This window comes from Cryptomeria japonica, chromosome 11 (assembly GCF_030272615.1).
Source record: "Cryptomeria japonica chromosome 11, Sugi_1.0, whole genome shotgun sequence".
Classification (NCBI taxonomy): Eukaryota; Viridiplantae; Streptophyta; class Pinopsida; order Cupressales; family Cupressaceae; genus Cryptomeria; species Cryptomeria japonica.
In genome coordinates, this window is record NC_081415.1 from 263,748,001 (window position 1) to 263,820,089 (window position 72,089).

A 72,089-nucleotide genomic window follows, 5' to 3' on the forward strand; every position below is an offset into this window, starting at 1 on the left:
CTATAATGCATAGTAAAATGAGACACACATAAGTGATTGCCAAAAAAGTGTGGAATTGGACACCCTAATTAGAGGTGTACAATTTACGATGATATATTAGTCCCCACTTTAGCGATCATATGAAATTACATGCATATGCAAGTATAGAAAAGTAAACATTCATGAAAAAGAAACGTATTTGTAAAGGTGTTGAATGAAACTCGAAGTATAGCAATACCTACAATACAATGTTAGGAACCGCATTCTGCAAGACCACTTTGTCAATCAAAATCATAAATCACCTAAAATGCTTACTAAGAATAATGAAATCAAGGGTAGCTATATGCTTTCTACTTGCTACTTAGGAGGTAGAAATAAGGTTTCATGTATACTGCTTTCAATTGTGAAGGATAGGTGATTACAAATGCTCTCAATGAGGTTCAAAATGACTCAATGAGCATTTGGAAATATAGAGGACTAAAACTTGATTCCAACATATTAGACAACACATGAATCAGAGTCCTCTAGGTGAAGATATCAAAGGATTAGTGACACATGGCAAAATAAGGGTTTATAAAGAATCTTACCTTTAAAAAGTACAAATCCCACTATTCATTTGCCTTATTCATCTTTTGTGTTTATTGTAGAGTGGTCTACCAAGGTCAAGATGTCGAGTTAAGTGGTACCTTCTAGGTAAGTAAATAATTGGTTGGTTGAGTCTGTCATAGGTGCCAAGATGGAAAAAAATTCACTTGTGCATGGTTGCAAGTTAGGTCTTATAAACTTCACCACCAAGAAGAGTTATACATATCATACCCTTGGAATCTTAAAAGCTCATACTTAGTATTGATTTGATTGATGTCCATTAGGTCAAAGATCAATTTCTATTGCAAGGTAATAGAGTGTTATTATGGGTTTAGTGACCATATAATGATAATAAGAGTTTATAGATACATTTTTATTAATGTGATATCTATGATGTAGTTGAATTAGAGAATGATAATGGATGTCAAATGTTCATAATCTTTGTGAGTGATTAGTTAAAGAGCAAGGTACATGAGTGGTACAGGAGCACCTAGGACTTAGGCTTATATATATTTCTCATTTTGGCTTGTACTGACCCTAGCCAAGTCAGGTATTGAATAAGGACTCCAGGAGGGTCCAAGAGTGAGTGTGATGGGTGAAATGTAAGCCTATTTTGAGTTAGATCTTCCTAGGTTTGCATTTTGTACCTAGGTAGTGGTTTGAGTAGGTAGTTGACCTTCTTGATGGTCAAAAGTGTCAAAAATTGGTATAGGAAATAGGGAGGGTTAAATTAGTCTTAGACATGTTTAAAAAGTCATGTGTGATGACTTAGAATAGGCCTCATAGGTTGAGAAGGCCAAAAAGTGAAAAAGTGCAAAGTTGCAAAAAGTTGTCATGACAACTTTTGTCCTAATTTGATTAGCGATGGAGTTAGGGATTGTCCAATGACCTAGAAAGACTCCACACGTGGGAAGTGATATAATAACCCTCACTTTCATGGTTACCAATTTTGGAGACTTGATTTTGTAAGTTCAACAATCTGAAACTACTCATTTTCAGACTAGTTGGCAGCATTTTGGCTTGTTTTGTTCATTTTTGTAAATGCAAAATGGATTGAATCCATTAATCCAGAAATGGATTGAGTTTCTTTGGTGTGATATAGAATTTTTAGTTCCATTTCAAGCTTTGTAGATAGTTTCCATTAGTGTTTTCTTGTTTTGGTTTGCACACAACCAGTTTTGGCTTGTACAACAGTTTTATGTAAAATGGTTGCCCCATGAATTCCACACGTGCTACCATCACGAAATATTGGGAAATGAAGGGAAACCACTTGTAAAGTGTACATATGTAGGGACAAGTGCTGGAGATGATTTTCAATATGGTTGTCACCTTGTTCTAGGTGAGTTTTGGAGCAACCCAGCTAGAGGAAACAAGGTGAAATTGAAGTGCAAAGTGCAAGGGTGAATGCCAAACCACCATCTAATATTTTGGAGGGGTACATGAATTTAGAAAAAAGTTTCCAATGCAAGGAGAAGCCTTGAAAAAATCATTTTATTCCCAAACACCAACTTGACCAGTCACTGTCGGTTAGAAGGCCTAGAAACCCTTCAAAACCCTCATTTTGGGGTTAGGAAATTGTACGGTAGAGTAAGGAGCCCAAACCACAAACTAACTTGAGGTTAGATGAGTCACTGAAGAAAATCCAAACTTTCTATGGGGTCTTTTGGACCATTTTCACTCAAGCCCTAGAAAACCGGATTTTGGAGGCCTAATAGGGCTAATTCCTTGTAGCCCTTTTCTAGGAAAAATATTGAAATCGGTAAGAAAGCTAATGATTGCAAACCTCAAATGGACCCAAAAGGCATTAAAAACATGTTAGTAGCCACCTCCACACCTCTGCATCAACTCACAATAGTAGGAGGTCAATTTGACAAGTTGAAGCCAATAATGAGCACATGGGAAGCATTGTGAATTGGTAGGGTTACTAGCTAAAACACTTGAAGCAAACACCTTGGAATGGTTAAGAAGAAAGCCCTAGAAGTGATTGAGAAGGAATTGGAGGTCTAGAGTGCAATTAGGCCTAGAGAGTTGGTGGAATTGAGAAACACCAACTAGGTGAAGTGTTAGAAAACTAGGTGAACACCATCAAATTGGTATCAGAGGCTATAAGATTTGGGGTAGGTGAGTAGATGTCCTCAGTGAAATCTATAGGAGATAACAACATGGTGACCAATGCAGAGTTGGCAAAGAAAGTGGATGATCAGGGGGAAGAGAAAATACTCCTGAAGGAGAAGTTGCTAGAATTGGAGAGTAAACTTGGTGAGGTAGAAACCAAGGCAGATGAAGTGTTGGTAAAGGTAGAAGGAGCAGAATGGAAGGGTAAAGAAGTGTCAGAGATTGACAAAGTACCTAAACCTGACCCTATCCTAGAACAAGAACCTTTCCTGAAGGCATTGAAGGCCTTAAGTGGGAAATCACTAGAAGGATTGCCATTGTTCACTGGTAAGATGGAGGCAGAAGTGGTCCTAGAAAGGATAAAAGGCATGGAGAACCAATTTGAATGTGAAGGCATAACTGAAGCCCAAAGAGTCAAGGTGGCCAAGTCAAGGATGAGAGGAGATGATCTCACATGGTGGAAATTTGTGCAAAATGAGAGGAAGAAAATGGGCAAAGCACCCATCTCTTCTTGGAAAGGGATGTTAGTCAAAATCAAAGAAGTTTATCTCCTTGATGAATATGAAGTACAAATTCATAGGAAGAGGCAAAACTTAAGACAAAAAGACCTTGAGATCAGTACCTATACAGAGGAGTTTCACAAACTTAGCCTTAGATCTCATGTGGTGGAAGAAGAGAGTCTCAAGGTCGCTAGGTACCTAAATGGTCTACGGTGGAACATCCAAGAAGAAATCAATCTAATGAGCTCAAAAATAGTCCATCAAACCTATCAACTTGCCCTTAAGGTGGAAAAAAAACTGAAAAGAAGGCATGACTCAAGTAGCAATAGGGGCAAAGGTAGAGGAAATGACAATAGAGGCCATAGGGGAGGCTTTGGAGGAAGAAGTTCTGAACAAAGAACACAAGGAGAGTCTAAAATCACTGAGCATCAAGAGAGTGGCACTAGTAAAGGATGATTCAATAAAGGAAGGGGGTCCAACAGTGGTTTCAGAGGAAGATCTAGTGGCCAAGGTAGAGGTTCCTCATACTTTGCAACAATGAAGTGTTACCATTGCAACCAACTTGGTCATCCAACATATAGGTATCCAGAGAAGGGATCATCATCACAAGGTGGTGAAAGAAGAGTGAACTATCTTCAAGAAGAGACTTCAAGCAGAAAGACTTCAGAGGTTGCCCTAGAGTCAGAGGTAGGTGACAACTTGATGGTAAGGAGAAATTTGATCAAAGAAGTGGTTAGAGAAGAGCCAAGCCAAAGAAGGTCCTTATTTAGGATCAAATGCAAGATTATGGACAAATTTTGTAAAGTGATCATTGATTCAGGGTCAACAGACAACATTGTGTTAAAAGAGGTAGTGAGTAAGCTCAAATTGCAAAGGATACCTCATAACAACCCTTATAGAGTCGCTTGGTTGAACAAAGGCCAACATTTCCTAGTCAATGAGCAAGAATGGGTGGATTTTACCATTGGGAGGTATAAGGACAAGGTGTTATGTGATGTCCTACCCATGGATGCATGCCATCTTCTATTGGGAAGACCATGGCAATTTGATAGACAAGCTATTCATGATGGAGCCAAGAATGCATACTCATTCAAGAAAGATGGAGTCACATTCAAGATTCAATCTATCCTTGAGGAAGGTGAAAAGAGGGCAGCAGGTCCTAATGCTCTTTTGGTGAGTGAAAAATAGTTCTTGAAGACACTTGAGGAAGGTGAAGGTATAGGGTTTGCACTAGTAATGAAGCCCAAAGAGGAAGACAAGAAAGAGCAGCCAGATTTGCCAATACAGGTGCAAGATTTGTTGAATAAATTCAAAGGCATAGTAAGTGATGGACAGCCAGCCACCTTATCTCCTAAAAGAACCATAAGCCATCAAATATACTTCATTCTTGGAACATCCTTGCCTTATAAGACAGCTTATAAAATGACTCCCCAATAAAATGTTGAGATTGCCAAGAAAATCCAAGAGCTCTTAGACCAAGGCCTAATTAGGAAAAGCATTAGCCCTTGTGTTGTCCCTACCATATCAACCCCAAAGAAAGGTGGTACTTGGAGATTGTGTACTGATTCTAGAGCTATAAATAGGATCACCATCAGATATAGGTTCCAAATTCCTAGAATAGAAAACCTAATGGATTGTTTAGGAGAAGCCAAGTATTTTACCAAGATTGACCTTAAAAGTGGATATCACCAAATTAGGATTAAGGAGGGTGATGAATGGAAAACTGCATTCAAGACTACAAAGGGTCTCTATGAGTGGCTTGTAATGCCATTTGGCTTATCTAATGCTCCAAGCACCTTCATGAGACTCATGAATGAGGTGATGAAGGACTTCATAGGTAAATTTGTGGTGGTATATCTAGATGATATTCTCATTTTGAGTAAGGATAGGGCAGATCATATTAATCATTTGCAAGATGTATTACAAAGATTGTATGATGAAAAGCTAACCATGAACTTGGATAAGTGTGAGTTTTTTAAGTAGGAGTTGGTTTACCTTGGGTTTGTGTTGTCTCAAGGAAACCTCAAGATGGATCCCAGCAAGGTTGAAGCCATTGTAAATTGGCCTACTCCTAAGTCAACAAAAGAGGTGAGAAGCTTCCATGGACTAGCTCAGTACTACAGGAAGTTCATTAGGAAATTCAGTGATATATGTGCACCAATGTTAGACACCATTAGAAGTGGAATGAAGGCAAAGTTTCAGTGGAGTGAACAAGCAAACAAAGGTTTTGAAACCTTGAAGGAGAAGATAGCTACTCAACCAGTGCTAGTGTTGCCTAGTTTTGAGAAACTTTTCATAGTGGAATATGATGCAAGCAATGTTGCAGTAGGTGCTTTCCTAAGCCAAGAAGAAAGACCAGTAGCCTTCCATAGTGATAAGTTAAGTGATGCCAAGAGAAAATACTCCTCTTATGATCTTGAGTTATATGCTTTAGTGCAGGCTTTGAGGAAGTGGAGACGTTATCTCCTTCCTAAGGAATTTGTAGTCTATACGGACAACCAAGCATTGAGTTTTCTAAATTCACAAGACAAAATCAGTCATAAACACATGAAATGGGTGGAGTACATGCAGGCCTACACATTCACCATTAAGCACAAGAAAGGGCAGTTAAACCAGACAGCTGATGCATTAAGCAAGAGACTTTTGACAGTCCAAGAAATCCAATTGAGGAGCATAGGTGTTGACGGTTTTAGAGACTTATACCCGGAGGATGAAGAATTCTCAAATGCCTACAAGGTGTGTAAGGAGTATCAAAATCACTTCCATAGTGAGTATTCTGATTTTACTTTGCAAAATGGACTATTGTTTAGAGGTGGGCAACTTTGTGTGCCTAGAGGCTCAATGAGATAAAGCCTCATACAAGAGAAACATACTGGAAACCTTAGTGGACATTTTGGAGTCAATAAGACTCAAGAGATGGTTCAAAGGTATTACTATTGGCCAAGGATGAATCAAGATGTGAAAATGTATGTGGAGACTTGCATAGTTTGCCAAAAGGCCAAAGGTACTTCTTCAAATGTCGGTTTATACCAACCTCTTCCCATACCAAATAGACCTTGGGAATGCATTAGTATGGAATTTGTAGTAGGTTTACCAAGGACAAAGCAGGGATTTGACAACATTTATGTCATTGTGGACAGATTTAGTAAAATGGCTCACTTTGTGCCTTGCAAGACTACTCATGATGCATGCTAAATAGCTCATTTGTTTTTCAAAGAGGTAGTAAGGATACATGGTTTACCCATGAGAATTGTTTCAAATAGGGAATCAAAGTTCATGACTCATTTTTGGAAGACACTTTGGCAAAACATTGGCACCAACCTCTCTTTTGGATCAGCCTACCATCCTCAAACAGATGGGCAGACCAAAGTGGTGAATAGAAGCCTGAGAAACTTATTGAGGTGACTTACCAAAGAATATGGTCAGACATGGGATCAAGTACTCTCACAAGATGAATATGCATATAATGACACCATGAATAGGACTACCGACAAGAGCTCTTTTGAGGTGGTCTATGGTTTGCACCCAAGAGGTATTTTGGAGTTGAGAAACTTAGGTAGTGTAGCAACAAGAAGTGGATATGCAGAAGACTTTTCTCAATCAATAAAGGAGGTACATGGATCAGTCAAGCAAGCCTTGATGGAGAACACAAACAAAATCAAACAAAAAGTTGATGAAAGAAGGAAGAACCTCCAATTTCAAGTGGGATATCTTGTCATGGTGCACCTAAACAAAGCAAGGCTACAACAAGGAGTGCCTAACAAGTTGAAAATGAGAAGGATAGGTCCATGTGCCATTCTAGCCAAGTATGGAGAAAATGCATACAAGGTGGATCTACCTAGTGACATAGGGTTATCACCAGTTTTCAACATAGCAGACTTAGTTGCCTACAAGGGACCAATTCAAAGTTTAGATTGTAGTCACTCAAAGGTATCAGATGATGTGAACAACCTTCAGTTACCAACCAAACCATTTGCAAAGGCCGAGAAGGTGTTAAGTTCAAGGATCGCCAAGAAGACAAGGCATCAAACCTATTGGGAGCACCTAATCAAATGGCAGGGTATGGATGATGCTGAAGCTACATGGGTGCTTGAGATGATGTTTAACAAGCTAGGCATTGATCAAAATATGATTCCCAAGGACGTGACATGATTTTCTTTTGTTTGGGAGAATGGTGCAGGAGCACCTAGGACTTAGGCTTAGAGATTTTTCTCACTTTGGCTTGTAGTGACCCTAGCCAAGTCAGGTATTGAATAAGGACTCTAGGAGGGTCCAAGAGTGAGTGTGATGAGTGAAATGTAAGCCTATTTTGAGTTAGATCTTCCTAGGTTTGCATTTTGTACCTAGGCAGTGGTTTGAGTTAGTAGTTGACCTTCTTGATTGTCAAAAGTGTCAAAACTTGGTATAGGAAATAGGGAGGGTTAAATTATTCTTAGACATGTTTTAAAAGTCATGTGTGATGACTTAGAATAGGCCTCATAGGTTGAGAAGGCCAAAAAGTGAAAAAGTGCAAAGTTGCAAAAAGTTGTCATGACAACTTTTGTCCTAATTTGATTAGCAATGGAGTTAGGGATTGTCCAACGCCATAGAAAGACTTCACACGCGAGAAGTCATATAAGAACCCCCTCTTGCATGATTACCAAGTTTGGAGACTTGGTTTTGTAAGTTCAACAATCTGAAACTACTCATTTTCAGACTAGTTGGCAGCATTTTGGCTTGTTTTGTTCATTTTTGTAAATGTAAAATGGATTGAATCCATTAATCCAGAAATGGATTGAGTTTCTTTGGTGTGTTACAGAGTTTTTAGTTCCATTTCAAGCTTTGTAGATAGTTTCCATTAGTGTTTTCTTGTTTTGGTTTGCACACAACCAATTTTGGCTTGTATAGCAGTTTTATGTAAAATGGTTGCCCCATGAATTCCACACGTGCTACCATCACGGAATATTGGGAAATGAAGGGAAACCACTTGTAAAGTGTACATATGTAGGGACAAGTGCTGGAGATGATTTTCAATATGGTTGTCACCTTGTTCTAGGTGAGTTTTGGAGCAACCTAGCTAGAGGAAACAAGGTGAAATTGAAGTGCAAAGTGCAAGGGTGAATGCCAAACCACCATCTAATATTTTGGAGGGGTACATGAATTTAGAACAAAGTTTCCAATGCAAGGAGAAGCCTTGACAAAATCATTTGATTCCCAAACACCAACTTGACCAGTCATTGTCAGTTAGAAGGCCTAGAAACCCTTCAAAACCGTCATTTTGGGGTTAGGACATTGTACGGTGGAGTAAGGAGCCCAAACCACAAAAATCACTTGAGGTTAGATGAGTCATTGAAGAAAATACAAACTTTCTATGGGGTCTTTTGGACCATTTTCACTCAAGCCCTAGAAAACCGGATTTTGGAGGCCTAATAGGGCTAATTCCTTGTAGCCCTTTTCTAGGCAAAATATTGAAATCGGTAAGAAAGCTAATGATTGCAAACCTCAAATGGACTCAAAAGGCATTCAAAACATGTTAGTAGCCATCTCCACACGTCTGCATCTACTCACAACAATTGGAGGTCAATTTGACAAGTAGAAGCCAAGACAACCATAATGAGCACATGGGAAGCATTGTGAATTGGTAGGGTTCCTAGCTAAAACACTTGAAGCAAACACCTTGGAATGGTTAAGAAGCAAGCCCTAGAAGTGATTGAGAAGGACTTGGAGGTCTAGAGTGCAACTAGGCCTGGAGAGTTGGTGGAATTGAGCAAAACCAACTAAGGTGAAGTGTTAGCAAACTAGGTGAACCCCATCAATGAGGTGCCCCTTGATAATCACACCCTTTCCAAGAGTGTGTAGATGTTCTTTGAGTGTGATACCTAGTATGTTGCCTAGACAAGACCTAGATTTTCATGTTGATCTAGTTCTAGGAGCAATGCCTATTTCACCGATGTCTTATAAGATGACCACTTATGAGCATTGTAAGCTGAAGTTGTAGCAAGAACTATTGGAAAATAGGCACATTCATCTTAGAATATTCTCTTGGGATGCACCTATCATCTTCATGAAGAAAAAATGATGGATCTTTTTGCTTTACATTAATTACTCACAATTAAATAAAGAATAATAGCATGCTTAAAACAAAAGTAAATACTCAACACCAATATTTGTTAGCGCTACAAATAATGGCTTCTAGAATAGCATTATTGCATAAGCATCCTGTATGATCATATTGCATAAGCATAATGTATGATCATAAAGGAAGAATATATGATGAACACATGCTAGAGATTGACCAACAATACCTAAATAATTAAAATATATTTCTCCCATCTCATTTAATGTTATGTGGTATTGAAGATTCCTCATTGAAAGCCATTCCTTAATGTTTCATGACATAACAACAACATTATTTAGGAAATTTTGTTCCCTTAGAATATCGACAATATTCTTTTATATTATTTCAATAAAATCCATTATTTATACAATATTATTCCATGAAATATTGACAATATTTAACTTTTTTTTAAATACAAAACCTATTAATTAAAAAAACTTTTTAAAATACCTAAGTTAAACTACTACATTTGACGAGTCTTCAGCCTATTTTGAAATCATATCAAAATTAGGTAGACTGCTATGGTCTTCCGACCATCCCTATTAGTATAGTATATTGATGTTGAGCATAAACTTTTAAAATAGCACCTACTGCAATAATCAAATTAAAATTCCCTTCAAACATTATTAAGCCTACAAAAAGTTGTCCTATTCGGATTAATTTATCGCACAGTCCGGTTGGCAATCTCCGTCGGATTAATCATCTTTCCCATGCTGCTATGTATCCGACGTTGAGAAGAGCCCACTCCGAGCTCGAAGAGTTTTCAGAAGAAGAAAACGATGGATTCTGCAGCTCACAAACACGTTCTTATGATTTGTGGAGACTACATGGAAGATTATGAGGTAGGATTCGATCAAGCCATTTTATCATATAACTGTCTTTTTGTTTCATAAAAAATAATTTAAAAAAAACTGAACTATGTTCGCAGGTAATGGTACCATTTCAGACCCTTCAAGCCTATGGAATCAAGGTGGATGCTGTTTGCCACGGGAAAAAAGCTGGCGATAAATGCCCCACTGCTATACTTCAATTCTTTGGTCACCAGGCATGTTTTCTTAACTTATCTCTTTTTGACATTTCTTAAATATGGTCACAGGCTAGAACAATGTTACAATTTACTTTCCCCCTCATATTTGACAATTTATAATACATAAATGATTAACGATCCTCAGGTTCCTTCAAATTCGTTGGAAACTAGGACAGGTGTGATTAGAATTCCATATCTTATATTGTTCTATTTCCCTGTGTTTTAAGGATTTTTAAATTTTGTGATGTGACTTTCGTCGGATGCTAAAATCATAATAGGAAAGGAAAGGTCCTTTTAAGATCAATAATGCTTGCCGCTTTGCACACCTAATTGTGCATAGACTAGATGGTAGCTTATGGAGTCTACTTACCCACCTGACTGTGTTTAGACTATGGAGTGCACATACCCTACCTCATCAGCTTTCAAACTTTTGGCTCCCCTCATTCACTCAAGAAAGAAAGATAAGACGGAAAATGCATTTATAGTGCAATAGTATATCTTATTAGAGAAAGAGAAGAAGAGGAGGCTTTTTTTTTTTGGGTAAGATTAAGTTAGCTGACTAGGGACCCCTTGGAAACCAATTTAGCAACCTGTGAAGCTAGGGTAAAGTCCATTTGGAAACAGAGTTTGTACCTCGTGAATGATAGTCTTGGTAAATAAGGGGAGAAAAGGAAGGATCCTTTTAAGTTCCACAATAACTGATGTCCTATGCCCCTAACTGTCCTAAAGTTGCAGGTAGCTTATACCTTGTGGGATGACCCTGCATTTCTGATATTGCTTAGATTATGGGGGCACATACCATAACACTCGTAGGCTGCAAATTTGTGCCTCCCCTACTCGAGAAAAAGCTCTTCACTGCCAGGCCCACTCATGTGTACCTCGGGTTGAGTAATGCAATGAAATGATTTGAATTACATCCATGAGACTTACCTCTTGAAAAGACCATGAAGGTTATGTCCGCCTCAGACAGCATCAATAAAATAAGAAGCAAATCTTCTTCTAGTGTTTTCTATTAGAAACTCCCTTACATTCTTTATTAGATTGCCTCTTCAAATAAGTATTTATAACTTGGTAGAAGATAGAATCAAGGTTGCAGTTGCACAGACACTATCCCAAAAGAGTTAGAGGGAAAAATAGGAATTCTGATTATGGATCACAGAGTGTGATCCAAAATGTTGATGCAAAAAATTACACACAATCAAAACCAGAAACATCTACAATAGCTATTATGGATTGTGAAAAATTAATACATTAAAATAGGGATCCTGTTAAAGTATGCAAGCTATATGGGACAGCTTTGCAAGCCATAGCCAAGGACTGATCTCAAAGGAAGGAATGCCCATCAGGGTTGCTGTAAGAATGCAGATCAGATCCAAGGGCTTCTGCCAAAGATACAAGCCGGACAGGACTGCTGTCAAGGACATACATGAGGGCCAAGGGCTGTTGTCAGGAATTTCAAAGGAAGAGTAAAAATAAGATACGAAATCTGAAGGAATTGTGGTAGTTTGGGTGAATGTGGATCTTCTCAAGGTCTAGCTCCTCAGTATCATCAAGTTTGGGGTAGATGAATGATTGAATTTTGAAGGTATTTGAAGAGAGGGAAGTAGTCGCCTTTCAATTTGCTATTGGTTTGGAGATGGCATGCATATGTCTTAAGAGAGCATAATAAACTGAGTAGAACAATATAGGTGGATTGAGGATGACGCGCAAGGAAAATCACCAAAATGGAGGGAATAATCCAATAATTGGAAGATTTGTCACATGTAAGATAAACAAGTTTAATCATGGGAATAAGAGTACACATTCCTTAGCAAAGATAAGGTGTAAGATAGGGTATTCTCCATTAGTATTTATTTTGGTTACTATGGAAATCAGTTAGTCCATACACATTTTCTTGTTTAATTTTGGCAAAGAAGCATTCTTTAACTCATACAAGAATTCAAGAAAATGCAGTACACCTTACCTTTGTCCTTGAGGGTGCCATCTTTTTCTTATTGATGCCTCTTCGAATTATCAGCAGAAACAGACCTCAGCTGCCTCTTCGAATAATCAGCAGAAACAAAGTCCAGCAGAGAGGTCTGTTTTTCCATTTGACAAGCCTTCCGACCAGAAGTAGGTGGCGGTGGGATTCGAACCCCTGATGTTCCGCCTCTGATGCTGGTCATAAAGACCAAATCATTCCGCTTTATAGTAAGCGTGTGAATCTAGCCTTAAGCTCATCTTCGTCTTGATGGCTGTTATACAGCTGCCTCTTCCAATAACCAGCAGAAACAGAGCCCTTTTGCATTTGATAACTATTTCGCTTAGAAGTTTAGTATCTTTTGTATATGATATATGTCTACACAAATACAATAGAGAAAACTGCAATCTTCAACTGCATACTGGGCGTACCCAGCACACTCAATGACTCATTGAGCTGGTAGCAGCAAAAATCTTTGTTGGAAAAAATTGACAACTAAAAAATATAAGATTTTTCAAAAAATGAGGATTTTATCGAGAAAAATTTAGATTTTAAAAAAGATAAAAATATGACAACAAAAAAAGGAGTAGAAAATGTAGCCTTTTCATCAGTTCTCTCGGTGATGGACCTCTCATCCGGCTCTAAAATCTGGAACAACATCTTAAAATGCAAAAACGCCATTATGGATGACCTCCAATGGCAAATTGGTGATGGGAATAACATAAGATTTTGGGAGGATGTTTGGATTGGAGATAGCCCCTTAAATTTGTATCCTGGCCTAAGTGAATTTACAAACCTTCTGCAAGAGTCACTTTAGCCTTATTGTAAAAGACTACATCTCCCTTCAACAAATATGGAAAAGTATTGCTCTATGCTGCCTAAATCAACCATTCTTAACCCAAAAAGCTCTTGAGCTCCAGATTGAAATTGACAAAATCAGAATTCCACTATTCCCTAGAGCAGATAGTTTCATCTACAAGGACAACAAAGGTGATTTTTTGGTCAAATCTGCTTATATGGCACTGCTGCGGAATTAACTGCCCCGTGGACCCTGGCAGAAGATTTGGAACCCCCACCTGATAACTATAATCAACTTATTTTGATGGACGACTTTACATGGTAAGATCTTTACTCAGGACAATCTGGTCAAAAGAGGATTTCAAATTCCTAATCGGTGTCCTCTTTGTAAAGAGGAGGAAGAATCCATTTTGCACCTTATGCTAAATTGTAAGTCTGCAATTGAAATGTGGACTAAAGTCCTTTAGAAGCTTGAAATTCCATGGGTTAGAAACGGTGAGCTTCAGCATTTAATTGATGAATGGAGAAGCCCTTCCTATAACCTAATAATTGATCAACTCTGGAAACAAATTCCCCCCCATGTCTACTGGAGTCTGTGGAAGGAGAGGAACAACTGAATTTTCAGAGACTCTGATAACTCTCTTGAGTCCGTATTTATACTTTGTGCAAATCAGTCCTTGAAAATCTTTCTGTCACAACAGGAAAATGTCCACGTCATCCCCCAACTAAGTATGATGAGAGAGTGGGAAAAAATGGGGTTTGCCCAAAGATTTCGCCATCTTTGACAACTCCAAAATAATGGCCAAAAATATTACTAAATGGTCCCCCCCTAATCAAAATTGGTGCAATCTGAACTTTGATGGGGTGGCGAAGCAGGAGAAGGCAGCTGGGGGAGTTCTGATTAGAGGTGCTGAAGGGAAACTGATTGCAGCTTTCTCAAGGAACCTTAATGGCCTCACTAACAATCAGGCAGAATGCATGGCACTCTACTGGGAGATCAAAATTGCCGTTTCTTTGAATATAAAATCCTTGGCCATTGAAGGTGATTCAAAGTTGGTCATAGATGGTGCTGGTGGATTATCTAATGTGGGTTGGAAAATGGTTGATATCACAAATGACATCAACAAACTTCTTTTCGGTCTAGACAATTTCACTATCACCCACATATTTAGAGAGGGGAATAGATGTACTAATTCTATGGCGGCTCTTGGCCTTCATCTGGAAGGTATTAGAGTTTGGAGGAAATGGGAGTCTCTTCTTGGCCGGATTCGAAAACTCCTCATAGAGGAGAGCAATATGCTAGATTAAGGATCAGACTATAATATATAGATAGCAAAATCAGAAAACCAAAAATCAATGCACATAAAGAACACCAGAATACCCTGGGAAAACCTCCCTCTTGTAGGTGAAAAACCCAACAATAATCTCAGATATTATTAGGCAAAATCAGTATAAATCTTTACAAGTCTGCTTCAACACTTGAAGCACTTGACCAGCAGAATATGCACAGTAGAGTGATAGATTCAAAACTAGGTCACAACAGTATTATGGACTTATCTGCAAAACACTTGAATGTTGATCAAGGAAGACAAACACCATTCGCTGATAATGAAGAAGATTCTCAGCCTCTGAATGGACTCGCTGTCTTGGAAGAAGTTCGCTGTCCCTAAGAGATAGTTTGCTGTCCTTACGAGAGAATTCGTTGTCCTAAGAAGATATTTGCTGACTGTAGATGCTATTTGCTGATCACTGCTGAATGAATGTATTCTCTGATAGTTTCTGAAGGAGATTGTTGTGTGGAATGAATGTATCATAAGCATGATGATGCTTTGTATATATATGTGACATAGCCTCCCAATTTACCTAGGTCGGCTTTATTGTTTTGGCGCCAAGAATAGGATTAGACCTATAGATTACAAGTTACATTCATATTGGTCCTGTCCAATACAATTACAAGTTACATATAGGTGTTGCTTAATGACAAGTTACATATGACGCCCAATTAGGGCCAGACTTACGTAAAGTCAAATTGAATCAATAATAAGCCTAAGGCCGACAGGCCAGTTAATTGCCAAGAGTACTAGGTCGGCCCTAGAAGGGATCCGACCTAGCTACAAACATCAACACTCCCTCTTAGCTAGGGAGGAGACCTTCTCAAGATCCGAGATACATGGCTACTCCCATGAAAGATGCAAATGAACACCATCACCATGGCTACTCCTATGAATGGAATTACAAACGAACACAACCACCATGGCTACTCCCAGAGGGTGGGTCCATCATGGCTACTCCCATGAACGAAAACCAAATCACGTTCACCATAGCTACTCCCAGAGGGTGAACAAAAACAAGTGCTATGACATCCACCATGCCTACTCGCAGAGGGTGGAAGAGGGCTTTCACCTCAAACTTCTCCCAGAGAAGAGTGCATTACCACCATGCCTACTCACAGAGGGTGGAACAAGGGCTTTCACCGTAAACTTCTCTCGCAAAGAAGAATGCATTAACAAGAGACTGCACCTCAAACTTCTCCCTCACAGAGAAGAACTCATTAACAAGGGATTGCAACTCGAACTTCTCTCTCACAGAGAAGAACTCATTAACAAGGGCTTTCACCTCAAATCTCTCCATCACAGAGAAAAATGCATTAACCAAATCTTCATGATGACGTGGCTCCCTCTGAAGCTGAAAATGTCAGGCTCCCTCTGAAGCTGAAATGTCGAGCTCCCTTTGAAGCTGAAAAAAATGACATTTCCTCCTTTTAGAATAAGAATCCTTTTGAGTTGACATTTGACCTTGGCTCCTCTTGAGGTGTCCCTATGTCAACTTCCGCAGAAGAAGCTAGAGGAGTAGACCTAGATTTGCACTCTCGAGCAATGTGGCCATACTTGTCACACCTAAAACATTGAATGTAAGATAAGTCCCTTTTCGGAGCAGAATTTGGACCTCTGTCACTATCCCTCTTTCTTCTTTTGCCTCTTTCCATAGAAGTGTGTGTAGCAAGGACTTGATTTTCCACATCATAATGACTATGCTCAATTCCTCTTGATATCAACCTCAACTCTTCTTGAATTGGAGTTTCTATTCTTGATCTTCAGGCTCAGGCTGATCTTTTCCTTCTACAAACTGAAGTAGATCATTCTCTTCAAGTGCAATAAGGACTCTAACCTTCCACGAGGTGAAGTTCAAAGCTCCGTCAAGTCTATCTTCAAACTTCAAACCAATCACCATCTTCAATGCTGGAAATGGCGTGAAGAAGGAGTGCTGCTATCACAAAGTCTAATCACAACTGAATCAACCTTAGCTTTGATACCATGTTAGATTGAGGATCAGACTGTAACATATAGATAGCAAAATCAAAAACCAAAAATCAATGCACATAAAGAACACCAAAATACCTTGTGAAAACCTTCCTCTTGGAGGTGAAAAACCCAACAATAATCTCAGATCTTATTAGGAAAAATCAGTATAAATCTTTACAGGTCTGCTTCAACACTTGAAGCACTTGACCAGCAGAATATGCATAGTAGAGTGATAGATTCAAAACTAGGGCACAACAGTATTACGGACTCATCTGCAAAACACTTGAATGCTGATCAAGGAAGACAAACACCATTCGTTGATAATGAAGAAGATTCACAGCCTCTGAATGGACTCACTGTCTTGGAAGAAGTTCGCTGTCCCTAAGAGATAGTTCGCTGTCCTTAGGAGAGAATTCGCTGTCCTAAGAAGATATTTGCTGATCACTGCTGAATAATGTATTCTCTGATTGTTGCTGAAGGAGATCGATGTGTGGAATGAATGTATCATAAGCATGAATGATGCTTTGTATATATATGTGACATAGCCTCCTAATTTACCTAGGTCGGCTTTATTGTTTTGGCGCCAAGAATAGGATCAGACCTATAGATTACAAGTTACATTCATATAGGTCTGGTCCAATACAATTACAAGTTACATATAGGTGTTGCTTAATGACAAGTTACATATGACGCCCAATTAGGGCCAGACTTACACAAAGTCAAGTTGAATCAATAATAAGCCTACGGCCGACAAGCCACTTAATTGCCAAGAGTACTAGGTCAGCCCTAGAAGGGATCCGACCTAGCTACAAACATCAACACAACACTGCTTCCTAATTATGATGCAATCCAAAAAAATTTCTCTTCTCTCTATCTTTCTCCTGCTTCTTGGCCTTTCCTGTGACCGAGAAAGCTCCAGTGTTTCAACTCGAAGTCTGAGTTTGATGAGGGTGGCACAATTTTTAAATCCCTTCACTAGGCAAGCGGGTAAAAGCAAAAGGATGGACGGCGTGGCAATAAATTCAAATCTCATGACTAAGCAAGATAAAGATGATAGGTGGGAGTAGGACATGGCAATGAATCCTAATAATTGTAGGTTGCGCCCAACGAATCATGATAAGCTTCGTAACCACGAGCTCGTTTCAATTATAGGATGACATTACCATATTGATACCACAAAAAGATAATTGGTCATCCGAATGGTGATAAGATTTTGTAAGATCGGGCACATTTAATCGCCTTCAGTCTTTTGAAAGGATTAACCTTTTGGCACGTGTGGAGTGTTACCGCAAGGAATGGAAAAATCAATTGCTTGTGCATTGTCGTGATGGCCTCGTTAACCACTCACCTTTTACAAGTTTTGTAAAAGGTAATTTCCTTTCCGAAAAGAACAGTGAGAGCAATAATTTTTCTAATTGTGAGAAGTTAACTTCTACTAAAGGTGACAATATGGGTGGTGAAAGAGTGACGATGAAACCAGACAAGCATGAAGAATTCATGTCCAAGGAAACGGTTTGGCACATATGTAAAGAGGGTGGGGTTGCCCAGTTCATTGAATCAATGAATGGGCATGATGCAATCCTCTCCATTCAATTTGCCTCTTTCTAGACGAAACACAGAGTGACTATTAGAGGGATTTCCTTCGAGATCAATGAGGATGTTATTACTAAGGCAATAGGGCTATCCACGAAGGGAAGGAAGTGGAAAAAAACTAGTAGGTTTACAGACACTAAGAGCCTAAACTAGCTCTTCAGAGAAGAAGAGAACTCGGTCAAGCTTCATGGTGGATTTGATAGGGAGGAGCTATCGGACCCATGGGATTAGATATGTCTCATGATTCATGAAATACTTTACACTGGAGGGAAGGTTTAAAGTTTTCTACTACTATCATTTCCCTATGCTTAACTACTTCTGTAACAACTCTAGAATTTCCTTCCCTTTCTTCCTCCTCCACTCCCTAGAAAATGCTATTCTGGAGGTAGTAGACTGTGCCAAATCCGAGGGCAAAAAGCGCTTTCCTATCCACCAAAGCCTCATCTTTCGCCTTTATTGCTTCCACTTAGCTCTTTGGCCTCCACACCTTATTGTTGTTCATGAAGTGGCTATTTCACTTGCCTCCTCCTTAAATGTTATAGATATCCCAGGCCCTAGTCGAAAGAAAGGAATAAGGAGACCAAACCTTTGCTCCCAACAGAGATAGCCTCAAACCCTGACTCACAAAACCCTTGATTCTGGCACTACGACGAAGACAAAGAAAACCCCCCTGCTAACTTGGAGAATTCCAAGTCCAAAAAACCAAAGTCATTTTGCAGGAGGTGGACTTGGAGGAGGATATGGCGGAAGATACCAGTACCCCTAGGCACTTCAATAGACTTGCCTCTAGGTAGCGCTCGGGGGGTAGGAAAAGAATCATCGACAATTCGGGCTCCAAAGCGGACGGGGATCACGATATTGAAGAAATTGTCAAGGAATGTCAAAAGGTCCTGGCGAATAAGGTGGAGGAAGGGTGACGAGGATTCTGGTACCACCAACAATTCAACCCACATCTTGGATTCTACTAATGTTGGACCTATTGATCTCACTCAGGAGATGATGCCTAATGAGGAAGATGAAGCGGTCAAAGCTCCGGAAGGGACCTGTCGAAAAGCTCAGGAAGGGTCCTGTTCTAAGTGCTTGGAGTTGAAAGCCGAACTGATCAAAACAAATGAGAGGCTGACTGACTTGGAAAGAAAAATGGGCTCCTTCTCCAGATTCGGGCTCATAGTCATGCACAGTTTTGCCACCACGCTTTGCCTGTTGCATCAGGACTTGGTGGGCCAGAAGGGCAAGGACGATGAAAGTTGCAGGGAACTTTACAAGTTCTTGATAGAAGATTGGGCGAATGTCTTTCAGCAAGCTGGATGCAAAATCCACAGGAACCGTTAGGGCTTCGTCCTGATTTTAGTTCTTTTTGCTTTATGCCATTTTGGTTGGGGTTTTCAAAACTCTTTATAACTATTACAGTAGTTTAGTTTGTGTTTTTAAGACTGTTATTTTGAACCTCTCGGATGTCTATTATTGTTAATTTTCTCTGCTATTGGTGTGTTTGTTTACTGGTAGTCTGGATTTAATATGCTGATACTAGAGTTTTGTTTTGCAGCCATTGGGCTTTTGCATCTTTGGGCCAGCACCCAGTTTTTGCTGCTTTTAATATCGAAAACATGTAGCCTTTTAAATTTAAAGGCATCTCGATAGCATAGAGATGTGGAGAGCAAATAAAATTGAGAGTTTAGCTTATTAATTATAGAATATAAATTTTTGTTATTAATGCTCATATCACCAATTACATTGCATTGCACAATGCTAGTGCATAAATAATAACTATATGCTAATAGTTTTCAAATTTTCAATTGCAATCTATTTTGTACCAAGTCAACCTACAAGCTAAGTACAAAGTTTGAAAGAAAAACATAGCTACTAACTTTTGGTCATACAAAGAGAGCCCCATTATGATGGGGTGGATGGAGCAGATGTAATGTCCCTACTTTGAAATATAATTTAATAATAATAATAATAAAATTAAATTACAAAAGAATAAAAATAAAATTAAAATATAAAAGATGAGGCCTTGACGCCAAAAGCTAACAAGGCCGACATAAATGGTTAAAGGATGCTAGAGGCACATATATATGCGAAGTCAATGTCATTGTAATTACACACAATCAGTGATTATATTCCTATTCGGCATTCTACAACAAATTACTTCTGTGATCTGTGAATCATCTTCTAAGTCAGCAAAACATATTCGTAAGTCAGTGAAGCACATTCAAAGGTCAGCGAATCATATACAAAGGACAGCAAACGGTTCCTTCTGACAGCAAACATCATCTTGAAGACAACGAAAATCATTTGAGGGCAACGAACTGTAATGTCCCTACTTTGAAATATAATTTAATAATAAATAATAATAATAAAAAAAAATACAAACGAATAAATATAAAAATTAAATTAAAATATAAGAGAATATAATTAGACATAATTAAAATTTGATTAAAGTTAATGAATGGTCAAAAGGCATGAAATGATAAGTTGTGACTCCCTTAAACGTGAGATATAAAAGGGAGAAGAGAAACTCATTTGAGGGGGGGAGAATTTGGAAAATGAGAAGTGCAGATCTGATTTAAATAAGAAATGCAGATCTGATTGTGGAAGGTTGTGTCCGTTCAAAGGGCAGAAAGAATGAAGAGTTGCACTCTTTCAAAGGGTGCTGATGGTGAAAGGGTGTGTCTCTTGCCGAAGGACATACATGATGAAGAGGTGTGACCTCTCCCTCACATTGAGAGATATAAAGGGAAGGAATCAAAAGCATCTAGTGACATCACCATTGATGAGATGAGATCAGAACTGTTATTGAGTTACAGGCAGTAACATTTGTGTTCTTGGTAGTATGCATGGGATGTGCTAAATATGTATGCTTAATATATGAAGCCTGATAATGTTGTTATACAAAATTTAGTATATTGACTGCAATATGTATGACAGTCATACTTAATTTCATATATATTATGAACACATGAGAAGTTAGTATACTTATAGTCTAAATCATGTTATTACTGTCAGTATTTAAGATGATGGGAATGAGATGTTCCAAAGAGGGGCAGTCTAAATCCAAGCAATGGGTTAAGTCCCAAGATAGGGTGGGGATCAGCGACCCATAAGCCTTGAGGGTATAGACCCAAGATAGGTAAGGGCTTGCATCTGTAAACTTTGAGGGAACCTATTGTATTTGGTCTCTAAGCGCTTTGGTAACATACATAGACCGTTCTCCCTTAAAACTGAAGTAGTAGCAGGGTTTGATAACTATATTAAGAACTATGAATAATGAAATTAATCATCTAATGAAAAAAATAAATAAGAACTTGTTAATAACTAATTGAAGAATAACAATCAATTTTAGTATATTGAAATAGATCAAGTAGGGGACATTACAACAGAACAAACTCAAAAAATTCAATTGAATCACAAACATGAATTATTAAACACACAAAAAATATGAACACGGAAATTAATGTGCTGCAACACCAAAATATAATTTTATTGCCTGCAAAAATTGAGTAACATTTGCCTCTTTTAAAGAGGAATTTGGGAGCATATAGAAATTTCTGGAAAGAATCATAACATACAGTCTTTTGTATGACTGATGGAATTAACTGCCGTTTCAACGGTGGAATTGGTGGTAGACTGAAGTTAGCCAGTGGTTGCACGGTGGTAGAAGTTTTTAGCATGCGGGAGAAATTACTACATTCTAACACTCCCCCTTAATTTCGACCACAAATGCTACTGCATGTACAATTCCTTGACTGTTGTCTTCTTTTGTCTCATTCTTTGTCTTTAGACTTTCTTGAACCTTCTTTTGCTTGACAGCTTCAAAACAACTCTTGATCTTCAGATCTTTCCTTTCTTTTTGCTTCTTTTAACTGCTACGACAGTCCTTCAAACCTTCAAAACTTCAATTTGAATCTTCTTGCAAACTCCCTATTTGTAGGCGTCTTGCTAGACAATATTTTCCTTTGACCTGAACATTCAAACCTTTGATGATCGTTCACATTCACATATGAAATTTTATACTTGAACAAATTTTTGAACATACCTGTAGTAGTTTGCCAACTAGATCCATAAGTCCATCCACAATCCATTTTCAGGCATTCATTCTTTAACTCTTTGTACTAACCATTCTTATCACAATGATTTTTCAATCCACAAATATTGCATGGATGGAGATCCCAACGTCTATCCTTCGTATGTCCTTTCCTGTTACAATGTGAACACTGAATACATTGCCTTCCTTGATCTGATTTGCTTGTACCTGGAACACTTGTATCATTCTTTCCTTTACCTATGACATACCTGCGACCTTCATATTTGGGCCTCATTATTGTTTCAATAGGTTTTCTCATTCCTTGTTCATGCTTGCCTAAGCCTTTACCTTTATATCCCATTTCTTTCATGATCTTCAAACCAACATTCATTTCATTGCCATTACATCTAACAATATTATCATCAAAACAACTAGAAGCTTTTGTATTAACAACATTACCATCTTACCATGACAATCTTTATCACTAACATCTTCAACAAAGTTACACTTATCAAAAGGCAAACACAAATGTGCTACATGAAATATCACATACCAATGCCTTAGACTTCAAACATCCGTTCTCATCTTTCAATGTTTTGATTTCCTACAATTGTAAATTATTTTATTCTTCTAATCTCTTAACATTTTCTTCCATATCTACATTCTTTTTCTTAACCTCATCAAACAACTTTAACTTTTTCTCTAACTCTTTATTCTTCTCATCAAATTTAATCAATTCCTTTATCTGCAAAATATGTTCTTTCAACCACTTTAATTTTTCCTCTAGATCTTCGATTTTCTCTTTATAATCACTAATTTCATTTGAAATGTTATATTTTTCTGCTTATATCTGTACTTTACTTTACTTTTCTTCACTTCTATTAATTCTTCTTTTAAAAGATCTATCTCGGAAATTAGATTTATATTTTCCTTCAACACTCTTTTGCCTAATTTTCCCATTGAAATTCACAAATTTTAACTCACCTTGTATACTTGTTTAACTTTCTTTGATTCTGCAATCTTTCTATACCTGATTTGTCCTCCTTATAGATCCCTTGACTGTCTTCCTTGTCTTTTACTGAGGTGTCACCAATGATCTCCTTTCTTTTCTCTAACTATTCAATTGCCTTCATACTCTTCTATTCTCAAATGATGGTCTGGTCTTGACTAGCAATCTTTCTTCAGCAATATTGTATGATCTGGCAGCATTGATAAAAAAACTGTGATCTACTTCTTTAAGGCTTCCTCCAATTGTATTCTTGAAAACTTTGACGAACTTCTTAACTGCTTTGATCTTGGCTTGAATGACAGCTCCAACATCTCCAATTAGTGACCTTTTCTAAGGCGTCTCAAACTCCTCAAAACAAAATTCTTCACAGATTTGCAATCCTTCTGATTGTAGAGGGGCTTTAGACTCATCAATAAACAACTTTCTAATGACTGCGGCATTCTTCCTGAGAATTCAATTCTAGAATCTGGAACTTATTTTTCTTGGCTTTATTAGTGACCTTCTTTTGGATGGGCAGCGACTTCTCTCACAACTCCAAATCTAGCAATGGGTGGATCTTTAATGACTTTGATAATTTCTTTGCTTTCACCAACTTCCAGCGAACACCATAGACCTGATCCAACAGTCTCATGCCCAAGATCTATTCTCATGTTCTGATACGACACTGATGGGGTGGATGGAGCAGAACAAACACAGAAAATTAAATTGAAACACACACAGGAATTATAAAACACACAGAAAATATGAACACAGAAATTAATGTGCTGCAGCACCAAAATATAATTTTATTGCTTGCAAATATTGAGTTACATTTGCCTCTTTTAAAGAGGAATTCAAGAGCATATATAAATTTCTGGAAAGAATCATAACTTACAGTCTTTTGCATGACTGATGGAATTAACTGTTGTTTCAATGGTGGAACTGGTGGCAGACTGAAGTTAGCCGGTGGTTGCACGGTGGCAGAAGTTTCCAGCATGCAGGAGAAATTACTACATTCTAACTCATTAGAGGTTTGTAGGTCCTAATGATGAAACTCATGTTTGAGCCTCTCTTGCATCGGTCAACCACATCACTACCATATTTGTGCCTCATTAAGGAGATCATAAACATCACCATTGTCAAGGACATGATCAGTTGCAAACTACCTAGAATCTGGATCAATCTTGTTAAGGTCAATTGGCTGGTCCTCCTCACTAGTACCTAATTTTGTTCACAGAGAAATTTGATTTAGGAATTGAAAGTGAAGAAAACTATGATTACAATTTATAATTATTATTAAAAGGGTTTAAACTCTAAACTTTAGCTTTCATTAGCTTCAAGTGGAGGTCATGGTGAGTGAACATCAAGTCATTCATTTGTTCTTGTGTTAAATGGTTGTGTTTCTTGGAATGTATTGTTAAAAAACACTTCAAGTACACTCACAAGGATATGAACCACATGGCTGTCTTAAAATGCACATTGCCATCTTTGAAGATAATTGACTTCTTGGCCACAAAAATCCCACCATTACACTAAAAAATACAAATTATTTTGAGAAGACATCATTTAAGATCTACTATTAGCTTAACACCTTTATTTTACATGTCCACAATAAAGGGAGAATGGCAAGAGTTTATGGAGCTTACTTGATTTGAGGACCTTTGTGCTTTGAGTGACAACCATACTTGAGAAAAATTTCCTTTCTTACTTGTATTTTGGTAGCTTTGCCATAATGATATGCAATTTTTTTGGGGTAGGAGACATTTTCTCCATGTACATGAGTAGATTGTGTGTGACCTCAACATCATCTTTGAATTAAGGACTATAGAGCAACATTGAATTTAGATAGTATCCAATGATATGAAGAGTGGATTGCATCTATCAATCCTATCTACTATCAGTTATATCCTACAATGGTATATATTCGTACTTGTTATTTTCCATCCTACCTCTCATCACCTCCTTGGCTCTATCCATTGCCTCATTTAAATAGCCGATGGAGGATTCTTTCCCTCCTCTAGTTGTAAAACTTTTTCTAGAGGTTTTTAAAAATTCGACAAGCTATTCAACCGCATCCCAAAAAAGCATAGGAAAAATGCACTTTGCCACTAATTTGCCATTTGTTTGATTTGTGAAGTGAGACTCCATCCACTCACTTGAAATGAACATTTGGCTCTACCAAGGAGTTTGCAATGCAAGGAAGTGCTTGACAAATCTTGTCACCCCTAGTCAAACTAGCTCCTTGCCCTCTGTGAAGAGGCACATCATACACAACACCCTCATGTGATCGTAGATGAACTTGTAAGAATGTGAGCCTTTGCAATGCTTCTTAATCTATTTACATAGATGAACTTGGTAATAATGTGAGCCTTTTGCAATACTTCTTAATCTATTCATGTTTTCCAATGTCTTATAAGGTTAGATCAAGGTAGTCTGCTGTAAATGAGCTTAAAAAACATAGTAGGATACTTGTCCATAAGGAGTCTCCCAACAACACAAGAAACAAGATTGTCTATAATAAATTGAACTACATTTGATGGCCTTATATCCATGACCACCTTGTCAAACAACTTAGAGTAGTATACTCACAGATTTGATCCTATTTGATACATCAACATATTTCTAAAAGATCTTGCCAATATCCCTAGGAACTTGATGAGTGTTCCATTCCTTCTATTTGTCTATCCATTTGACATTATGTTGCATCCAAACTTTGCTAACTGATGTTCATTAACAATATCCTCAACATCTTGTATTGCATAATTGAGTATATTGACCCTCAATATCTCATGGGAACTAAAGCCATAGATTAAAGAAACCTTGAGGGTCTACATTGCCTCCTTCCTATGCACGAAAAAGTTCTCTCTGATGAAACTCTATTATACATCAGTTTACTGTTGCACTGTACAAGAGCCTCTGTTAAATTCTGCGCTAAACCGACAAACCTTATTCTTTTGACACTAACAACATTCAACACTTGACTTTCACTCAAGATTTAATTACACACTTTTAATACTGTGCAAACGTGGAAGATATCTATCTACCTTGCTTGTCTCTAGGACATTAAGCTGTAGGATGTTTGTGCATTCTACATTTTTTGTTGAAAATTGGCAGATCTGTAGAACTGATAGTGAGTTTACAAAATGATAACAGAAGGGGAGGTTTTTTATGCACCATAAATGATAAGGTATTTATGTTGAGTTTCATTACTTTCAAAAGTTATTTGCATAGATATTGGATAGGATTTGTGCTACCTATTAGGCTTTAAATTTTGAATATCAGCTCTAAATAAGGCACTGATAAATATGAATATCTGATCCAAACTAGGCTCTGCTTATTGTGTATTGCAGACTTACTCAGAGCTACGAGGTCACAATTTTGAATTGACAGCAACATTTGATTATATTGATGTAAAGATGTACGATGGGTTGGTGATTCCTGGAGGACGGGCACCTGAGTACCTAGCTCTAAATGAATCTGTTCTTGAACTGGTTAAGCATTTTTTTGATTCAAGCAAACCCATTGCTGCTATCTGTCATGGGCAATTGATTCTTGCTGCTGCAGGTGTGTTAAAAGAGAAAATGTGTACGGCATATCCTGCTGTAAAGCCTGTTGTTGTTGCTGCAGGGGGGGTATGGAAAGAACCAGAGGCATTATCAGCATGCTGCATTGATGGTAATTTGATCACCAGTGCAGCTTGGCACGGACACCCTGAATATATAAGCCTTTTCTTGAAGTCACTGGGAGGAAAGGTTACTGGCACAGGGAAACGTGTTCTTTTTCTCTGTGGGGTAGGCATTTGCTTCTTTGATTGTTTATATTAGTCCGTGAGCATGGAAATTAATTTCTTCTGTTTTGCAAAACTTAGAACCTTGTGATCTCTTTTAGATTTTGATTTGTTTTTTCTCCTCCGACTGGCCAATCTGTATGGATATATTAGAGCCCAAGTGCAACATATTTGTCTATTGAATGAATCTCTGGTCCATTGATCTCTTCTTGACACTTTTATAATCATGTTCTCCTTTTTTATGTAGGACTACATGGAAGATTATGAAATTATTGTTCCATTCCAAGCTTTGCAATCTTTAGGCTGCAATGTTGATGCTATTTGCCCGGGCAAGAATGTTGGGGACACATGCCTAACTGCTATCCATGATTTTGAAGGTGACCAAACATATAGTGAAAAACCAGGCCATAAATTCACTCTCAATGCTAATTTCGAAGATGTCAAGGTTGAAGACTTCGATGCTTTGGTAATTCCTGGAGGTCGTGCTCCTGAATATCTTGCATTAAATGACAAGGTTTTATCCATTGTAAAGCTATTTGCAGAAAGTAAAAAACCAATTGCCTCAATTTGTCATGGGCAGCAGATACTAGCAGCAGCAAACATACTCAAGGTAAGTTTTTTTTGCATAAAATGGCAACTTTACTTATACCATGATTCAATGTTATGAATACATGTGCTTGGAAAGTGTATTATTTCATGTACGAGTTGAAATGTTGTTTCACAGGGAAAAAGGTGTACAGCATACCCGGCAGTAAAACTTAATGTATTGCTTGCTGGTGCTGAATGGATGGAGCCAGAACCAATAACTAAATGCTTTACAGATGAGAACCTAGTGACAGCAGCAGCTTGGCCTGCACATCCCGAATTTATCTCCCACATTATGGTATTGTTAGGAATTAGTGTATCATTTTGAACTGATGGTCATGTTACCTAAGAACTAATTGTACTTTGTATGTGCAAAAATTCTTTGTTGTATGGACCTGCTGAGTGTAATATGTAATAGAACTCTCTATTAATATGCATCAGTGTAATTGGGACACACATTTCCTGACTCTTGGGAATGTCCTTATCTCAAATATTCTTGAATACTGCAAGTTGCAGGTACTTAAAAGGATATTGAGAAAAATGAATAACATATTCTCTTTGAGCTTGGGGAAATCTTGTGTGAATTCATGAATTGCTTTAACTTAGTGTGAAGTCCACGAACCTGGTGCTGCTCAGTGCAAAATAAGATGCCGCAACAAATAAACAAAAGTAACTGTTTCCTTAAGAATACATGGCACTAAATGATGTTGCTCAAGAAAGAAATTTCTCAGTAAAATTACGCATCTGACATCGAATTAAAAATGTTCAATAGGTAGAAGACTTTCACCGGCTCCTTATTCATAGTTCTAGAATCAACAAATAGAATTCAAAGTAAACCCCCAAATATTTTACTACTCTAATAGGTATATTATTTATGTTTTATGTAGGTATATTATTTATGCTTTAAATTGCTATTGGTCTAGAAACTTACCATTAATGTTTAATAGTGGGCCTCACTGTGGTAGCTCATTTTTTTTAATCAAATCCTCCTTCTATCAGATTTATGTTGGTGTCAAATCTACCCTTCTTTGTGTCTTCTTATAATATTTTGATTAGGGTTTGAGGATCCATAGTGATATGTGTTTGATCCTATCTGCCCACCCTTGGATATTTCATCATCATGGATCCTCATAGGTCATTTTCTCCACCTGATTTACATCCATATATTTATGATTTTGACATTTTCCTAGCTTTTGTGGCCTTTTCTATTTCAATCTTCAACCCTTTTAATAAGGACGTCTTTCTATGAAGGTGGTGTTCTATCATATACTTGCACTTTGCTCCTTTGTTAAGTTGGTTAGTGCCTATCCTTTTTTTTAAAGATTCATTCATCTCACTTGTCCATGACCTTTATGTTGATCATATTTCTCCTATGGCTTGTGATAGTGATGAGCATGCGTATGGTGCAGTTTTACCTTATGATGATTTTATATTATGTCATGGATATGAATGATGTACCTTCTTTACGTACACATGACCTTGTTGCACCTCATGATTTGTCTCTTACATGTTACAATAGCATATCCATCCCCATCAATTCATGTTCTTTAGAGGAGTTACATTGTTTCACGATGACGTGTCTTGTGATAACTATTATTTTGTATTTCATGTGAGCCCTATGGATACCAATAGACATTCTTTTACCTAATGATATATCCCATCATGATAGCATACATTGTGACAATAGCTCCTCAGTTTTTCCAATAGAGAGAAAGAGAGTGATAAGGCGGGAGGAAGGGAGAGGTGGCGAGGGAGTGATTGATATATATATATATATATATATATATATATAGAGAGAGAGAGAGAGAGAGAGAGAGAGAGAGAGAGACGTTGTTGTGGAGAGGTGTGTTCATCTCTCTTTTGGTGGGTACCTAATATGGCCTATTAGCCAAGACCCATCTTGCATTATTAGCTTGAGTCTACATTCCCCTAAGTTGCACTTAATAGGGGGTGTTGGTGTAATTAATTTATTTTATTTATCTCCTAAGATATAATTACACTTTATTTAAGATTACTTAGGGAATTGAATAGGAGTAGTCAAAGCATTTCCACTTTAGGTGGACTTATCCTTTCTTAGGATGCAGAGTTATTTGTGTTGGGTGGTTGAGTTCTAACTAACTCCTACCTACCCTTGCATTTCAATGAGCCACATGTCATTATTGTGTGCTCTCATTCCCTTTTGCCTTACCAAAATAAGTAGGCTTATAGACATTGTTTATTCATCCAGCTATTTGCATCTTGATGAGAATATGGTTTGTTCTTGTCTCTATTGTTCTCTCTTGTTTTTGTGTTATTCAATTGGTCTCTAGTTATTGGGTTGCTATAGTCAATTTTTACAACAACCCCCCTCCCACCCCTCTCTCTCTCTCTCTCTCTCTCTCTCTCTCTCTCTCTCCCTCACTACCTCTCCCCTCTCTATATCTCTCAATCACTCCCTCACTACCTCTCCCTTCCTCCCTCCTTATCACTCTCTTTCTCTCTACTTGAAAAACTAAGGAGCTATTGTCACAATGTATGCTATCATGATGGGAGATATCATTAAGTAAAAGAATGTGTATTGGTATCCATAGGGCTCACATGAAATACAAAATAATAGTCATCACATGACACGTCATCGTGAAACAATGTAACTCCTCTAAAGAACATGAATTGATGGGGACGGATATGCTATTTTAACATGTAAGAGACAAATCATGAGGTGCAACAATGTCATGTTTAAGTAAATAAGGTACATCATTCATATCCATGACACAATATTACATCATCACAAGGTAAAATTGCACCATGCACATGCTCATCACTATCACAAGCCATAGGAGAAATAGGATCAACATGAAGGTCATGGACAAGTGAGATGAATGAATCTTATAAAAAAAGATATGCACTAACCAACTTAACAAAGGAGTAAAGTGCAAGTATATGATAGAACACCACCTTCATAGAAAGACGTCCTTATTAAAAGGGTTGAAGATTTAAATAGAAAAAGGCACAAAAGCTAGGAACATGTCAAAATCATAAATATATGGATGTAAATCAGGTGGAGAAAATGACCTATGAGGATCCATGATGATGAAATATCCAAGGGCGGGTAGATAAGATCAAACAGATATATCGCTATGGATGCTCAAAGGAGAAAACCTAGTGGGAAACCCCCACCCCCCTTCAAAAGAGAGATGAACACACAAAATAACTCTCAAAGAAGAATGAGAAGGACAAAACCTCGAGTGAGGAAAAAGGACTCCCCATAAGAGAGAATGGAGAAGTCAACTGACCCGCCTTGATGAAATATCTTACACCCCCAAGAGAGCTCACAAGTGATGAAACTCACTCTCTGTGAAGGGTTTGGTGAAGATGTCTACAACCTACTATGATGTAGGAAAATACCGCAAATCAATACCTGCTATGTTGTAGGACAATACTTGCTCCTATATTAGCTCCCTGATGTAATGCATATAGATCTCGATGTGTTTAGTCCGTTGATGGTCAATCGGGCTCTTCGAGATTTGAATGACACTCTAATTGTCACAATGAAGGACTGTAGGTCATGGAGGGTGAAGTTAAACTTAGATAGAATATTCTGAAGCCAAATAGCCTCAGTAGCTGCATTGATAGACCCTCGATACTCAACCTTAGTTGAAGAGAGAGAGAGAAATATCATGTTGTTTCTTACTCTAGCAACAAATGGGGCCAAAACCAAGATGAAAGTTGTAGCCTGAAGTGAACTTATGATCATCAAGATCGCTAGCCCAATCAGAGTTTGTATACCCAACCAAGTCAAGTCATGTACCTGTTGCATAGTAAATCTCAAAGTGATGTGTACTCTACATGTAATGCAAGATGCATTTGGTAGTGTTCCAATGAAGCTCATGTGGTTCCTACATAAAGCGTGAAACCAAGCCAATCACAAAGGAAATATCAAGGTGTATGTGAGCCAAGTAGATGAGACTCCCAAAAACGTTGATGATACAAAGTGGCATCAACATGTGGAGTGGAACACTTAGCCTCAAGCTTGACTCCTGAAAGAAAGGGAGTCTATGTAGGCTTACAATCAACCATGTGGAATTGAGCTAGAAGATCAAGAGCATAATTGGGTTGAGCAAGAGTGATCCCAAAATAAAACCCTGATATCTTAATCCAAAGAAAGTAGTGCAAAAGGTCCAAGTCATTCATAGCAAATCTCTCATGCAAAGAAGATTTTTCACTGCCAATGATGGATGAGGTACTCCCTATAATGATCAGGTCATCAACATAGAGCACAAGTAGCAACTAAGAGTCATCCTATCGCAAAATGTAGGCATTCATATTTAAATGACATCTGGTGAATCCTGCTAACAGAAGAAGGGAATCCATCTTGGCATACCAAGCCCTAAGAGCTTGCTTGAGGCCATATCTACAGACTTCCTTGGTTTGCAAACCAAAGAAGAGTCCTCAATGAATCCTTGTGACTACTCCATGTAAATCTCCTCCTAAAGATCCTTGTGAAGAAAGGCACTCTTCACATCCATCTAATGTACAACCCAACTATGAGCTGGAGGATGAATGCAAAATGCAAGATGGGTGCAATTCTATGAGTGTGTGAATTCCATTACTGCCATTCAATTTCACAAAGTTAGGCTACCTCTCTCTAACAATGTTTTGTTTCTTGTGAAGTGTTGTCCCATCTATCACACTCATAGGAACACCACCAAAATATTAGTCCATGTTAGTACCAATAATCAAAATCAAAATAAAAGACTCCTCAAAACATTTCTTCCTATCCAAATAAGATACACTTATCTCAATGCTTAAACAAACAAAACATTTTTGTATGTTTTCTATTAGTTAAAAATCATTTTAATGCACACACATACTCATTTATGGTACATTTCATATTTTCCCTTTAGCTAAAGGGTTTTGCATAGCAAAATTTGGCATTGTCGAAGACATAAATTGTATTCTTTGTGATCATTTCTTCAGTTGGGATGACCGTTTTGTGTTAATGGTTAAGCCTTGGCACAAAGATTTCAATCCCTCTTTCGAAACTTTCAACAAGATGCCTTTATGGGTTAGAATCCCTAACCTTCCACTTCATCTTTGGGTGGATTCTCTTCTTGAGGAAGTGGGTGAGGCTCTTGGGGACTTCCTGATGTTTGATTCTAATTCCTTTAATATTCACCATTCTACCTATGTTCGCATCTTGGTGGACATTGACATGTCTAAGGGATTGCTTGTAGAGATCAAACTTATGTCTCTTAAGGGCCATTGGATTCAGCCTTTGGTCTATGAAGGGATTCCCTTCAGATGCAGAAGGTGCTTTAAAACGGGTCATGTTCCTGCAAAATGTGATCTTAGTGTTGCTAAGAAACACTCCGCGTCTTGGTGGAATGGTGCTTCAACTCAACATTATTTTATTGTGAAAATTTCTTCATAGCAAAGTTTTTCCTAGGTGGTTACTCAGGACAACCCGATTGCCACAACGGTCCCGTTGACGAATGTGGTGGGTTCCCCCATGGTGGGTGGTTCCGTTTCTTCGCGGCCTAAGATGGTTTCTGGGGGTTGTGGGTTGCATGCTGGTGTTTCTTCTGTTGAGGTTCTCCCTCCTGTTGCTGTTAGCAAGGAAGGTGATGTTGCTGGCTCATTGGTTATTGGGTCTACCCCGATTGCTGGATTCCAGTCTGCTGGGGCTGATCCTGTCTCAGGGGAGATTGCTGGTGTGGTCCCTTTGCTTGGTTCTGTTACCAAGGTTGATTCTAGCCCCAACCTTGCTGGAGCTGCATCGCATGCTAGTCACTCCATGGCTGCTGGGTTTCTAGCACTAGATTCATTGGAGTGACAAGATGAGGCTGCTAAAGTTGAAGATGGTTGGATTAAGGTTAAACACAAACATTTAAGCGGTCCTCGCCTTCTTTTGACATGACCCTTCGATCCCACAAGAAGGCTTCCATAGGGAAATCCTAAGTTAGGGGGGTTGTCTTTACCCTTGTGGGCAGCTGGAACTTTCTTTTCTTTTTTCTCTCTGCTGCCCTTTGTTTGTTATGGTCTGCCTGCAGTTGGTTCATGGTTTGGCTTAACTTTTCAGGCAACTTTTCTCTTTGGGGTCTCTACCCTTTCTTTGTTTTGTTTCGTCTTGAACCGGTTCTGTTCCGTTTTGTGAGCCTGACTGAATATCTCATGTTGTGGGTTGCAAGAGCCCCTTTTAAATCCTATTTTGTACAAGATTTGGGGTCCCTTAAAAACCTATTTTTATCTAATAAAAAACATACCTTTGCATTGCAAATGAGTTGACCAAGTTACTATGTATTTCTTATCAACATTCTTAGCATGTACTTGTATACACTTGCCATATTTTTAGCTCATTCACAAATATCAATACCTCGTGGAAAGATCATTTAATTGTTCATCATTTCAAGACACACAATGATCATTTAAGGATTAGGAATTCTCTCTAAGAATAACTTTAAGCTAGATCACAACTTGATAATATATAAGGATTAACAAATAAATCATTCATGCATACCCCTTTAGATGTGATACTTAGGTATGTTGAGAGATCTTCCATGAATAATCACATATCACCTAAAAAGTTAGTGGATCCAAATTGCTATTTATGTAACCTAGGCCCTCGTGTGTATCTTGCCACAACAACATTTCAAGGATAACTATCAACTCAGTTTCACATAATTCTAGAAATAAAATGAAAAAAATCCAATACATGCACACACACACACACACAAGAGAGAGAGAGAGAGAGAGAGAGAGAGAGAGAGAGAGAGAGAGAGAGAGAGAGAGAGAGAGAGAGAGAGAGGCTCTCATGCCTTGTAATCCACACCATAATGTTGTACAAATACAAGTGATATAAAAGTAATGATGTAAGAACATAATCAATGAAGTCTCTGGCCATCACTGACCTACATGGTCATCCGCAAAGCCTAAGAGACAAGAACATGATTTGGGTGCTTTTCCTCCCAACCACAAATCTTATGCTTCCTTGGGATTCTTCCTACTCAAAGAATGCCCAACCCTGCAGTGTGTAGCTACCTGGAAAAAAAAAGGCAAGAGGGAATCTAGTGCAACCTGATATATCTACATGCATTTGTTTGTATGAAATGCAATGTATCCTACTATCGGGATATGACAAAGAAACATATTAATAAAGTTTGCTAGGCTAGTTCCATGTATTTCAATGGACACATGGCTTTGGCCAAAGAACTTCAAATTATTTGGATTTCCCCAAAAAGAGGATCATCGTTCTTTGTGATTCCATATTCAATGCCCATCCCAAAAACATAAACCCAAAACACATATAAAGAGAACTACTTTTATTAGCAAAATAATCCACCTTAACATGCATATTGCTCAACATTAATTACTACACACAATGTTCTACATCTTTTGACATTTCATAAAAATAATATATTTTGCTTAATCAGTATATTAATACTAGCTTGGTATGTTCTCTGCTATATACTCCCTTGAGCATTCTATTAGTGTTCATCTCAAACACGATAGAGGACAACACTAACATAACTTAGGAGCAACGATATCAAACATTTGGAATAATCACCATGATATTTTTAGAAGAAAATCACAAGAGGAGAAATTATCAAACTCAACACTAAATCATAAATGTGCACATCTCAACAATAAATCAAGTGTGACCAATAGTGACAAAATAAACAGATGAAATAGTTTGGTGACTAAACCGTTCATAAGAAAATTCAAAAACACAATACGAGTCCTTACAACACAAGGAACATTTTCATCAATAACAAAAAATAAATCATCAAAATTAAAAATGGTTTCAAATAAATTGCGTGACTAACACTAGTCACATTAAGGGAGTAAAAAGCTACACGTAACCTTGCATCCAAGGTCTATTAGAGACATGCCCAAACTCATGGCAAATATTATCCTTAAAGACTTTAGTACTAGGCAAAGACAAAAATCAAACATCCTTAATCAAGTGTTCAAACTCAATTTGTAGACACTTATATCCTTAGTGCACTATTATGATATTATTATGCATGAATTATGTTGGAATCCAATAACACTGAGGGGGTGGGGGGTGGGGGGGGAGGTGAATCAGTGTTATACCAAAATGATCAATTTTAGCCTTATAAAAACATGCATATACTAACCGGTATATCGGATAATACAAAATTGAAAGAAGTAAAAAGAAGTAAAGCAACCAATAAGCCAATCACATAAATGAGAATCATAACACACAAAATTATACGTGGAAAACCTCAAAGAGGAAAAACCACGATGGGATTTGTGACCCACAATATCAATTCACTGGCCATATGAAGAGATATTACAAAATATAAGGGTCTTGCTTGCAGGAAGGCTTATAGCCTAGAGCACACTGCTCAATCACAAAAAGGAGTCTCACTGACTACATATAAATCCAGACTACAATTTGGAGAAGTGGTGAACTGCTAAGATAACATCTTCTATGCCTGAATACAGTTCCAGTTTAAGATCTCTCAGTTCCAGTCTGAAACCCTAAACCCTTTACCGGAATAACCCTTACATAAATATCCTTACATACATAATATCTCTGATATATTTCACATCATATTACATTCGCATTCCATAATCTTCTCTATGTAAAAGATGATCTAATCCAAACTAACCTATATACCCTATACAATTTATCATGCCTTATGTCGGCTTACAAAGATAATTACAATATCAAATTGCATGCCAGCTAGATAACATAAATACATGAATATCAAAATTAATTTCCGAAGCTGGATCCAAGAGATGTGGGCCTCCAATACCGATAACCATATTCTAAACCATGTCATCCTCCAATACTGGTAACCAAAGAAATCCTTATGTCCTGTCGATGCGGATGTAGTATCTGCGAAGTGCTTGCCAGTAGACAACTGAACCAAAACATGAATCCAAAATACAATACCATGTTGCCATCAATGAAAATATAGTGAAACCAACCAATTGAGTGTCAATTTCCAACAATCTTCCCCTTTGGCATTGATGGCAACACTCATGTGAAAAATGGTCAAGGTTTCATCTGCCGGTTTTATCATGCCTACTCCCCCTGAGATGAATATTTATTAATGCAAGAATAATCCATATCTCCATGTCTCCATATCTCCCCCTAATGTATACAACTCTTTCTATTATTTTTCACATCTATATCACTCCCCCTTTAACATCAATGCCATCAAAAATTCTAAAAAGAATGTCAAAGATTCAAAAAGATGTACAATGAATATCCCAAAAATATCTTACCAGAGTTTAACAAATTTCAAAATTTCTGGATAAGCCTTCTCCAATAGCTCAAGATAGGTGTCCCAACCAATTTTGAACGTGCCGAAAATGGATACAAGACCATTTTGTATATGTGCAAATGACTCTTTCTCATTTACCTCTACCGGTGTGGGATTTCCCACCATATCCATACACTCTTTCTTATGTACACTGAGTGAATCCAACCAGGGACTCACCAAGCCTCTCAGACTTCTGGCTCTTCTTATTATATTGTCTTTTTCCTTCTCAAGAATAGAAATTTGGTTTTCCAAAATCAAAATTTGACCATCAATGGATGTAGTCAATGATGTCAATCCATCAAAAGAATTGACTATATTTGCAATTTTCTCCTAAAGTTCTTTTATTTTCTTATCCACATTTATTGTAAGTATATCAGTGTTGCAACATACCCTATAAATATTTGTACATTGTTTCAAAGAATTATCTATTAGTTTTAGTTTTTCATCAATCTTTTTCTTCTCAAATTCAATCACCTGATCAAATGCAGCTCTCTTAGCCTGAGTGAATCTCTCCAGTGCTTGCTGGTTTGAAATTTGCTGTAAGGATTTAAAATCCTTTGAGATATGCTCAATGATCATCTTAATCTTGTTGGATGGGCTCGCTTCATTGTCAATCTTGCATTCCAAGACTATTATGTGTAAAACTGTGATTGATTGATCAATAACCCCTTTATATAGAGATCCCTCCTTCATTAATTTTTGTGCTGCCATCATCATGAGTTCAGTAGGACTCATCTCTTTTATGTTTTTCTTTTCAACCTGTGAGGTGTCAATTGACAACAATGATGGACCATTTGTTGGTTCTCTGCCGGTTTCCCCTTCCTTCTCCTCTGATGATTTGTCCTTTATAGCTTCCTCACTTAGACCGATGGTTTCACCACTTGGTGCAGTCTGTGTAACTGTCAATTCCTCTTTAGGAACAATAACCTCAACCTGTACATTTGTATCTAGAGGACTGATATCCTCAATATTAGTATCCTGTACATAATCAACCTTTTCGCTCTCTGTATTAACCGGTATTTCAATATTTGTTTGTACATTTGTATCAATTGGGGGCTTGATTTCCACTATCTTAATATTTTTCAAAACTGAGGGTGAAGTACCCATAATCCCGTCCCCTTTACCTTCAACCAGGATGTCTACAATGTTTGTCTTTGTTTCCGGTGAAGTAAAGAATCCTCTATTCTCTCCAAAGAATTTAATCCATGCTTGTTGAGTCTCCTTTATTATTTCATTTACCCTTCCTAGCATCAGACTAGTTATTTTATGTTTGCTATTAAAGACTTTTCTATCTGCCACCCCAAGTGTCCTTTCCATTTCATCTGGAGCAATAGTGACACAAACAGATAATAACTCTTGAATCTTAATATGTTTGTCTTCTTGCATAGTTGGCAGTCTTCTAGCATTTAATATATTATACAATTCAGTCGGTATTTGATTTTCTATTTCTATTAAGGATTTCTTATAAATATCCAAGTATAATAAGAATGCTTCCTCTACCTCTCTTTGTTCATCATCATCTAATTTTTCATAATAAAACTGTACATTCTTCAATATGTCATCCTTAGCGATTTCATCTATTAATTCTGCACAATTTTTAGGTGGAATGATATTCACATTACCAGATTGAATAGTTGTATCAATTTCATTCTTCTTCTTTCTCTTTGCACTATTGGATGCAGTTGAAGGTGTTGCCTTTGGTACTTGCTTCCATGCCGGTATTTTGAGTGTAACCTTCCTAACCAGTTGCCTTTTGGCTTCTACCTTTGCTTCCTCTATTGTATTCCTAACAACCCTCTTGAATGCCAAGGGTGTGTCATCCTCAGATTCAAATTCTGTAGTAATAGGCTCAATGTGTACTTTTAGATTCTTCCTCTTCCCGCCTTTCTCTGAGACAACATCAATTAATTCTTTGATGTCATGTGAGACTTTCTCAACAAATTTGCTTGCTTTTCCTTCCCGTTTCTCTCTATTTTGACCTCATGTGTTTTCTGTTGTGCAGTTGCACAGGGATTCTCTGCCTCATCAATAGGTGCATCAATCAACATTTTTGCATAAGCTTCAAGAATCAATGCATCTACTTCATAGCCCATTTCCTTAATCCAAATCTTTCGGGGCTTAACTACTTCCATAAATGTTTCATCCTTCTTGACCATGAAGCATATGTCAGTTGAATATTTTTCTACAATATGCTCAGGAATCCTTACCCTAAACTTCCTAGATTTCTGAAATTCTTTGAAATATCCCCATACCTTATCATCTCTCTGACTTCCTAAAGTAGCAATTGACTGTTTCAATTGTCTTCCTACCAGAATGTCAAATTCCCATTGCCTTTTACCAAAACCGGGTGTATCATTCATGAAAAATAACATTAAACAAACTATCAAGCTACCATACCAGAAGGTTCCCTTCTTTTCTCCCTTAATCTTTCCTAGGTTTATTAATAACTCATCTAACATCTAGCCGCATAGATCCAATTTCACACCCTCTCTCATCATTTTGTATGCAGCCAAAATGCATGAACTAAAAATAAAATTCAGTCAGTTTGACTCAGTTACCTTATACCCGATGATCATGCTATCGAATTTGATGTCTATGTCGGTAATAGTGCTCACTCTCATAGATCTCCTGTCAAATGTCGTGCCGATGATCTTGTTCATGAAACATTCGAAACCTTCTTATATGGATGCTGCCCAACCGATGGTAAACCAGTGATTGCCCGAATGACTTCCTTGGTGATCTTGTAAGGTCTATCTAACCAGATGAATTCCCCATGCACTCTACTCAAAACATATCTAATTATCTCATCTTCCAATTCCGGAATGTCCAAAATGCCGGTAAACCCTAAGTCTTCAATGTGTTTGTATGTCGCTTTGATATTTCCAGATTCTCCCATCAGCTTGCTCATATACATACCCTTAATTTCTGATGTTCCCAAGTCCTCAATGTGACTATGAATATATGTCCTAACATCTTTAACATAGACAACACCCTCCAGAACATGAGAAAATTCTCCAACCAAATCTTCCAGGGTAGCCACATGTGGATACCACTTGAAAATTGGCCTGGGGCAGTCCTTGACCTCTACTACAATTGGGTTGGCAAGAAGGATAGGAATAAAAGATGATCCCAATTCCATGTTCAAAGATAAATACCTATTGATCACTCTCGGTGAAAAACCTTCAACAAATTCATCCAGACGTTGGTGAAATCGCTCAAGTAGAAATCTGATTTCTTTGAAATGCCTTTGATCGCTCTTAGTCGCTATTGATCGCTCTGAAATCGCTTTGAATGCAAGGTGATCAATAATGAAGTGAATTCGACCTTTTAACCTTTGAGAAAAAACCCTAATCTTCCATTGACATAAATGAATGCCGATGAAAGATACCAGATCTCGCACATAACATATCCATGCCGGATAAACATCTCCAATGTCTGGAACATCTTCCAGAACCTCTTCCTGGGGCATATGCAACATCTTCATGAATTTTGCCTACCCCTAAGGCATCTGCCTTAGTTACCAGATGAGCTACTTGCCGATGTAGGAACAACCTCTTCTGTTGGATAATTAACCAGGACATTTCCATCTGATGATTGTTCTTTAGTCTTCCTAACCCATCCCTGAGTATGATCTTGTCGGATTTCACTAACCTTCTTTTTCCCTTTCTCATTTGATCCCCAATTACCAACCAGTGGATTTATGCTTCTACAAAATTTAGCAATATGTCCAGCCTCATTACATGCATAACATGTAACATTGTTTTTTTGAATTGCTTTGCTAAAACCGGTAAAATTTCTTGACCTGCATTGATTAGCCATATGTCCAAACTTTCCACATGCATAGCATTTAACATTCATTTTGCAATCTTCTGTCTTATGACCATACTTATTGCATTTAGAACATATACCGAGAGCAGAATCAGGGATCTGATTTGCTCTATTTCTACATTGTCTAGCCATGTGACCAAATATATTGCAAACAAAACATCTACCATTGAATTTATAAGAATTAAATTACCTTACCGGTGCCTTATGGTTTTGATATTCATTAGCAGTACTAGAACTCTACCCCTTGCTCAAATCCAGGTCCACCGGAATCTCCAATTTACCTTTGTCTCTTCAACAACTCATCCAGCTGTGCTGAGCTAATCTTGAATTTTTCTTTATACTCACTTGCAGTAGTTAAGTCTTCTCTCAAAATTATCATTTGTCTCTCAAGCTCTTGTTCATTACTCTATGATTGTACCAAATCAGTTCTCAACATATCATTTTCATGAACAAATCTCCCATATTCTTCAAATTTGTTCTTCAAGGATACAACAAGATTTTCTTCCTTTTTCTTTCGGTCCTCAATCTCCTTAGACATCCTCATAGCTATAACTTGCATTTCATTTTTCGTGACCATGTTCTCCTGACTCAATTTCTAATATTGTTCTTTAAGTGCATCTTTCTCTTTATCATCTCGACTTTGCAAAAGTTCCTTCCTCCTAGCTTGAACAGATGATAGCCTCTCTTGTAGTACAAGAATGAATTACTTAGCAAAACTCAATTCATCTTGTAGCTTTAAGTTCTTCATCCTTTTAGCATCATAATCTTCAAATGCCATCTCAAGTTGCTTTTCCAAAGCCATATTCATGGATTCCAGATTCAGGATCTTCCTCAAGCTGTTAAACTTCCTCTGAGGCACAAGGCTCTAATACCAATTGTTGGAATCAAATAACACTGAGAGGGGGGTGGGGGGGGTGAATTAGTGTTATACTAGAATGATCAATTTTAGCCTTATTAAAACATGCATACACTAACCGGTATACCGATACATACAAAATTGAAAGAAGTAAAGCAACCAATAAGCCAATCACATAAATGAGAATCATAACACACACAATTATACGTGGAAAACCTCAAAGAAGAAAAACCATGGTGGGATTTGTGACCCACAATATCAATTCACTGGCCATATGAAGAGATATTGCAAAATATAAGGGGCCTGCACTTGCAGGAAGGCTTACAACCTAGAGCACACTACTCAATCACAAAAAGGAGTCTCACTGACTATATATAAATCCAGACTAAAATCTGGAGAAGTGATGAACTACTAAGATAGCATATTCTATGCCTAAATACAGTTCTGGTTTAAGCTCTCTCAGTTCCAGTCTGAAACCCTAAACCCTTTACCAGAATAACCCTTACATAAATATCCTTACATACATAATCTCTCTGATATATTTCGCATCATATTACATTCGCATATCCATAATCTCCTCTATATAAAAAATGATCTCATCCAAACTAACCTATATACCCTATACAATTTATCATGCCTTATGTCGGCTTACAAAGATAATTACAATATCAAATTGCATGTCGAATAGATAACATAAATACATGAATATCAAAATCAATTGCCAAAGCCGGATCTAAAAGATGTCGACCTCCAATACCGATAACCATATTCTAAATCATGTCGGCCTCCAATACCGGTAACCAAACAAATCCTTTTGTCCTACCGGTGCCGGTGTAGCATCTGTGAAGTGCCTGTCGGTACACAATTGAATCAAAACATGAAGCCGAAATACAATACCATGTTGCCATTAATGATAACATAATGAAACCAACCAATTGAGTGTCAATTGCCAACAGATCAAACACCAATTGATTATGCAGTATAATCACAAATTTCACTTTCTTTCTAACATCACACGTGTTGAAGAGCAATCATTCTACTTCAAATGCATTACTCGCATTATAGAGCTCATATTTTCCAATCAGATTCAATGGATATGCAATCTTAAGAAAAAAGTTGGACATTCACTCCAATCAAGAAAATGCACAGGCGGAACCAAAACTTCAAGGTTCCATCAACATGATGCAAGATGTATTTCACTAAGGGATATTATTTTTGCTTCTATTAACTCTAAAGCAAATGACATATTTCCCTTTCTTGTTAGGTGTAATAAAAACTAGGAGGCTCTCTCCCTCACTACTCTAGTTGATCCACATTGATCCAACTATTGACTCAATCTATAAGTACTTACACATAAATGTGTTAAACACTATTTAACTAGAGAGTTATGTGATCAAGCTTCACAACTGAGCATAGCAAACTCAAGCCCCTAGTGTGGAACCTAGAGCTCTGATACCAAATGTAAGGACCGCCATAGTAACATAATAATAAAATTCACAAATTACACATCAACAATCATCCATTAATGCCACATGTTCAAATACAAAAGATAGAGACATGAAATAACATTTCTACATATAAGTTAGAGTGTATAAGCTATAGATCAAAGAAAACATATACATCTACAATAGACCACATGGTTGAACTCAATAAATTCTGAAGGAACAAATCATGAAGACCACCTTGACAGGAACTTCTGACACTTGTCTCCCTCATGCACATCACAGATGAGAACATTGTCGGAGCGCGTTTCCACCCTACCACGAAGTAGTTACACTTCCCTAGAATCTTTCATGACACAAAAGATACCCAGCCCAACATGAGGAAGACTAGCAATGCGATATTGGCAAGAGTAATAAAAATTTTGCAGCATGATATCCACATTCTCACACTAACAAATATGAAAGAAGCAACAATCATTGCTTAACTATCACAAGTCATTTTGAGATCTCATTTCCATCTCAATCATATTTATTATGATAGGTGAACATAATATGAATTTATCTGAATCATAGAGAAAACAAAAGAATGTATATAAAAGCACTTCAAAGGCATACACGAGCATTCACAAGAATAGATGAACACATAAGTGGATATAAGTGTTATAGTCTAGACATATCTATAGGTCCACAAAAGCACTCATTGGCTTATAAAGACATCTTTTTATTCATCATCATTTGATAATCAAGACTACACATGAAAACCAATCCATTTGTATAATTCACATAAACTAAACTTGGTGTTTCCAAAACTGTATGATATAGTATAATAGCTTGTGATATCAGTTGTAAGAAAATTTATGTCATCTTTACTTCCCTACTTAATATTTGCACAAGTAGCAACAAGATAGGCATCTACTATACTTATAGAGCCAAGCTCTTCCATGAAGTCAAAATAAATGAAGTCCAAGCTTAAAGATAAAGATTTCCTAATCCTTGACATGAATTTTAAGTAAGCTAATTGCATCAATATGACTTAACTAAAAAGGCCCCTTGTATAATTTATGTATTTATACCTATACTTACATTAATGAGGAAGTAGATAATATTAACCTTAAGGGAGCATACACTAATATTAACCCATTCTCTAATTTGATAAACTAATTTAAAATCATGCAAATGACGCTTTATACAATCACAATTATGCTCCAAGGACCCATCCCCAAATAAAAACTAGGATCAATCATGAAACCAAATTCCATTCTATTGACTAAATTCCCTCAAGGTAATCAATTATCTAATAAAATTTTAACATAACAATATTTATTAAGGATAACTAATTAATTCACATCTCTTCAATGACATAACACATTCTATTAAAGAACCAACTTTTCTATCCCAGTATAAAACATGACAAATGACTATTACTTAGTTCTACTTTCTCTCAGTACAATATTTGATAAAATAAGAATATCTACGAGATGGTACCTCAATGACACTCCTCTAATGAAGGGCATATATGTAGAATCCACAATAAGTTTGAGCTATGTCAATTTCAATCTTTTTCATATATAAATATAATGCATATTCTATGTTCAAAGAGTAGAGATATTGCGTCAACCGAGGTCAATACTCTATTTTCAAGGTGTCGATTCTAAAATGGACATACTATTACTCCAAGGACTTAGATAGACAAAAGCCAACCCCATACAAGTTTCAAAGATATCCTAGTCTGCTATAATTATACAACCAGGAATGAGGAAATCTAAACAAAGAGATAGGAAATCTAATTATAACTTAGATGATCATTACTAAGCTCAATATTTCAGTAGAAAGATAGCATCAATTAGAGTTTGGAAAGCTTATCCTACTTCTGTTCCGTGTGACTTGATTTCACCTAGTCTCATAATATGGGCTCTCTAATATGGAAAGAGATTGTCCATGTATTAAATACACAAGCAATGATCTCAACGATACATATGCAAGAAATAGAAGTATCCACCTTGAATGTTTCTAGAAGCTAAGTAATTATATATAAAGATAGTGTTGTTACTACATATCTAGTATTCATCTAAGTAAAATCGATGGTTATAAGGTCCAAGCTACATGATACCTTACCTATCGGCATCAAAGAAGAAAATCTGCAAAGGACCATCTTAACGGAAAGCAATTTCTATCCTCTAATTCTTTGTCTGAATTCTCCATATTACTCAGCTCCGTCTATTCAACATTCCTATCTTGCTTCATGTAATACTATGACAAATCAATAAATTGTCTTCACAATAAAAATGAGACTTCAGTTATTGTTCTCCCAGCCAAATTTTCCACACTCTGTCTGCTTTCATGAGGTTGTCACCCATTATATTGAGAGAAAAGCCTCGTGCATGTGACCATGAAAAACATGCAAACCTTACTATCAAAAGCGACTCCGAGGTGCACCAGTAAATTATGGGTAAGTGCACAAAGATGGGGATAAAAAAGGTCTTAAGATGCCATTTTTTTTTTTTCTCAAATCAGCAAAGTCTAAACTTCGATGAAAAATTGAAGATAGGTACTCTCAAAATTTAAAGATGTAACAAGAACAAAAGTTGAAGTGCTCCAAATCTACTTTCTAAACTACTATTTTTTTTGGAAAATGGTAGAGATTAAGAGTTTCAAAAAGGGGCACCACATTTATTTTTCCTATTTTTTTCCAGAAAAACAAAACATACCACCAAATGTGGTGCCCTTAAAATGTTATTATTATTTTTTAAAATAATTTTTCCTTCTGCTGTGGAGAGAAAGTAGCTAACATACTAAGGTTTATGCCATATTTTTTGGTAATTTTTTATGAATATTTGAATAATTACAAATTTCTGAAGTGGACACATCTTGAAAAACAAAAATTTCAGCATGCTCCTTGCTAAAAAAATGTGAAAACTAATCAAAAATCAAAATTTATTTTTCTTATAAATTGTGTAGAATGGGGTCTAGTTTCTAGAAAAGTATTTTGTTCAAAATTTGATAAACGAGTAAAAATCTATGCCTGAAATACGACATGTTGATTTTTGATAGAAAATGGACACACTAACAAATTTTTTTTAGAGATGAAGACCTTAAAATTATAAAAATTTGAAAAGAATTATATGGTTGGATATCTAAGAGAGAGCTTGATGATAATATGGTGTTTTTTCTTGTTTGCATTGAAACACGTGCATACTGTTGGAGAACACGAACAAAAAAGTTAGAATTTTTTTAATGTTTACTGGAAAACACGTCTCATGCTTGAGAATAACATCCAAGCCTTTGGGTTGGATGCCCAAGGCAAATACAAGCCCGAGGCTTGGTGTTTGCCAAGGCAACAAGTTTGGTGCATGCCAAATATGACACACGCCAAATGAAAAAAACATTTGGCCTACACCTTATTTGGCACATGCTAAATATGACATATGTCGAATGCTTTGTATTGAGAACCTTCACAATGTGTCTTCTCTCTCTCTCTCTCTCTCACACACACATATACGCACACACACATCTCCTCCCTCCCTCCTGACCCTATTTCCTCCCCCTCTTTTCCTCCCCATCCCTTCCTCCTATCCCTCATTAAGCCTCTCTTTGTCTTTGTCTCAAACTCACACACATACATATTCTCCCTCCCTCCCCTTCTTCTTCTTCTTCTTCTTCTTCTTCTTCTTCTCCCTATGTATCTCCCCTTTCTCTCTCTCTAGATCTCAGACACAAACATACACACATTCTCTCTCTCTCTCTGTCTCTCTTCTCTCTCTCTCTCTCTCCCACACACACACACACATCTTCTCCCTCATTCATCCTCTCTATCTCTCCATTCTTCTCTCTCTCTCTCTCTCTCTCGCACAAACACATCTTCTCCCTCCTTCTCCATCTCTATCTCTCCATTATTCATCTCTCTCCATCTCTCTCTCACACACACATCTTCTCCCTCTCTCTCTCTCTCACACACACACATCATCTCCCTCCCTCCCTTTCTTCATCTCCCTCTCTTCCCCCCCCTCCCTTCATCTCCATCTCTATCTCCCAATCCCTCCTTACCTCTCTCTATCTCTGTCTCTCTCTCTCTCTCACAAACACATAAACACATATCATCTCCCTCCCTCCCCTTGCTCTACTTCCCTTCCTACCCCTCTCTATCTCTCAATCCCTTCTTACCCCCCTCTCTCTCTCACACATACACATATTCTCCCTCCCCCCCCCTTCTTCATCTCCCTCACTATCTCCCTCACTATCTCCCCCCCCTCTCTCTCTCACACACACATCTTCTCCCTCCTTCTCCCTCTCTATCCCTCCATTATTCTCTCTCTTTCACACACACAGACATCTTTTGCCTCCTCCTCCCTTTCTAACTCTCCATTCTTCTCTCTCTCCCCCCCACACACACATCCTCTCCCTCCCTCCCCTCCTCCTCCTCCTTCTTCTTCTTCTTCTCTCTCTCTCTCTCTCTCACACACACACACACACACACACACACACACACACACACCATCTCCCTCCATCCCCTTCTTCCTCTCCCTCCCTCCCTATTCTTCCCTTCATCTCCCTCTCTATCTCCCCATCCCTCCTTACCCCTCTCTCTATCACACACCAACACACACATAATCTCCCTCCCTCTCCCTCTCTCTCTCTCTTCCTCACCCTCCCTCCATCTCCCTCTCTATCTCCCCATCCCTCCTTACCCCCCTCTCTCTCACTCTCACACAGACACACACATAAACACCATCTCCCTCTATCCCTTTCTTCCTCTCCCTCTCTTCCTTTTCTTCCCTTCCTCTCCCTCTCTATCTCCCCATCCCTCCTTACCCCTCTCTTTCTCACACACCCACCCACAAACCATCTCCCTCCCTCCCCTTATTCCTCTCCCTCTCTTCCTCCCCCTCCCTTCATCTCCCTCTCTATCTCCCCATCCATCCTTACCTCTCTCTCTCTCTCTCACACACACACACATCTTCTCCCTCCCTCCCCTTCATCTCCCTTTCTATCTCCCCATTCTCTCTCTCTCTCTCTCTCTCACACACACACACACACACACACACACACACACACACACACACACACACACACACACCTTCTCCCTCCCTCCCCTCCTTCTCCCTCCCTATCTCTCCATTCTTCCTCTCTCTCTCTCGCACACACGTACACATACATCTACTCCCACCCTCCCCTTCTTCTCCCTCTCTATCTACCCTCCCTCCCCTCCTCCCTCTCTATGTCTCCATTATTCCTCTCTCTCTCTCTCCCACACACACACACCTTCTCCCTCCCTCCCCTCCTTATTTTCCCTCTCTATCTCTCCATTTTCCTCTCTCTCCCTCTCTCTCTCTCTCTCACACACACACGCATCATCTTCCTCCCTGCCCTACTTCTTCTTCCTCTTTTCCTTCCTCTATTCCTCTCCCTCTCTTCCTCCCCATCTCTCATTACCTCTCTCTCTATCACACATACACACACACATCTTCTCCCTCCTTCTTCCTCTCTCTCCCTCTCTCTTTGTCTCTCTCTCTCTCACACACGCACACACACACAAATCATCTCCCTCTCTCCCCTTCTCTCTCTCTCTCTCTCTCTCTCTCTCTCTCTCTCTCTCTCTCTCTCTCTCTCTCTCTCTCTCTCTCTCTCTCTCTCTCTCTCTCTTCCTCTGCTTCCCTTCCTCTCCCTCTCTATCTCCACATCCCTCCTTAACCCTCTCTCTCTCACACACACCCTCACACACACACACCATCTCCTTCCCTCCCCTTCTTCCTCTCCCTCTCTTCCTCTCCCTCCCTCCATCTCCCTCTCTATCTCCCCATCCCTCCTTACCCCTCTCTCTCTCACACACACATCATCTCCCTCCCTCCCTCCCTCCCCTTATTCCTCTCACTCTCTTCTTCTACTTCCCTTCCTCTCCCTCTCTATATCCCCATCCATCCTTACCTTTCTTTTCTCTCACACAAACACACATCATCTCCCTTCCTCCCCTTCTTCTTCTCCCTCTCTCCCTCCCCCTCCCTTAATCTCCCTCTCTATTTACCCATCCCTCCTTACTCCTCTTTCTCTCTTACACACACACACACACCATATCTCTCCCTCCCCTTCTTCCTCTCCCTCTCTTCCCCCCTCCATATCCCTCTCTATCTTCCCATCCCACCCTACCCCTCTCTCTCTCTCGCTCACACACACACCCACACATCTTCTCCCTCCCTCACTCCCTCCCCTTCTTCTCTTTATCTCTCTCTCAAACACAAACACACACACATCATCTCCCTCTCTCTTCTTCCTCTCCCTCTCTATCTCCCCATCTCCCCATCCCTCCTTACCTCTCTCTCTCTCTCTCTCACACACACACACACACACACACCATCTCCATCCCTCCCCTTCTTCCTCTCCCTCTCTTCCTCACCCTCCCTTCATCTACCTCTCTATCTATCCATCCCTCCTTTCCCCTCCCTCACACACACAAACACTTCTCTACCCCCCGCCACTATCTCTCTCTCTCTACCTTCCTCTCCCTCTCCATCTCTCCCTTCTTTCTCTCTGTCTCTTTCTCTCTCTCACACACACATAGAATCTTCCTCCCTCCCCTACGTCCTCTCCCTATCTTCCACCCCCTCCCTCTCCACATTCATTCTCTTTCTCTCTCACACACACACATATTCTCCCTCTCTCCTCTTCATATTCTCTCTCTCTCTCTTACACAAACACACACACACACACATCCCTCCCTCTCCTTCTTCTTCTCCCTCTCTATCTCCCCACTCCCTGTCTCTCTCTCTCTCACACACACACACAAACACTTCTCTATCTCCCCCCTCTCTCTCTATCTCTCTCTCTCTATCTCCTACCCCCTCCCTTCTTCTCCCCCTATATCTCTCCATTATCTCTCTCTCTCTCTCTCACACACACACACACACCTCCCTCTATATCTTCCCACACACACTCTCTCTCTATTGCTACTATCCCTCTCTCTTCTTTGACATTTTGTTGAATGTTAAAAAAGTTAACAAAGAAAATCTGATGCTTTCCAAATTTAATGCATGTGAAAAATGGTAACTTTAGACATTGGGCCCATGATTTAGGTCTGCATTCCCTAGTTTTGTCTAATATTTTCTCTAATCATGACAAATAAACACTTTTTCATGTTGTTGACTTATCATAGAAGCATATTTAGCATATTCCATCACAATTTCACCACCTATTTGCTAGTTGGACAAGGTAGAAGACTACAAATTGAAGTTTTTGGGGTGATTTTTGTTATATGAGGTAATTTTCTCATGTTTTTATAATTGAAATGTTTATTATGAATTTTTGTTGTTTTTATTTTGCAATATACAATAACTACATCAATAAGAGAATAATATAATTAGTGCATATGTCAATAAGACCACCTTCATCACATCTTTCTATTTATGTCATAACTTTAACAATCTTAGTAGTCATAACTGAATTTCATAAGTTGCCATTGGTTTATGCAATTTTCTATAAGCTTGTTTCCATCGACATGATGATAAATCTAACTTTTGACTTCCACAACCAAAACTTGGTTTGCAATATAATGTGAAATTCAAAACAAAAAAATAGCTTAGCATAAAGAAATGTATGCACCAACCATCAACTCAAAATTGGAATGATGATAAATGCATGGTAATAAGTACTCAAAATTGGAATTAATATTAAATGATAAATGCATGGTAATAAATACTCAAAAATTGAATTAATATTATACTCAACATCCTTTTCTATTCAAAATTATCTTCCTTTTTCATCATTAGAATTAATTATATTTATTGTTAGGACTTTTCCAATGAAGTTATGAGTGTCATGAATTTATTACGAGTGTCCTACATTCATCACAATTGTCCTAACTTTATTAGGACTGTCCTAATTTCATTAGGATTTTCATAACTTTATTATGGTAATCCTAATGAATGTAGGAAAATCATAGATTAATTTGGATTGTGATAACTTCATTATGGAAGTCATAATCAATTTAGGATATTCATAAATTCATTGGGACTGCCCTTCTCCCCCCCCCCCCCCTCTCTCTCTCTCTCTCTCTCTCTCTCTTTATGAACTAGTTTCACTGTCTTATTTGTGCATGTACATTTATAAATCACCATCATTTTGAGGAAAAGACAACAAAAGCTAACATGGGAAGAGCATGAGCTAAGAATGCAAAGATGAGACAATATGAGACAACTTCGTGAATCAAGGAAATTGAACACCAGAGAAGAAGACATGCCAATTCAAAAGGAACATGAATTCTCACCCCAATATAAGAGAGATATGGAATTGGCAAGACAAAGAGAAGGAATGCAAAACCTCCATACAAAGAGATAATTGATGCCCAAGGTTGAGAGCACATCATTTAGCACATCTCAAGTTGAAGGTGTGCCATCTCTCACATCTCAAGTTTAAGGCACACCATCTCTCACATTTCAAGTTGATCGCACACCATCTCTCACATCTCAAGTTGAAGGCACACCATCCCTCACATTTCAAGTTGAAGGTGTGCCTTCTACAACATGCCACATTGCACGTAAATCTCAATTTCAAGGTACATCATCATTTTTATCTTTGGTTGAAGGTATGCCATCTATCCCTAATGTTGTTAACATTCTTGATATTGAGGCAACTCAAACTCTGAGAGTACCTCCTATAATTTGCATAAGAAGCCTAAGTATTCAATTGATATTGATACTAATATTTTGTAGCCAATGGTTGATAAGGTTCCAAAGCGCAATTCTCAAAGATATGCTAACCAAATTTGGAGATTATATTTTGAGAAGTTAAATGAGACCAAAAGATGTCAACTACTTGTTGAAATGATGAGAAATCTGAAATTTAGGCCCATCATGAGGATTCTTGGGCTAAGAGCATCGAATGATTCAAGTGAGAAATCAGTTGTCAATAATATAATGAGTGCATATATAAGTGTGTGGGTTCTACATCATGCGCGAAAGATAGAAATGTCACACAATGTTTCCTCACATCAAGAATAGTAAGCTCTCAAACCAAGAAATCTCAGCTCATTAGAAAGACAAATAAAGCAATGACAATAAGTAAAAAATCTCTAATGAGAGTCGTGGGATGGCATGAAAGATTTGATCATCCAAATGAAAAATAATTATGGGCATTCTCTAGTAGACCACTGCGAAAAGATAGCAATTGTTGAAGCCTTGAGATCCTTAATTGAATAATTTTGGAAGACTAACACAAGGGTCTCTCCTAATCAAAGAGATGTTGTAAGGAGGAGAATTGATAGTCAAATCCATGATCTGCATCAAAAGCATTTTTTTGGATATGACTCAAACATAATTTTTTGCCAAGTTTCAAGAGATGTATCCTCAAATTAAAATTAGTCAAAGATTTTTTGAAATTCTATTAGCCTTTTTTATGTCGAAATAAATCACACACATGCACAACTTGTCGTAGAGAAAATATTGAATTTTCTTATCATTATGATTTTTATTGACATATATGTGTAGATATTCATACTAATAATATTTTGCAAGAATGTAGCATAAAGGCTCCACCTAGATCTTCAAGGGGTTTCATATCTACCATTTTATATGAAAGAGTTGATGGTCAACAATTTTGCAATAAAGTATCCTTGGATGACACGTGTTATTGTGGTGGCTTGAAAAATTTACCAATGTGTGAACATATGGAGAGTACACATGTTATTGGGAACAAACTAGTGGAATTTGGCAAATATAAGACAATGTCCTATAGTCTAAAAGATGACAAAGAAGGCAAAAAGGTGCGAATCTATCACTGATAAGATTCAAGTGTATCAGTTTATGGGCATTTTTCATGAGAATATACTATATGAGTATGCAAGGACTATCCACAAAGATTGATGGTTGGACTTGCAATTCAAGCTATGCAAGGACACATTTCCACTTGATTCCATCATTGCAATTTATGACTTTGTAGAGAACTACACACTAGAGCCACATGATGAGGTGCAATCCCAGTATTACAACTCCACATAGGTTTCTATATTTATACATATAGCATTCATTCATGTTGGTGTTAGTATACTGACAACCAGAAGATATTGAGGGAGTACCATGTCTATATTAGTGATGATCGCACACATTCTATTGAGTTTGTGCAAGGTTTCTTTCAAATGTTCTATCGTGATTTGGCTCATATGGGTATTTCATTCAATCAACATATGATATGGTCAGATAATTGTGCATCATAATTCAAGAACTCTCAGATGTTTTATTGGTTGAGCAAAATGAATAAGAGCATTGGTGTTCAACATATGTGGAACTTTTGTGAGGTCATGCATGGAAAGGGGGAGCATGTATCAAAAAAGCCTTGGCATGAGAAGAGTTAAAGTAGAAAGATAGAGCAAAGTTGACAGATGTGAAGTCAAGTGGTGTAATGCTACAATGGGTCTAGGTAATCAAGGTGAGTCTACAATTCATAGATTTTTCCTGGTTGATAGATGAAACTAACATTGTAAAATATGAGGATTGTTGTACATTGTTAGGATCGAGTGAGCTACACTCTTTAGAAGCTCTAATGCAGGTACATGGACTATACAGATGCGACATATGGTGTGCTTTTGTTTGTTAGGTGTAGATGAATCATGGAATAAGTGTGAGTTGAAGGAGTGGGTCGATGGATGGTGTACGAGAACTCTAAACCCACTTGATACATATCGACTCCTAATAGAATCCCAACTCACATAGATGAAAGGATCAGTTGACTTTGATTGTGTTTCAGATCTAGTGCGACTAGGTAAATTATCTACATACATATTTAATCAAATTCAATTTTATATTATTGCACATGTTTATGCATTTATTGCAGTTGAAGACAATGGAGAAGGAAAATATTATTATCTGTCTCATTGTGTGGAGTCAAAAAAGATATTGGATGGCCCTGTGGTATTTGTTACCAGATTCTCACTTACAACTCAAGCAGGTAGAGCTTATTGTTTTAAATTAAAAGGAGAAAATGTACATTTCTTAATCTTTCATATATTACATTCATGTGTATAAGAAAAAATCAAAATATTACATTAACAAATTATTGCATTCATACAAGTGCAAGTAACATAGAAAGGATTTATGCAAATTTTTTCTATACAAAGAAGTAGTCTTTATTGAATGTAAAAATGTACACTGTCTCACACAAGCCATGAGACTAAATTTGCTTATTCAATGCAAATGAAGAAAGAGCATATACATGAACAAGTAAACAAATTGTAGACACTTAAAAATAATTATTTTAATTATTTTAATTCCTCACATAATTATTTAATTAATTATGTTAATTAAAATTCTTCTCAATATTAATTAAATATAATTAATATTGTCACTATAGCATATGATTTATTTAATAAATAAATCCCTTTCTTTATTCTTCTAAAAAATCAAATCCTCACAAATCTTCCTCTTAGATAATTAATTTCAATTAATTAGTTAACCTACATGATTCCTACAAATCATCTTCTTAATTCATCATTAACCTAATAAATTCTTCTAGAAACTCCCTAAACTCATTTAACATTATTCTTCTAATTTTTTATTCCCTCCACTCATTCTCTCTTCTAGTCAAATTCTCCTACAAATATAAATCCCACCTAACATTTCCTCTAATCCCCCTCCTAATGAGTCGTTAATGGCTAATCATCATGATTAGCCACAAAGTCAACTCTTTGTCCTGTCATCCAGCCACTAGCTTTAAATGCTCTTTTTCTAGATGAAAGTAAGATTTTTGAAATCTCACATTCCTCTAGGCATTTCCCTCTCCCAAGGAATTTTTAATTCCTTTTTATTCTTCTAATCCACATAATATTCATTTTTTGAGAATTTTTAATTCCTCCAATGCATCTTGTAGAGTGTGGAGATACGAAATGCCTTTAAGGCATATTTCTTGGTCTCCACACCCTCTCTTGGAGCTTGTGTGAGCTCACAAGTAAATCTTAGCCCTTCATCTTGAATTCATCCTAGCCATCCGTTTTCCTCTCCTCTTCCTATAAAATAGGGTTCCATCCCTTCATTCAAAACATCTTGAAATCCAGTAAGCTTATGCTGCCCTTTTGAGCCCAAGAAATCATCTTGGCAACTTGATCATCTCATCCTTATCATTTGTGAACAATATTGGAGAGCCATCCACATCCATCAATCAAAGGAGCACATCAAGTGGAGCATTATCAAGGGGCACCTTCACTTCATCAAGCTCAATCCGAAGGAGAAGGTAAAATAGCTAGGTGAAATGGTCTTTTAATGATATTTTAGCATTCTGCATGTTTATTTCGTTATGTTTTGATCAGTTTACCTTTCAAATCTTTTTTCCCCTGTTCATAAATATAAATATGCATTTAATGAGGGAGACCAGTCATTGAATGGGAATGACTGGTTCAAAGTGTGTTGTCTTGCGATGTTGCTGCCTCGAGCTACATGTGTCTTGCCTAGCTTCATTTCGCTGCTAGTTCCTGCATCTGACAATAACAATGATGCTAGAGAAATGCTCTAAGAAATGAAAGGTATCTAACCTTACATGAACAAACACTTATGCATGTATAAGCTAATCTTTATTCACAGTAAACAAGCAATGCACACTATATTCGTTTAGGAAGCAGCCAAGCTATCATAAACATCTGCAATATACATTTATTTTTCTAACATGTTTGCTTCGTGTGCAGATACAGGTGAAAATCACACTCTTTTTATTAATCAGATTCAAAATGTGGGGTGAAATGTGGCTCCCATAAGGGTTGAGCCCATCATGCTAACATGTTAATATGTCTTCACTGAATGGGGCCCATCAGTCATAACAGTGAAATTTTGAGACCACTATTGTAAATAACGCATCTCTATTTGATGGAAACATATTGGTAGGTTAAAAGGCCAAGTAGTCCCAATAGAGTCTCAGAGTAATTAGAGAAGCATATATATATTAATGAGCACAGAATATTCTTTTGTACACATTCAAAGATAAGTATCCAAAAAAGAGCCATCCACTGTCCAAGTATGAATGATATGAATCAGATCTACTATTGTACCCAAAACACAAAGAACAATGCTTAGGACAGTTCAAAAGACTAGTAGAGTTGTGATAAGAAAAAAAAAGTCTAGAATCATTGCCACAAAGATATTCATGAGAATATAGTGATCACTTATAACACAAAAGATCACAAGGGGATAAAACTCATGATGGATTCAAAAGGTTGTAAGTTTCAATTAGGCTTCGACAAATAGTGTGATAGTAACTAGTCATAGTGACTAAAGACCACCTAGAAGTGACATAGATGTAATGATCAATGGACACATACATAGGTCAGATTGCTAGATAGAAAATGAGACATAAGCCACAGAGGATCATGATTAGATCAAGGTCATAAAATACAGTGAGATTACAAGGGCAAAAAAAGCCCTTGAAGAAGATACAATGCAACCATCTCAGAACAAAATGATTCTTTAAAATAGAGACATCTCATCCACAAATGATAGCGAAAAAGAAAAATAATATTACTTTCTCAGTATTGTAATAGATAAATATATCAAGATTTAGTGATAAAAGAATAACTCAGAGGCATCAGTAGTGATTAGTAAGCACATCAAAGGAAAATAACAAGTACCAAGTTTATTGAGTATGTCAAAGTTGAAACAAACCCCAGTGGTCAGAGTTCCACATATATATAGAGGATCAAAGTACACTATCTTGGTTAAACACAATCATGAAAGGATAGCCAAGGAAAGTAAGTTTTCACAACATGAACACTATAATGTAGTCCTTAGTAGCCACCTTTGATAATAAATTTTTTTTAGAGATGAAGACCTTAAAATTATAAAAATTTGAAAAGAATTATATGGTTGGATATCTAAGAGAGAGCTTGATGATAATATGGTGTTTTTTCTTGTTTGCATTGAAACACGTGCATACTGTTGGAGAACACGAACAAAAAAGTTAGAATTTTTTTAATGTTTACTGGAAAACACGTCTCATGCTTGAGAATAACATCCAAGCCTTTGGGTTGGATGCCCAAGGCAAATACAAGCCCGAGGCTTGGTGTTTGCCAAGGCAACAAGTTTGGTGCATGCCAAATATGACACACGCCAAATGAAAAAAACATTTGGCCTACACCTTATTTGGCGCATGCTAAATATGACATATGTCGAATGCTTTGTATTGAGAACCTTCACAATGTGTCTTCTCTCTCTCTCTCTCACACACACACATATATGCACACACACATGTCCTCCCTCCCTCCTGACCCTATTTCCTCCCCCTCTTTTCCTCCCCATCCCTTCCTCCTATCCCTCATTAAGCCTCTCTTTGTCTTTGTCTCAAACACACACACATACATATTCTCCCTCCCCTTCTTCTTCTTCTTCTTCTTCTTCTTCTTCTCCCTATGTATCTCCCCTTTCTCTCTCTCTAGATCTTAGACACACACATACACACATTCTCTCTCTCTTTGTCTCTCTTCTCTCTCTCTCTCTCCCCCTCCCACACACACACACACATCTTCTCCCTCATTCACCCTCTCTATCTCTCCATTCTTCTCTCTCTCTCTCTCTCTCTCTCTCGCACAAACACATCTTCTCCCTCCTTCTCCATCTCTATCTCTCCATTATTCATCTCTCTCCATCTCTCTCTCAAACACACATCTTCTCCCTCTCTCTCTCTCTCACACACACACACATCATCTCCCTCCCTCCCTTTCTTCATCTCCCTCTCTTCCCCCCCCTCCCTTCATCTCCATCTCTATCTCCCAATCCCTCCTTACCTCTCTCTATCTCTGTCTCTCTCTCTCTCACAAACACATAAACACATATCATCTCCCTCCCTCCCCTTGCTCTACTTCCCTTCCTACCCCTCTCTATCTCTCAATCCCTTCTTACCCCCCTCTCTCTCTCACACATACACATATTCTCCCTCCCCCCCGCTTCTTCATCTCCCTCACTATCTCCCTCACTATCTCCCCCCCCTCTCTCTCTCACACACACATCTTCTCCCTCCTTCTCCCTCTCTATCCCTCCATTATTCTCTCTCTTTCACACACACAGACATCTTTTGCCTCCTCCTCCCTTTCTAACTCTCCATTCTTCTCTCTCTCCCCCACACACACATCCTCTCCCTCCCTCCCCTCCTCCTCCTCCTCCTTCTTCTTCTTCTCTCTCTCTCTCTCTCTCTCACACACACACACACACACACCATCTCCCTCCATCCCCTTCTTCCTCTCCCTCCCTCCCTATTCTTCCCTTCATCTCCCTCTCTATCTCCCCATCCCTCCTTACCCCTCTCTCTATCACACACCAACACACACATAATCTCCCTCCCTCTCCCTCTCTCTCTCTCTCTTCCTCACCCTCCCTCCATCTCCCTCTCTATCTCCCCATCCCTCCTTACCCCCCTCTCTCTCACTCTCACACAGACACACACATAAACACCATCTCCCTCTATCCCTTTCTTCCTCTCCCTCTCTTCCTTTTCTTCCCTTCCTCTCCCTCTCTATCTCCCCATCCCTCCTTACCCCTCTCTTTCTCACACACCCACCCACAAACCATCTCCCTCCCTCCCCTTATTCCTCTCCCTCTCTTCCTCCCCCTCCCTTCATCTCCCTCTCTATCTCCCCATCCATCCTTACCTCTCTCTCTCTCTCTCACACACACACACACACATCTTCTCCCTCCCTCCCCTTCATCTCCCTTTCTATCTCCCCATTCTCTCTCTCTCTCTCTCTCTCTCTCTCTCACACACACACACACACACACACACACACACACACACACATACACACACACCTTCTCCCTCCCTCCCCTCCTTCTCCCTTCCTATCTCTCCATTCTTCCTCTCTCTCTCTCGCACACACATACACATACATCTACTCCCACCCTCCCCTTCTTCTCCCTCTCTATCTACCCTCCCTCCCCTCCTCCCTCTCTATGTCTCCATTATTCCTCTCTCTCTCTCTCCCACACACACACACCTTCTCCCTCCCTCCCCTCCTTATTTTCCCTCTCTATCTCTCCATTTTCCTCTCTCTCCCTCTCTCTCTCTCTCTCACACACGCATCATCTTCCTTCCTCCCCTACTTCTTCCTCTTTTCCTTCCTCTATTCCACTCCCTCTCTCTCTCATTACCTCTCTCTCTATCACACACACACACACATCTTCCCCCTCCTTTTTCCTCTCTCTCCCTCTCTCTTTGTCTCTCTCTCTCTCTCACACACGCACGCACACACAAATCATCTCCCTCTCTCCCCTTCTTTCTCTCTCTCTCTCTCTCTCTCTCTCTCTCTCTCTCTCTCTCTCTCTCTCTCTCTCTCTCTCTTCCTCTGCTTCCCTTCCTCTCCCTCTCTATCTCCACATCCCTCCTTACCCCTCTCTCTCTCACACACAACCTCACGCACACAGAAACCATCTCTTTCCCTCCCCTTCTTCCTCTCCCTCTCTTCCTCTCCCTCCCTCCATCTCCCTCTCTATCTCCCCATCCCTCCTTACCCCTCTCTCACACACACATCATCTCCCTCCCTCCCTCCCCTTATTCCTCTCACTCTCTTCTTCTACTTCCCTTCCTCTCCCTCTCTATATCCCCATCCATCCTTACCTTTTTTTTCTCTCACACAAACACACATCATCTCCCTTCCTCCCCTTCTTCTTCTCCCTCTCTCCCTCCCCCTCCCTTAATCTCCCTCTCTATTTCCCCATCCCTCCTTACCTCTCTCTCTCTTACACACACACACACACCATATCTCTCCCTCCCCTTCTTCCTCTCCCTCTCTTCCCCCCTCCATATCCCTCTCTATCTTCCCATCCCTGCCTACCCCTCTCTCTCTCTCGCTCACACACACACCCACACATCTTCTCCCTCCCTCACTCCCTCCCCTTCTTCTCTTTATCTCTCTCTCAAACACAAACACACACACATCATCTCCCTCTCTCTTCTTCCTCTCCCTCTCTTCCTCTACTTCCCTTCCTCTCCCTCTCTATCTCCCCATCTCCCCATCCCTCCTTACCTCTCTCTCTCTCTCTCTCACACACACACACACACCATCTCCATCCCTCCCCTTCTTCCTCTCCCTCTCTTCCTCACCCTCCCTTCATCTACCTCTCTATCTATCCATCCCTCCTTACCCCTCCCTCACACACACAAACACTTCTCTACCCCCTGCCACTATCTCTCTCTCTCTACCTTCCTCTCCCTCTCCATCTCTCCCTTCTTTCTCTCTGTCTCTTTCTCTCTCTCACACACACATAGAATCTTCCACCCTCCCCTACTTCCTCTCCCTATCTTCCTCCCCCTCCCTCTCCACATTCATTCTCTTTCTCTCTCACACACACACATATTCTCCCTCTCTCCTCTTCATATTCTCTCTCTCTCTCTTACACAAACACACACACACACACATCCCTCCCTCTCCTTCTTCTTCTCCCTCTCTATCTCCCAACTCCCTATCTCTCTCTCTCTCTCACACACACACAAACACTTCTCTATCTCCCCCCTCTCTCTCTATCTCTCTCTCTATCTACTACCCCCTCCCTTCTTCTCCCCCTATATCTCTCCATTCTCTCTCTCTCTCTCTCTCTCTCTCTCTCTCTCTCTCTCTCACTCACACACACACACAAACACACACACACACCTCCCTCTATATCTTCCCACACACTCTCTCTCTCTATTGCTACTATCCCTCTCTCTTCTTTAACATTTTGTTGAATGTTAAAAAAGTTAACAAAGAAAATCTGATGCTTTCCAAATTTAATGCATGTGAAAAATGGTAACTTTAGACATTGGGCCCATGATTTAGGTCTGCATTCCCTAGTTTTGTCTAATATTTTCTCTAATCATGACAAATAAACACTTTTTCATGTTGTTGACTTATCATAGAAGCATATTTAGCATATTCCATCACAATTTCACCACCTATTTGCTAGTTGGACAAGGTAGAAGACTACAAATTGAAGTTTTTGGGGTGATTTTTGTTATATGAGGTAATTTTCTCATGTTTTTATAATTGAAATGTTTATTATGAATTTTTGTTGTTTTTATTTTGCAATATACAATAACTACATCAATAAGAGAATAATATAATTAGTGCATATGTCAATAAGACCACCTTCATCACATCTTTCTATTTATGTCATAACTTTAACAATCTTAGTAGTCATAACTGAATTTCATAAGTTGCCATTGGTTTATGCAATTTTCTATAAGCTTGTTTCCATCGACATGATGATAAATCTAACTTTTGACTTCCACAACCAAAACTTGGTTTGCAATATAATGTGAAATTCAAAACAAAAAAATAGCTTAGCATAAAGAAATGTATGCACCAACCATCAACTCAAAATTGGAATGATGATAAATGCATGGTAATAAGTACTCAAAATTGGAATTAATATTAAATGATAAATGCATGGTAATAAATACTCAAAAATTGAATTAATATTATACTCAACATCCTTTTCTATTCAAAATTATCTTCCTTTTTCATCATTAGAATTAATTATATTTATTGTTAGGACTTTTCCAATGAAGTTATGAGTGTCATGAATTTATTACGAGTGTCCTACATTCATCACAATTGTCCTAACTTTATTAGGACTGTCCTAATTTCATTAGGATTTTCATAACTTTATTATGGTAATCCTAATGAATGTAGGAAAATCATAGATTAATTTGGATTGTGATAACTTCATTATGGAAGTCATAATCAATTTAGGATATTCATAAATTCATTGGGACTGCCCTTCTCCCCCCCCCCCCCCCTCTCTCTCTCTCTCTCTCTCTCTCTCTTTATGAACTAGTTTCACTGTCTTATTTGTGCATGTACATTTATAAATCACCATCATTCTGAGGAAAAGACAACAAAAGCTAACATGGGAAGAGCATGAGCTAAGAATGCAAAGATGAGACAATATGAGACAACTTCGTGAATCAAGGAAATTGAACACCAGAGAAGAAGACATGCCAATTCAAAAGGAACATGAATTCTCACCCCAATATAAGAGAGATATGGAATTGGCAAGACAAAGAGAAGGAATGCAAAACCTCCATACAAAGAGATAATTGATGCCCAAGGTTGAGAGCACATCATTTAGCACATCTCAAGTTGAAGGTGTGCCATCTCTCACATCTCAAGTTTAAGGCACACCATCTCTCACATTTCAAGTTGATCGCACACCATCTCTCACATCTCAAGTTGAAGGCACACCATCCCTCACATTTCAAGTTGAAGGTGCGCCTTCTACAACATGCCACATTGCACGTAAATCTCAATTTCAAGGTACATCATCATTTTTATCTTTGGTTGAAGGTATGTCATCTATCCCTAATGTTGTTAACATTCTTGATATTGAGGCAACTCAAACTCTGAGAGCACCTCCTATAATTTGCATAAAAAGCCTAAGTATTCAATTGATATTGATACTAATATTTTGTAGCCAATGGTTGATAAGGTTCCAAAGTGCAATTCTCAAAGATATGCTAACCAAATTTGGAGATTATATTTTGAGAAGTTAAATGAGACCAAAAGATGTCAACTACTTGTTGAAATGATGAGAAATCTGAAATTTAGGCCCATCATGAGGATTCTTGGGCTAAGAGCATCAAATGTTTCAAGTGAGAAATCAGTTGTCAAGAATATAATGAGTGCATATATAAGTGTGTGGGTTCTACATCATGCGCGAAAGATAGAAATGTCACACAATGTTTCCTCACATCAAGAATAGTAAGCTCTCAAACCAAGAAATCTCAGCTCATTAGAAAGACAAATAAAGCAATGACAATAAGTAGAAAATCTCTAATGAGAGTCGTGGGAAGGCATGAAAGATTTGAGCATCCAAATGAAAAATAATTATGGGCATTCTCTAGTAGACCACTGCGAAAAGATAGCAATTGTTGAAGCCTTGAGATCCTTAATTGAATAATTTTGGAAGACTAACACAAGGGTCTCTCCTAATCAAAGAGATGTTGTAAGGAGGAGAATTGATAGTCAAATCCATGATCTGCATCAAAAGCATTTTTTTGGATATGACTCAAACATAATTTTTTGCCAAGTTTCAAGAGATGTATCCTCAAATTAAAATTAGTCAAAGATTTTTTGAAATTCTATTAGCCTTTTTTATGTTGAAATAAATCACACACATGCACAACTTGTCGTAGAGAAAATATTGAATTTTCTTATCATTATGATTTTTATTGACATATATGTGTAGATATTCATACTAATAATATTTTGCAAGAATGTAGCATAAAGGCTCCACCTAGATCTTCAAGGGGTTTCATATCTACCATTTTATGTGAAAGGGTTGATGGTCAACAATTTTGCAATAAAGTCTCCTTGGATGACACGTGTTATTGTGGTGGCTTGAAAAATTTACCAATGTGTGAACATATGGAGAGTACACATGTTATTGGGAACAAACTAGTGGAATTTGGCAAATATAAGACAATGTCCTATAGTCTAAAAGATGACAAAGAAGGCAAAAAGGTGCGAATCTATCACTGATAAGATTCAAGTGTATTAGTTTATGGGCATTTTTCATGAGAATATACTATATGAGTATGCAAGGACTATCCACAAAGATTGATGGTTGGACTTGCAATTCAAGCTATGCAAGGACACATTTCACTTGATTCCATCATTGCAATTTATGACTTTGTAGAGAACTACACACTAGAGCCACATGATGAGGTGCAATTCCAGTATTACAACTCCACATAGGTTTCTATATTTATACATATAGCATTCATTCATGTTGGTGTTATTATACTGACAACCAGAAGATATTGAGGGAGTACCATGTCTATATTAGCGATGATCGCACACATTCTATTGAGTTTGTGCAAGGTTTCTTTCAAATGTTCTATCGTGATTTGGCTCATATGGGTATTTCATTCAATCAACATATCATATGGTCAGATAATTGTGCATCATAATTCAAGAACTCTCAGATGTTTTATTGGTTGAGCAAAATGAATAAGAGCATTGGTGTTCAACATATGTGGAACTTTTGTGAGGTCATGCATGGAAAGGGGGAGCATGTATCAAAAAAGCCTTGGCATGAGAAGAGTTAAAGTAGAAAGATAGAGCAAAGTTGACAAATGTGAAGTCAAGTGGTGTAATGCTACAATGGGTCTAGGTAATCAAGCTGAGTCTACAATTCATAGATTTTTCCTGATTGATAGATGAAACTAACATTGTAAAATATGAGGATTGTTGTACATTGATATAATCGAGTGAGCTACACTCTCTAGAAGCTCTAATGCAGGTACATGGACTATACAGATGCGACATATGGTGTGCTTTTGTTTGTTAGGTGTAGATTAGTCATGGAATAAGTGTGAGTTGAAGGAGTGGGTTGATGGATGGTGTACGAGAACTCTAAGCCCACTTGATACATATCGACTCCTAATAGAATCCCAACTCACATAGATGAAAGGATTAGTTGACTTTGATTGTGTTTCAGATCTAGTGCGACTAGGTAAATTATCTACATACATATTTAATCAAATTCAATTTTATATTATTGCACATGTTTATGCATTTATTGCAGTTGAAGACAATGGAGAAGGAACATATTATTATCTGTCTCATTGTGTGGAGTCAAAAAAGATATTGGATGGCCCTGTGGTATTTGTTACTAGATTCTCACTTACAACTCAATCAGGTAGAGCTTATTGTTTTAAATTAAAAGGAGAAAATGTACATTTCTTAATCTTTCATATATTACATTCATGTGTATAAGCAAAAATCAAAATATTACATTAACAAATTATTGCATTCATACAAGTGCAAGTAACATAGAAAGGATTTATGCAAATTTTTTCTATACAAAGAAGTAGTCTTTATTGAATGTAAAAATGTACACTGTCTCACACAAACCATGAGACTAAATTTGCTTATTCAATGCAAATGAAGAAAGAGCATATACATGAATAAGTAAACAAATTGTAGACACTTAAAAATAATTATTTTAATTATTTTAATTCCTCACATAATTATTTAAATAATTATGTTAATTAAAATTCTTCTCAATATCAATTAAATATAATTAATATTGTCACTATAGCATATGATTTATTTAATAAATAAATCCCTTTCTTTATTCTTCTAAAAAATCAAATCCTCACAAATCTTCCTCTTAGATAATTAATTTCAATTAATTAGTTAACCTACATGATTCCTACAAATCATCTTCTTAATTCATCATTAACCTAATAAATTCTTCTAGAAACTCCCTAAACTCACTTAACATTATTCTTCTAATTTTTTATTCCCTCCACTCATTCTCTCTTCTAGTCAAATTCTCCTACAAATATAAATCCCACCTAACATTTCCTCTAATCCCCTCCTAATGAGTCGTTAATGGCTAATCATCATGATTAGCCACAAAGTCAACTCTTTGTCCTGTCATCCAGCCACTAGCTTTAAATGCTCTTTTTCTAGATGAATGTAAGATTTTTGAAATCTCAGATTCCTCTAGGCATTTCCCTCTCCCAAGGAATTTTTAATTCCTTTTTATTCTTCTAATCCCCATAATATCCATTTTTTGAGAATTTTTAATTCCTCCAATGCATCTTGTAGAGTGTGGAGATACGAAATGCCTTTAAGGCATATTTCTTGGTCTCCACACCCTCTCTTGGAGCTTGTGTGAGCTCACAAGTAAATCTTAGCCCTTCATCTCGAATTCATCCTAGCCATCCATTTTCCTCTCCTCTTCCTATAAAATAGGGTTCCATCCCTTCATTCAAAACATCTTGAAATCCAGTAAGCTTATGCTGCCCTTTTGAGCCCAGGAAATCATCTTGACAACTTGATCATCTCATCCTTATCATTTGTGAACAATATTGGAGAGCCATCCACATCCATCAATCAAAGGAGCACATCAAGTGGAGCATTATCAAGGGGCACCTTCACTTCATCAAGCTCAATCCGAAGGAGAAGGTAAAATAGCAAGGTGAAATGGTCTTTTAATGATATTTTAGCATTCTGCATGTTTATTTCATTATGTTTTGATCAGTTTACCTTTCAAATCTGTTTTCCCCTCTACACAAATATAAATATGCATTTAATGAGGGAGACCAGTCATTGCATGGGAATGACTGGTTCAAAGTGTGTTGTCTTGCGATGTTGCTGCCTCGAGCTACATGTGTCTTGCCTAGCTTCATTTCGCTGCTAGTTCCTGCATCTGACAATAACAATGATGTTAGAGAAATGCTCTAAGCAATGAAAGGTATCTAACCTTACATGAACAAACACTTATGCATGTATAAGCTAATCTTTATTCACAGTAAACAAGCAATGCACACTATATTCGTTTAGGAAGCAGCCAAGCTATCATAAACATCTGCAATATACATTTATTTTTCTAACATGTTTGCTTCGTGTGCAGATACAGGTGAAAATCACACTCTTTTTATTAATCAGATTCAAAATGTGGGGTGAAATGTGGCTCCCATAAGGGTTGAGCCCATCATGCTAACATGTTAATATGTCTTCACTGAATGGGGCCCATCAGTCATAACAGTGAAATTTTGAGACCACTATTGTAAATAACGCATCTCTATTTGATGGAAACATATTGGTAGGTTAAAAGGCCAAGTAGTCCCAATAGAGTCTCAGAGTAATTAGAGAAGCATCTATATATTAATGAGCACAGAATATTCTTTTGTACACATTCAAAGATAAGTATCCAAAAAAGAGCCATCCACTGTCCAAGTATGAATGATATGAATCAGATCTACTATTGTACCCAAAACACAAAGAACAATGCTTAGGATAGTCCAAAAGACTAGTAGAGTTGTGATAAGAAAAAAAAAGTCTAGAATCATTGCCACAAAGATATTCATGAGAATACAGTGATCACTTATAACACAAAAGATCACAAGGGGATAAAAATCATGATGGATTCAAAAGGTTGTAAGTTTCAATTAGGCTTCGACAAATAGTGTGATAGTAACTAGTCATAGTGACTAAAGACCACCTAGAAGTGACATAGATGTAATGATCAATGGACACATACATAGGTCAGATTGCTAGATAGAAAATGAGACATAAGCCACAGAGGATCATGATCAGATCAAGGTCATAAAATACAGTGAGATTACAAGGGCAAAAAAAAACCTTGAAGAAGATACAATGCAACCATCTCAGAACAAAATGATTCTTTAAAATAGAGACATCTCATCCACAAATGATAGCCAAAAAGACAAATAATATTACTTTCTCAGTATTGTAGATAAATATATCAAGATTTAGTGATAAAAGAATAACTCAGAGGCATCAGTAGTGATTAGTAAGCACATCAAAGGAAAATAACAGGTACCAAGTTTATTGAGTATGTCAAAGTTGAAACAAACCCCAGTGGTCAGAGTTCCACATATATATAGAGGATCAAAGTACACTATCTTGGTTAAACACAATCATGAAAGGATAGCCAAGGAAAGTAAGTTTTCACAACATGAACACTATAATGTAGTCCTTAGTAGCCACGTTTGATAATAAATGAAATTTACAATCAAGAGTACATCCCAAAGCATATTGACAGTGCACAGTACCATAAAGATAACCTATTCAAAGTACCTAATGATAGAGAAAACAAATGAAGATAGATCAAAAGGTTTGACATTGCCATTGATGCATTTACCATGAGCCTCCATATCAAAGGGGAAGAAAATTTATGAGGGGCAACATCAAATGACAGTCTCCAAAGCAATCAACTAGAATGTGTGTTATTATAGTGCCTAAAGGGGTGCCTGCAAGAAGTTGAGTCCACTTTTTGGCCAAAAAGTGAAAGTGTTTTCTCTGTTTTTCAGATTTCGTCCTGTTTGACCTAAAAATTTGAAGCACTTAAAGAATGAATCTTGAAAAAAGATAGTAACAGAAAATGTAGTGCTTGAAGTCTAATTTCCAAATATGTAATTTATTTTACTACCCAGATCTTAATAATTAAGTTTGAATAGGCATTACTAAAACCTATAGTTTAAAAGTCACTTTTCAGGACCATACCATGCTCGTGTACAACAAGCATAATTTGACCTAAATGAAAGGATTTTTTTTAACCCTTCTGCAAAAATATCTGTAACCCACTCACCTTTGATGAAGATTTTTTTTGTAATTTTTTTCTCATTTTTTTTTTTGTTAATTTTCTATTGGGCATAATCATTGTTTTGAAAAATCCTCGTGTACGACAAGCATACTTTGACCTAAACTTAACATTTAAAAAAAAAAAAAAACTATATAGAATTGTCTCTAGTTTGATGCCATATAATTTTTTTTTCAAAAAACTTAAAGACAAAAAAGTTATTAAAAAACTAAAAATTCTTATTATTTCATGTTTATGGACCTCTTTCATTAGAAATTATTTTAAAAATAAAATATTGATCCATTTTTTAAAAAAATTATATATTTGGAATCTAGATAGTCTCTACTATAATGGATTTTCATTGTTTGAAAGAAATCTAAAAAATTTGGTGTTCAGATATATTTTTGAAGTCATTATTTTATATGAAGATTGATTTGACCTTTAAGTTGCAGGTCAAACCAGGTCCAAGCCAGAGGGTTGGCACTCCAACCCATTTCCCAAGCCAAAATCCAAAAGAAAAACTTGGCCAAAATTCAAAATTTTTAGAAACAGGATCTGGTTTACTGTTTAGGATACAAGATCCCGTTTTGTTTTTTTCAATAATTAAAAATATAAAAGCAAACAAGATCTCGTTTTAAAAATAGAACTGAAAATGGGATCCTGTTTTCCCATTTTAAAATAGAACAGGATCTCGTTTCCTTTTTTTGTTTTTAAAAAAAAATTAAAAATAAGCTATTTATACATGAAATATAACATTTAAGTCACATTTCCCTTTGTCTTTTTCCTTTCTTATACTTTAAGTTATATTTCATGTATATATTGGCAAGATATTTGAGAGTGGTTTCAAATCTCTAAGAGTTATAATGGGAATTTTAAATTTTAGAAGATCTTATAAACTTTAAGACTTAGTCAAATTCCAACAATCAGCAGGCTCTGATCAGCATTTTCTTGCTCTCTCTATATCACTCTATTTATTGCCCTCAAGCTCTAGACCTATCTCTCTCCATATTACTCTTCCTCTATCCCTCTCTACCTCTCTCTATCTCTCTCCTCTCTCTCCCAAAATCTAGATCTATCTCTCCACCTCTCTCTCACATCCTTAACTCTCTACTATTTGCCTCCTCTCTCTTTCTATGAACCTCCCCTCACTCCCTCCCTACCTCTATTTCCCTCTATATACCTCTCTATCTCTCTCTCTCCCTACCTACTTAGTTAGATGTTTAAATGTTTAAATTTCTTTCTTATATGTTTAAATGTTATTTATACGTTCTAGATATTTTCAATGTTATATATAAATGTTATACATGTATATTTAGATGTTAAAATGTTATCCTAGGACCCCTTAGTACATCCTATGACCTTTTAAGACACCTATGGCCCCTTAAGACACTTAGGACCCCTTTGTATATCCTAGGACCTATCAAGACATTATAGGACCCCTTAGTACATGCTAGGACATCTTTTGACCCCTTAAGACACTTAGGACCCCTTAGTATATCCTAGGACGTATCAAGACATTATAGGACCCCTTAGTACATGTTAGGACATCTTTTGACCCCTTAAGACATCTAGGACCCCTTAGTACATCTTAGGACCTATTAAGATATCATACGACCCCTAAGTACATCCTAAGAGTTATTAAGACTCATGCGACCCCTTACTAGATCCTAAGACATCTATTGACCCCTTAAGACACCTAGGACCCCAAATAGCACATCTTATGACATCATACCACACCTTAGGACATCTTAGTACATCTTAGGACCCCTTAAGACACCTAGGACCCCTTAGTACATCCTAGGACCTATTAAGACAAATCATATGACCCCTTAGTATATCCTAGGCCCTTAAGACATCCTATTACATAAGATGGGCCCTTAGTACATCTCAGGCTCCTTAAGACATTCTATTACATAAGATGGGCCCTTAGAACATCCTAGGCCCCTTAAGACATCCTAGTACATCTCTCTCTCTCTCTCTCTTATGGTGTCCTAAGGGGTCATATGGCATTCTAACACGTGTGGCCCCTTTGGAACCCATATGACCCCTAACAACACCATATGACCCCTTTTAACATCCTAGTACACGAAATGACCCCTTAGGACACCATATGAACCCTTTTAACTGTCGGTAGTGGGCCAACGTCTCTCGCGGGGATTCACGACATGGTTTAACAACGTCCTATGGATTCTATAATTCTAGTGGTTGTATCGAGCATTGCGAGGTCAATCTTTTGGTGCAACGACAACCCTAGATTGTAACAAGTGGTATCAGAGCTTTGTCACATGTTCGAATCACGTAGGCTGTGACGAGTGATATTGGGAGGGGGATTGTTGGTAGTGGGCCAACGTCCCTCGTAGGGATTCAAGACATGGTTTAAAAGCCTCATGTGGATTCTACAAGTCTAGTGGTTGTATCGGGCATTGACAGGTTGATCTTTTGGTGCAATGACAACCCTATCTTGTAACATTAACATCCTAGTACAGGACATGACCCCTTAAGACAACATGTGACCCCTTTGGAAAATATTATGTCCTAATGGGTCATATGGTGTCCTAAGGGGTCATTTGGTGTTCTAACACATGTGTCACACCTTAGGACATATGAACCCTAACGACACCATATAACCCCTTAGGAAACCATATGACCCCTCAGGATACCATATAACCCCTTTTAACATTCTAGTACAAACATGATCCCTTAGGACATTGTATGAGCCCTTAATACAATATGATGGATCCGAATGGGTCATATGGTGTCCTAAGGGGTCACATGGTGTTCTAGCACATGTGTAGCCCCTTAGGAGCCCATATGACCCCTAACAACACCATATTACCCCTTAGAACACCATATGACCCCTTTTGACATCCTAGTACATGACATGACCCCTTAGGACACCATAAGATCCCTTTTAACATCCTAGTCCATGACATGATCCCTTAGGACACCATATGACCCTTTAGGATACCATATGAACTCTTAGGATAATATGATCTCCTAAGGGGTCATATGGTGTCCAAAGGGGTCATATGGTGTTCTGACACATGTGTCACCCCTTAGGACCCCATATGACCCCTAACAATACCATATAACCCCTTAGGACACCATATGACCCCTCAAGATACCATATGAACCCTTTTAACATCTTAGTACATGAAATGACCCCTTAGGACACCATATGACCCCATACTCCTAAGGGATCATATGTTGTTCTAGCACATGTGTGGCCCCTTAGGAGCCCATATGACCCATAACAACACCATATGATCCCTTAGGACACCATATGACCCCTTAGAACACCATATGAACCCTTCTAACATCCTAGTACACAACATGACCCCTTAGGACAATATGATGTCCTAATGGGTCATATGGTGTTCTAACACATGTGTGACCCCTTAGGACTCCATATGACCCCTAATGACACTATATGACCACTTAGGACATTATATGACCCCTTAGAACACCATATGACCCCTTAGGACACTATATGACCCTTCAGGACACCATATGACCCCTTAGGACACCATATGACCCCTTAGGACAATATGATGTCCTAATGGGTCATATGGTTTTTTAACACATGTGTGACCCATTAGACCCCTAACGACACTATATGACTACTTAGGACACTATATGACCCACTATATGACCCTTATGGACACCATATGACCCCTTAGAACACTATATGACCCATTAGGATACCATATGAAGGATACCATATGACCCCTTTTAATATCTTGGTACACCATATGACCCCTTTGGGGACCATATGACCTCTCAAGACACCATATGACCTCTCAAGACACCATATGACCCCTTTTAACATCCTAGTACATGACATGACCTCTTAGGACACCTGATTCCTTAAGACATTCATATGGTGTCCTTAGGAGTCATATGGTTTCGTTAGGGGTCAGATGGGTAACAAAGGGGCCACACGTGTTAGCACACCATATGACCCCTTAGTACAATATGATGTCCTAATGGGTCATATGGTGTTCTGAGGGGTCATATGGTGTTCTAACACATGTGTGGCCCCTTAGGACCCCATATGACCCCTAACGACACCATATGACCCCTTAGGACACCATATGATATCTTAATGGGTCATATGGTGTCCTAAGGGGTCATATGGTGTTCTAACACATGTATGGCCCCTTATGACCTATATGATCCCTAAAGACACCATATGACCCCTTATGTTACCATATTACCCCTTAGGACACCATATGACCCCTTATGACAATATGATGTCCTAATAGGATATATGGTGTCCTAGCATGTCATATGGTGTTCTAG

At 37.9% G+C, this 72,089-nt stretch overlaps 1 protein-coding gene across 1 annotated transcript; it reads left to right on the top strand.

Moving 5' to 3' along the window:
* Nucleotides 1–9,943: 9,943 nt before the first annotated feature.
* Nucleotides 9,944–27,905, top strand: LOC131069713 (protein DJ-1 homolog D). The gene is made up of 5 exons (XM_058005245.2): nt 9,944–10,118; nt 10,205–10,321; nt 26,319–26,759; nt 27,003–27,365; nt 27,480–27,905. The coding sequence occupies exons 1-5, from the start codon at nt 10,056–10,058 to the stop codon at nt 27,666–27,668; spliced, it is 1,173 nt and encodes a 390-aa protein (XP_057861228.2). The 5' UTR covers nt 9,944–10,055; the 3' UTR covers nt 27,669–27,905.
* The last annotated feature ends 44,184 nt before the right edge of the window (nt 27,906–72,089 follow it).

Excerpts from the sequence above, each read along its gene's own strand:
- LOC131069713 (XM_058005245.2), top strand. The coding sequence starts at position 10,056 with ATGGATTCTGCAGCTCACAAACACGTTCTTATGATTTGTGGAGACTAC. Across the intron at positions 10,119-10,204 it reads ACTACATGGAAGATTATGAG|GTAATGGTACCATTTCAGAC; the intron begins GTAGGATTCGAT and ends CTATGTTCGCAG. Across the intron at positions 27,366-27,479 it reads CAGCAGCAAACATACTCAAG|GGAAAAAGGTGTACAGCATA; the intron begins GTAAGTTTTTTT and ends GTTGTTTCACAG.